At 39.1% G+C, this 72,089-nt stretch overlaps 2 protein-coding genes and 1 long non-coding RNA gene across 3 annotated transcripts in view; 2 read left to right on the top strand and 1 right to left on the bottom strand.

The window, feature by feature from the left end:
* Window positions 1-15,728: 15,728 nt before the first annotated feature.
* On the top strand, window positions 15,729-24,743 carry igfbp5b (insulin-like growth factor binding protein 5b). Its single transcript, XM_053627374.1, has 4 exons — window positions 15,729-16,423; window positions 23,535-23,752; window positions 23,850-23,969; window positions 24,139-24,743. Exons 1-4 carry the CDS (start codon window positions 16,087-16,089, stop codon window positions 24,271-24,273), a joined length of 810 nt encoding a protein of 269 aa, XP_053483349.1. The 5' UTR covers window positions 15,729-16,086; the 3' UTR covers window positions 24,274-24,743.
* A 6,051-nt stretch (window positions 24,744-30,794) lies between these two features.
* Window positions 30,795-46,535, bottom strand: igfbp2b (insulin-like growth factor binding protein 2b). The gene is made up of 4 exons (XM_053627372.1): window positions 45,722-46,535; window positions 36,896-37,053; window positions 34,431-34,571; window positions 30,795-33,120 (listed from the first exon to the last, which is right to left on the bottom strand). Exons 1-4 carry the CDS (start codon window positions 46,104-46,106, stop codon window positions 32,962-32,964), a joined length of 843 nt encoding a protein of 280 aa, XP_053483347.1. The 5' UTR covers window positions 46,107-46,535; the 3' UTR covers window positions 30,795-32,961.
* A 23,228-nt stretch (window positions 46,536-69,763) lies between these two features.
* The window catches only part of LOC128609056 (uncharacterized), an 8,189-nt gene continuing 5,863 nt past the window's right edge, over window positions 69,764-72,089 (top strand). The window contains exons 1-3 of the long non-coding RNA XR_008386170.1: window positions 69,764-70,027; window positions 71,581-71,663; window positions 72,028-72,089. The exon at window positions 72,028-72,089 is cut by the window's right edge and continues 77 nt beyond it. This is a non-coding gene — a long non-coding RNA (uncharacterized LOC128609056). The remainder of the gene's footprint in view (window positions 70,028-71,580; window positions 71,664-72,027) is intronic.

Below are 72,089 nucleotides of genomic sequence, written 5' to 3'. Positions count from 1 at the left end.
CCATTAACTGCTACAGTAAGTCTACTATTCTTAGCTGGATTTATCGCTAATTTGCAGCAGGTATTCCCTCTGCACACATTTGCTTTTTATTCCCTCTGCACACATGTCACAGTACATGTCTGAATCTCTTGGAAAACAATGATGGACATTAGCTCATGTGCATTGGTAATGACCATAGGACATAGGACATAAGGACACTGTTTTTGATTCAGACATCTCCTGCAGTGAGTGTGTTATAATGTCTGTCCTTCAACTGGGAAAGTTGAATCCTTTGTCAGAGTTGAATCTGACCCAGGGTCCTCTGCCTTTTCTTAGCAAATGTCAGACAAACGAGAAGCACCCCAAGAAGCCTAGAAAGCAATCTGAGTTGCTCTCTAGATGAATGACTGACTTGGCAGAAGACATAGCTAAGCTGAAATCAATGATCCAGTAGCTGAGTAACTTGGGAGCCTACATTCCTCAGCATAGCCTCAGCATTTGAGGTCAGTGGGCATTCATTTACATTTACATTTATGGCATTGGCAGACACCCTTATACAGAATGACTTACAGAAGTGCTTTGAAGTCTCTATCAATAAATAAATCCCAATACTGTTTCACTAGGTCACAGACTAAGAATACCATCAGTCTTAAAACTGTTGGGAGGTAATATAGTAAGAAAAATACACAGACAATAATAATTTGTATTTATTTATTTTTGTAATGAAAAGTGCTAATTTAAGTTCTTTAAGAAGAGGTAGGTCTTTAGACATCATTTGAAGACCGCCGGTGACTCAGCTGTTCGGACATCTAGGGACATTCATCCTGCTGATGACCTTCAAGTTATGTCATGACATTCAAGCTCACTATTCTTGGTGGAACCAAGCTCATCTGCTTACTGGCTCTGTGGCATGTGAGCTGGCTAATATTATGGCTCATGAGCAGGCCTTGCACAGTACAAAAGCCCATTGATAATGTTTGTGTTATATAGCTGGTGAGAGTTTGAGTACCCTACTTCTACCTTATAGAAAGGGCTCTGAACAGTGCTCGGAACACTGCCCAGTGCACATGTACAGTATCTGAAGAGCATGGGCTAATGATGGACAATCTTACAGCTGACACCATCAATAATTGAATTATGATCAAATCAGTTCAGTGGTCCTAAGGATGCAAGTTCATACTGCAGTTCCTGTACTGGCTTTCAGCCTTTTCAGGGTTCAAGGCCTCATTACTTTTAGAAACAAACAAAATCCTTCTATTTAGCTCTGTTCAGTAAGTTCATTCCTTCTTGGGCAGAGATTCTATAGAAAAGTAGACCCCATAGTTCAAAACAGGGGTTCTGTTTAACTTACATTCTCTGGAATATCAGTGTCTATCCACTGTTAGATTTGAAAGGGTAGAACTGGTCTCTGAAGTCCCTCCCAGTTCTTATGCTATAAGTGGCAGATGTTGTTCAAGGCATGCAGACACAGGACTGGTTCACATCAGTGGGCATATTCAGTGCTTATTTTTATGATTCTGTTGCCACAACACAGATATTTCCGAAGATTTTCCCCAGTATGGTCAAAGATTCCAATTCAAATTTCTGCATTTTGGAAGGTCCATAAAGGTGGTTTGAAGGCCATTGTCATCAGGATACTTACATATCTGGAAAACCGGTAAACATCAGAAAAGATCTCTCTACCATCAAAGTGGATCACACAGTTCACCAATATGATGCTGGACTCACTCATACTACCTGTAGCTATCCCATTATACCAGTATGCACCAGATATTATCAAATTTCCCAATGAAGTTCGGCCTGGCAGGTTCTGTTGAGAATGACTGGACTGATGATGGCAGTCCAGTGAATTGTGTTCTTGTCTCAGTAGAAGGAGTTAGCCAATTATTAGCCTGTTAGCAGTGCAGGGCATTTCTAGGAAAATGAGTCTGATTTGGGGCTGTTCCCCACTGGCAAGAGATAATCACCACAGATGCTTTACTCAGAGGCAAAAGGGGTATGTGACCCCACTTGTAAGGTAATCATTCTTGCTAGTTCCCAGCCATCACCATGCTCTGATCCACTTAGAAGTTATGACAGACAGGCTTTCTTTAAGTGAATCACTTTGCCTTGTGCAGAACCTCCTCAGGTGAGCCTAACCACAACTGGGAGTAACTGAGAGTAATTCAGCTGCCAGGGCTGCAAATGATGCAGCAAACACAGTGCCAAGACTTCGCATACGTCAAGATGAATGGAGTTTAAATGTTGGTGGTAACCAAGATCCAGGGTTGTCCAGGTGTGTGGACCTCTTTGCTAGTGCCACATTTCTAGTGGTTCTCTCTGGCAGAGATGGGATCTCTGAGATGCACTGGCCCATGATTGGTCTCATCATCTTTTATTTTTCTATTTGCATTGTTCAAGTTCTAGGCTATCTTCAGGGATTTCTGAAAAGCAGTAAGTGTCCATCTGCCCTGAAGCTGTATGTGTCAACTATTGTAGCACACCACAGTACTGTGTATGGCATCTCTATGAAGTCCCAAATGCTTATTACGGTGTTTCTAAATGGGCCAAGTTGTCTCCATCTGCCATGGTCCACGAGGATCATCACGTTAGACGTCTTAAGGGTTCTCCATATGAGCCTATGTGTGAAGTTGACTTGAAGTGGGTGTCTGTGATAACTCCTTTGTTGCAAACAAAGAGTTCCGGAGTTGCATGCTCTGGCATTAAGATTGTCTTGTAATTGCCATGCAGCCAGATGACTCTGTAGTTACCTTATGGCTGAATTCAAGTTTAATGCCAAAGGTCATATTACCTAATTTTATGAATCCATTTGGAGCTTTCAATAAGGGTGAGTCTGCAGACCATTGCTTGCTGTGCCCAATGCATGTCTTGTGTTATTTGGACTGGACAGCAGCCATTCAATCTGTAGAACAGCTGTTTATTTGCTATGGGGGTAAGACACTGGGTATATCCTTGTCTAAGCAGTGGTTTCACTGGATGATTTTCAGCTTATCCCACAGATAGGCTGAACTCTTGACCCCTACACTGACATGTCACTCTACAAGGAACATCCTAATGGGTTTTACCTGAAGGTGTACCATTCCAGAAAGTCTGTGCTGCTGCTACATGTATATCACCATACAACATCTTCAGGTTTAAAGGTTAACATCGAACCTCCTAGTGTTGTGAATGCATAGGTAATCTCTGAACATCTTTCAAGGCAGTGCTATGGTGAATCATGTCCCTGATTATATTGTTGGCAGACATTATTCAAGAGAATAACATTCAGAATTTAAGCCAGTTCAGCAAGAATGCTCTAGGGAATGACTGTTGTATGATAACAGTATTTACTGTGAATACTGCATTATCAGTCACTATGTGACTTTGTTGGAACATCTTGGCACAGAGGAGTTTGGTTCACGTGAACAATGTGCCGATCAGTGTAGCTGATTTGTGGTACTATAATTTGATAGAAATGCTAATTATAGCATGGAATAATGATGATATACAATCTCACACTGCTTGCATTTAAAAAAAATGAATTGTCTAGTCACTCAAGGCAATTGTTGATTGGTGTGTGTTTAATCATTAAAGCAAAATGTGCTCCTTTTTTGTGTTTAAATGCTTTACTATATCATGTATATTTACCAGAATATAATCAGAAGAACGTTTTGATATTTTGTTGCCAAAACTGACAAACAGGAAAAACTGAATTGTAAGATCTACTTAATTGCCATTAGTTCCATTAGGCCCTTAGGACAGAAAAAAATATTGTAACCTTTTTAAAGGGTCATGAAACCTCCCTCTTTCAGCTCAAATCTACCTCTCAATGTTTTTTGAAAAATGCAGCTTAAATGGGCGTGTATGATTGTGCGAAGAAGGGAGGGGCATGGGCGTGGCAGGGAAAGGCAGGAGAGGAAGAGGGGGGCGAGCCTTCAGAACACTCCAAAAAAAATGGATTGTGACAAAGTTTGCAGATGAGCCAGAGGACTTCTCTCCTCCTGAATCCCCAGGGCTAAATGGAAACACAATAGATAGCGGTGCAGGTCCTCTGCCCTATCTATTTGAACCATTAGCCCCTGGCATGACTATGGAGGAAAACATAAAATAAAACCGGAGGCAGCGCAGATGGGAGAAGTGTCGGAATGGTAGCTAGCTAATTGGCTCTAGCTTTTCACGAATAAAAGGGCAAAGGCCCTTCCCTTCACCACGGACTCTCCTTGCATAGTTTTGCACATGATGGCCCGCAGAGCTTTAAAGCGGTTTCATTAGATCAAAAGGCAAGTAAAATTGTCATGGTTAAAAATTAAACACATACCTCATTTGAAGGGATGGAAAAGTCCTTGGGACTGAATAGACACAAACTGATTTCATGAGCAAGTCCACCTTTCTGCAATTCTCATAGCTCTCCCAAGAAAACACACTCTAACACTTACACCACTGACACAAACACTTGCGACCCATTTGAACACTTCTGTCATTTACTACATCTGTAGGAAAGCACCACATGCTGTCATGAATAATTAAGAGACAGCATCTTCTCATAGGATAAGAACATGCAGGCACATGAATAAATATGAGACACCGACACATCATCGAAGTACTATAGTACACTGCCATGTCACTGTCTGTGACATGTGACAGGACAAGATTTTAAACCAGGAAGACCACTCAAAATTAACCAGTTTTCTCTTACAATTAAAATTAATGGATGCTAAGATTGTCTTTTATGATGTGCGATACGAACACCTCTGTTAAGATCTCAGAAAATGTAGTTTAGTGTTTCATGATGCTTTAAATCACATTTCTTTCTGATATCTGTGTTGAAAAAAAAAATAATTAAACTACTGTACCCATGTTGGTGGCATCTATAAAAGGAGGACTTCCCACCACCTAAAGAAGGCCCCCTGAATACAACCCCATCATGTTGTGAGTAGACATATTCCATTTATATAACTTGTACTATAACCACACCGCTCCACACTGCAGCTCTGGAGTAAGTCTTGCCTCAACTCAGCAGATGGTGAGAATCAGAAGTCATCGACTTCATCTGGCAGGCCTAAAACTCACTCTGGTGTGCTTTTGCTTGCTGCCCAGCAGGAAAACTTGTAAGCTTTGGAAAACAAGTAGCACTTGAACAACATCTGCCCAGGTCCTGAGTGCTTCGCCACCCACAAGCTAATGGGAAGTTTTGCACTCATCCACCGTAACCATGGTCACTGATGTTTTTTTGTTGACTTGCCAATGAATTTTGCATGTTTTTGCATTAATTTTGCTGTAGCCATGGTGACAAGGTTTTGTTACTATGGCAATAGGGAGGGAGCGGAATTGAGTGTTGCTGACACATCAGGTTCAGAAAAGTGACAGGAAGAGTGCACTCTCCTGATGGCACTAAAAAAAATGTTTTCAGGTCATTGTGCAGTAGCTGCCCAGCCTGCCCTGTCCCTTTGGGTACTGTGGTATTGCTCATAGTAGTGGTCCCAGTGTCAAGTGCCCCTCAGGCAATGTTTTTTTGTTGTTGTTGTTGTTGTTGTCTTTTTCCCCCAGGTTTGAGCTTTGCTACCTCAGACTGTACATAGGCATATAGAAAGACACAAGAATTTAGACTGTACTTCAGCTCTGGCTCTAATGTTCAACAGCCTTTTGTTCCAGTCCCACTTTTTCAGCAGCTGTCTATGACTATGTCACTTATTACAAGTGTTAAGACAAGCATCAAACAGGAAATTTTTATTTTAAAGAAAAGTTTGAAGAAAAATATACACAGTCTATAGCTTGCATAAATTCATATACTGTGTAGTTTGATTTATAGCAATGGCTACCTTCGTCTTAGTTCATTAATCTTTATTTGAGGTTTTTTTTTTTTTTTTTTTTTTGAACATTATCAACTATCTGCTCACAGAATTATTAATAACCAGAGATAATATTGGGTAACAGATCCACCATTAAGTGATCTGGATTTGATAAAGTTGCTCTGCCAGTTCTGGCTCTAGCTCAGACATTGAAATGTTCTTTCCACCAACCTTGTGTGTCTTAAGCAAGTGTTGATGTCCTGGTGTATCAGCCTGGTAGACATTAAACACCATTAGTCAAGGCTTGTGTCTGGCTGCAATATGGGAACATTTAATGGTCCTGCCTAAATTATGCTGTTTTTCTAAAATGTGATATTTGTTATAATATTTTCTTCCTCATAAGAAATGGTATTTCACTGATACAAGTCCAGACCTCTTTGGAAGGAATGTAAAGAGAACTAAAATTTTAATTTCTCATTATTAATTGTTTTTCTGGACAGGCAGGGTAACATGATACAAAATCAAAAACAAACTGGTTAGAACCAATAGTGCGTAAGTTGATTTAAATTGTATGCTACACACTCCATCTCAAGATAACAGAGAGAAAAAATATATAAAACAAAAATGGGGTTTTAAAGTAGCATTCTCAAAAAAATAAAATACATTTTCATATATCACAGTTGTTCTTTGTACCATAGTTTTAATGCTGCAAGCCCTTACAAAGACCCATTAAGGTCTTAGTAGATTTCCTGGAACTTAGAAAATGCTAAACCCCATTGCCTAGACAAGATCAATTCCACCAGGTGCAATCAAAACATCCCAGGAATTAAACATGGTCCAAGTTGCAGGTTTGACATTTTTAGTTGAAAATAGTTCCGTATGGTTGCCTGCTGTGGGTGCTTTGCAGTATCTGGTCTCTTTTTCAGAAGAATGGTTGTGAAAGATTTATGTCCCAGACCTCACATTAGGTGTTGTAAGTGGTTGCCATGGAGCTCCCAATTAGCATTTACACATCATCCAACTACAGGTAAGATAATGGATTTAGTCTGCAATGAAATCACAGCAGTAATTAGTATGGTGGCCAGTTTTCTCATCCAAAGATAACAACATTTTTAAATGTGTCTGTTTTATGTAATCATAAGCATACAAACATTCCTTCAGCCATTTTGGAGGCAAACCATTCATCCAATAGCCCTTTAATTCTCTCCAATTCTTTACAGCTAGTGCTGGCTTGCAAAGTGACTTTTTTTACATAGTTAAATATGTCTGGAAGTGAGACGGTAATAGGTCTATAATCTATATAAATGCATGTCATAGATAAAGATTTAAAACTGATACATGTCTTCAAAAACATTATAAAGAGGTGTCCCAGTTATTGTAAATATTATTGCCAAGTAATATTATTGTCATTATTTCTATTCTACATTTACAAACTTCTGAGTTTTTTTTTTTTGAATTATTATAGAAACACATTTGTTAAAATTGATAATATTATATTAATTATTACTATGCCTTTGCTGATAGTGGTTGACAATAGAGATGTAATTTAAAAGCAGCATATAGATTTTTTTATAGATCATTTCAGCCTAACAGAAAAACTCCAGAAGAATTCATTTTCTTCCATTCTGGACTTTGTAGACCTGAACATTCTGAACTATTTGCTCACAGAATTATTAATAACCAGAGGTGATATTGGGAAAACAGAACCATCATTAAGTGATCTGGATTTGATAAAATTGCTATGCCAGTTCTGGCTCTAACTCCAGACATTGAAATGTTCTTTCCATCAACCTTATGTGTCTTTGTCTAAAACAAGTGTTGATATCCTGGTGTATCAGCCTGGTAGACATTAAACACTATTAGTCAAGGCTTGCGTCTGGCTGCAATATGGGAACATTAACCCCAGAGTCACATCACCTTGCAGTTATTTAAAAGGTCATGACAGAGGGTGACTAATACCTTTTGCCACCAATCCCTCAACATGCTTGTTCAGTCTTAAAATAAACAAAAGGGTCCCTTCATGGGGTAGCCTGTAAGACACGTTCGGGTGAACAGTGGCAATTGCACATTGGACCACATTATTGGTGCTTGCTGGGTTGCTAGTGAGCAGAGTGTTTTTGTTTTGTTGTTTGTTTGTTTTTTTGGAGTATGTATTAATCTACAAGTCTGTTGTTCAGGACACCACATATAATATAGGCACAGAATATTATATATTACCTGTACAGTTATAAATTAGCAAACACTTACAAATCTCAGCATTTTAAGCCTGAGGCTTAATACAAATGAGCTGCACACCCTAGGGTCATTCCATCTCAGGTGGTCTAATGACTACAGCTCAGAAGTCATTTACTGCTTTTATCACAGGAGAAACAACACCACAGCTCTGTTTATGACAATATTCAGTTGTAAAACACAACTGAACACTGTACTTCCATATTTGGATAAAATCTCTTCATGCATACCAACTATACACCTGTACCAACATGATAGATCAGGCTGGTTCTTCAAAACTGGCCCTCGGGGTCCACTGTCCTGCAGAGTTTACCTCCGATCGCAAACTCACAATTTTTTACAGCAGAATGCTACTACAGAGGACTTATTTCTGTGAAATTTTCAGGTTTGTATTTGGTGCCTCACCAGTGATATTCAACCAGAAAATGAGGAGATTTTTTTAAAGCACTTTTTGATCCCCATAAAAAGTCTCAAATCTGAAATGTTTTGAATGTACACTATACTTACCTAGGTTCCCCCAAAAAAATTAATACACAACTTAAATTAAGACACAAACTGTTCCCATTATAAATTCACCCTAAAGGTGGAACTGTAAGCAATCTTGAGCATTACATTTGGACTTAAGTTCTAAGTCTAAGTAACAAGTACCTCATAATGTGCTCCAGAGATCAGTTTTTGTTCCAAGGATCTAGGACCATCCTGAGCCGAAATATTGAGGTTTCCTTAAACAGTTGTATAACCAAAATTTGCTGTGTGCCATGACACAAAGATGTCCATCATAGTTAAACCAAGTAATTTTTTATGGTGATTTTTCAATGACAATACAAAGACACAATCACACACAAAAAATAGGAAAATTAAAAATAGTTGAGCAACCAACTTTGCAATTATTGGAGCACTTGAGATGGACTGACCCCATAGTAAAAAACAAACAAACAAATAAATAAAGCACTTAATTGTATTTAAAGTATACTGAACTATGTCGATGTATTCTGTAAATACACTAACAAATGAACTTAATTAAATGCTAGCAAGTACAGCATACTTCAAATGAAATTGTATTATACTATACTTTTTATTAAATCAGGGGGTTTTTTTCCTCTTTTGGCTGCTCCCGATTTCGGGGTCGCAACAGCGGATGACCTGTCCACATATTGATTCTGGCCCCATTTTCCGAGCTTGCGACCAGCAGTGAGATTGCACTGGCTCGTGCAGCCCAGGTTTGAATGGGTGCCGCATGCTAGCCACTAGTCCACCAGGGAACCACTTTTTATTAATACAGTACTGTTAAATATACTGTTAGATAAATACAAACTTTTTGTTAAAAAGTTTTTAAAAAATTGTAATTAAAATGTTAAAAAAAATTACTATAGCAATGAATTTAAGCACAATAAGATGTTTAGATATAATTACATGTCAAAAATATTTTAATTTGTTAATATTTTATATAAATTATTATTTGTTAATTGTTATAGGCGCTATATTAATACACTATTTAATTACAGAATTATACGCAATTATTTTATTTAGTTTTGATATAATTCTTTTTCATAGGACTATTGATTTAAAACAAATACCATTTTCTTTATAATCTAGAAGCTGTTTAGTGTCGGGTTGGTGTTTGAAATTAGTTGGAGTGGGTTCCGGAGAACAACTCACTGAATGTATATGGTAATATACCACATCCTGTAGTACTGACAATGTGTAGAAATCATTTGGTTAGAAGTGGACAGCTGAAATGTAAACAAATATTAAGTGCTAAGTGTAGAGCACGTGAGAAATAAAGCCCAAGGAAAGTAGACTTTATGGTGCTCAGTAGCATTTTTAAATAATGCTTGTAACAGCAAACAAAGAGAACACACTCACAAATGAAGAATGGAAATAAGAAGGGGCTATCCACAACTTTAGAGGACAGGACATCTGAAGCTCTAACAATGGTAATACACTGCTAAGTTCCAGACAATGTTAATGTAGTCCAACAGGCATGCAGGTAAAATAGGTAAATGGGGTGTTTATGATGTTATAGCAGTATTTATTGTAAATAATGTGTCATACATTGTTAGAATATATTGTCCTGTGTGTGTGTGTGTGTGTATGCAAAAGGGGTTATTTAGGTTGTTTTACATCACCCAAAGCAGTTAAGATTGGTTAAATAAGATTGTTTTTTTTCTAAGAGTGTGAGAAATTAATACAAATTGACAAACTGACAAAACAGATCAGTTGAGTCCTGTTCTGTTACTGTTTTTTTTTTTTTGGTCTCTCTCTCTCTCTCTCTCCTGCTCAGCTGACTGAAAAAGGAGGTGTAAGACAAGGGTTATAATTCAAGGAGCAAGATGGTCAAGTTGATTTATTGTTCAAGTAACCTAAAATAGAAACTACACTGACAGTGTTGAGGCACCTTGTCTGTCAGTTGTTTAAGAAGCTAGAATATATGTTTCTGTCTTTTCAGTGCCTGTGGTTCCACTGTCAGCTCAGTTGTCCTGAATCAAACAACAGAGCATTGAAACCATAATGAGGAAAACATCTGCAAAAACAGCTTCTACTTATGTTGACTCAAACTTCATGTTTGAGTTGTCACCATTGTAAAAATAAATAAATAAATAAATTAATACTACTATTTGTACTCTAAATATGTTTAATGTCTAATATACACTTATTGGTACTGCTTTTGTAGTGATTGTGATGTTTATTCTGACCATCAAGACAAAATTTCATGAGAGAGACAAATGAGATCCATGCCAGGTTTGTTACTGATATTGTTCGGTCAAGTTCTTGGCTTAACCCTTTGCTGAGACATGAGCTTCTAGTATGCGGGTTTGGAAATTAGGGCCTTCCACAAACTCCCTTCTTGCCTGAGGAAAATTTACTACATAATTATATACTCTGAAAAACCCTTCCATGTCTTCTCTGAGCCTATTTGAGTGTCTCTGCAGAATTGTGGACACAATGAGGTCCTTGACTAAATCAAAATTTTTACCCACCCTCTAATCAGAAAGTGGGAACCTAGGATTACATTTGAGACCCTCTATCTGCTCATAAATGAAAACCTCAAAACTAACAATTTAGGTGTAATTCTCAACTCAGTCAACATTTTCATTTTGGGTCAGGACAACAGAATGCTGTTGTTGCTGGTCGGTATGAAACAACTCACGCTATTCCACTGAAAGAGGTCATGGAGAGCAAAAACAGAATGTGGCTATAACTGAGTCTTCGTTGCGGTTGAAGCTCAACTACCTTTCTAAATGGGTGACTCCAACATAAGACTCCAACAATACTCCCATTGTGTACATAACATATTTTTGGTGGAGCATGAATCTTTGTGGAGCAAAGATGACAGATTGTTGGAAGAAGAAAAAACAGTTGCACATAAATAGTGATGCCACTGTGAATGACAGTAGGGCATGTCAAGCATGTATCAATTGATTTGGGCTAGATCCCTGACAGTGCTGTAAAAAAAAAAAATGGAAATGTGAAGTGCAATCATCATACTAGCACTACATCTTTAAAGTGTCAATATTATTTGGGCACTGACGATAACGTCTATGCACATTTTTAACATTTTATGTAATAAAATTTATAAAATACAGTTTTTCCCCCAACTAACCATGGGTAGTTCAAATAAATCTCCTTTTAATGTGTTTTTATTGAATTACTATTAAATTAAGCATACACGCATACATGTGTATCCAATGATCTGCTTAAGATTACTGTGTGAATAACTAATTCTGTAACGACTGCAATAAGAATATAGCTGCAGAATACAGTTGGGTGTTGCAATTTTATTTGGAAAGCTTATTTAATTCTGTTAGAATTGAAACTTCACCAACACTCCCCAAAACATAGTGGACTAGTAGTCACTGTATTCTTAGTCTTTTCTGGATAGAATATATAGTCCCCTCAGAATCTGTTAGAACATCAAGGTCAATTCATTTGTTTGTGCTATACACCAAAGACATTTGGATTTGAGCTCAAAAGATGGATATGAGACAAGACTCCTGAAGAGGAGACTGAAGGGAGAAACTCCCCGAAACAAACAACAACTGACAGAGGCTGCAGTAAAAGCCTGTAAAAGCATCACAAAAGAAGAATCCAACACTTTGATGATGTCACAGGCTTGATGCAATTATTGAAGCAAGGGATATGCAACCAAATATTAAATGTTATTTATTTTAATTTACTTCAAGACTTATCTGTTCCTATACTTTTGCTCACCCACAAATTGGGTGGTCTGGTACAAAATGTGCTATGTTCTATGTCATTTAACATATCTACATATACATACCAGGAAATAAAATCTGAAATCCTAAACTCTCTTCTCATATTCCTCTTTTTATCTTAAACCCAAATGTCTTCAGTCTACAGCAAAAACAAATGAATTGGCCTTGCCATTCCAATAGTTTCAGAGGGGACTGTACAATGATGATTTATGTTATGCTTGCTAATGTGATGTGATGGTTCATCTCATGTTATAAACAATCACAGATGATTGTAGACATCTCTAGAGACATCTCTACTGATGATTGGAGTAAATGAGAAACATGCAAATATTATAAGTTAAAATGCATTGCAGTTCTACCTATATGGTCATGCTGGGCTGAGAGAGAAGGACAAAGGTAGCAGACTAAGGGATAAGAAAGAGGGGGAGAGGATTTGAAAGAAGAATGACCAGTGTGATTGTAAAGTCCTTGGCAGCTGCAGAGTTTCTTTCAACAGCCAGACTGTTTAATCCCAGGAGATGGGCCTGGATGAGTTAGGCAACAGGGATCCCTGAAACCCAGCACCACCTCCTGCTCTTGGGGCTTAACACGCTAGCTGTGCTTGAATTTTCTGCAAACAGGCTGCCATAGGCCACTAGTGGCAACATATTTTATGAATATTGCCAAATGATTGCTCTTAACCACAATGAAAAGTTATTCTCACTTTTTGTGTCCTACTATGTTTAAGACTGCAAATAGAACCAAACCTTAACTAATTGGAGAACAGATGTTTTGGCCTTGAAACTTGGATTACCAAAATCAATTCTCCAACTGCAGGTTTTAATATGATATGGAATGAAATTCGATCACCAACTATAACTTCTAGTCTCCTTGGGTTTACTTATTTAAACAAAGAGACACAAAGACACAACAGATAATGGCAGATTATTATATTACATTATGCATCCTGAGTGTGTACATATCAAATCATAACTTTATTACCTGTGTACCTAAAGGATGGATCCATTTATCTGTACTGTATCTGAGATCATAGAGCATCCAGAAATGATTTCTATAAGCATCCTGTGGCAAACAGCAGGGAGATTCTAAAGTTTAAACTTGAGGAAAAACATGGAGTGGTTATACATATTCATTAACAATCTGATAGGAATTTCTTTTGCTGACATCCAGTGTTTTCGGCTCTTCCTTTGCCTGTTCTTGTGTATGTGAGCTGGCAGGAGGGAGTCATCTATGTGGGTGACTGTGTACAAAAGTTAAAGAGCATGAAAATAACATTTTCAAGTAGAGTAAATATTCCTGAGACACAAGTAATCAAAATGACTGACATCAGTGGTGACTATCTCAAGACTATTTGTAAAGTTAGATAGTATAAACTTGTTTCTAATTAAGCTATGTTTGTAAGGTCCTCTTACACAATGGAGATTAAGTTAAAGCATTGAATTACATTGAATACTACATACATACATACATACATACATACATACATACATGCATACATGCATACATACAACATTGAATTTAGCTTGAAGGCTATAAAAACCCAAAGGATGTTTTCTACAACATAATCCACTAGAGCTGACATATACATTGGAAAAATATTCTCTCAGAGTGTATAATGTTTTGTCCAAAAGAAAATCTAGTATCCTGAAAGTGCATAATATAGTTTTGGTCATTTAAAACTGTAAAAGTAGACCAGAGCAGGTGGGTCTCCAAAATAATGGTGTTAAGATTTTACTGACATGTGGCAATGAGCTTTTGTGTCAAACCAATAGGCTCATGTATAATGGAACATTAATATCATCAAAAGCATCTACACAAACATACACACAGTGTTGGCCTAGCTATGAATCTAGGCCAGTAATTGTGACCGTATTCCTCCTCATTAGCAAGTGGATTACATTTCCAACATGTTTCCAATGACTTCTGTAACCTGTATCCTCTGAGCTAATTTTCTTTCCGAGTTAAAGAACTGGGAAGCAGACCAGGGCAATTTGACACCTCGTATGACCTGAAAGGAGCCCATGTTCAAAATTCAGAAATGTAGCTCACAAATGGTTCAGGAGGAAGAAAAAAAGGAGAGAAAATGCCTAGCATAAAAATACATAATCAAACTTTCAGTATAATATAGATCATTATAGATTATTTCACTTCAGTGTTTTAGTAATGTTCACAGTCAGAAAAATTGTAGCATCTGGCTCACACTACAAGACAGCAGATGTGATGGCACATGAATGTGCTTATATGAATGTGCATAACAATTTAATAATATTCAAAACTTTAAAAAAAAAAAAAAAAACTACTATTTGCTTTAAAAGTCTGTGACATTGAATAAGTGACATAGTGATCCTATTGCTGTGACAATACTGAGTGTGGAATACATTCAGAGGTCCACTTTTGCTATTGTAGCATGGAAAGCTTCAGGAATTGTAGGACGCTCCACCAAGAGCTCTAATCATTGCTAACAGCTCCTTCTACTGGGCATCCGGCAAACTACCCAAGACTCTTGTGCAGTGAATAAGGATCTGCTTTAACTATAGATTGGCAAAGCCAGTGGGAGAATGGGAAAACCCAGCATGAGAGGTATTTAGGAAGCTACTTGGGAAATAAAGATGTTAAATAAGAAGTGTTTTTGACTCAGGAATACAGGCTTGCTGAAAGACAGCACTGAGGAAGACTACACACTTGACCTTCTTATAAGCTCCACATGTAAAAGCCATCAATGAAAAGTCTGTAAGGTAAATAAGGAGCATGGAAAGAGGGTAGACTTACAAATCAGAGCAGCTGCAAGAGCACATGCAGAGCTTGGATGTTTTTTTAGGTTGAGCCTTTTTTGTAGGCTGCAAGACAATTATACTTCCAGCACTATTACTCTATTGCTTTAGAATTAATAATAAACCACTCTAATGGATTATCAGTCAATGTAAATTGGGCTCTTTTCTTTCTTATGAAGGTTGATAAATGTAGATTTCCAAGTCCAAAACTGCTTTTAATTGTCAGTGCCAATCATGTTCCACACTACCAGTGAGGGAATGTTCTCATTCAGGGATGACAGCCTCATGCAATATGCAGCCACACAAAAGCAATTCAACTTTTATTCCCCCCTGGTGTGCGCACCTTGAACGTATTTGCACAGCTTCACATGTGCACAGATCACACATCATTTTTATTATCATCATCAATGTAAACGGCTTTTGGATTAGTTATTTAGCATTACATGTGGATATTAGCCAAGACATGTGCATGCCGAGGCTATAAATCTCGAGAGAGAGAGAGAGAGAGAGACGCAGCCTTGTCATTTATTAGGGCGTCAGGTCTCGTTGCGTTTCGAAACCCTGCAAACTTGTTATCACTTTAGCCATCAGCGTGAAAGACGGAATTCTGTTGCTGGGGAGGGAGAGAGGGAGGGAATAAAACACGGTGGCGTGTTGCCAAGATGTGGCAAGTGCGCCTCCCTCCAGCGCCGCTCGGTTTCGGCCGTTTTTAAAAAGGCAGGGCGGCCCGCACTCACTCAGTGTGCTCGCCAAAACTTGTGCAGACGCGGGGAAGAGATCAGGAGCGCAGCCGCAAAAGGAAAAACGGCTGCGGGTTCTGGAGTGCCGGAGAGGCTTGCGCACACGCTGGACCTTACTGGTGCTATCATTAAAAACGGGGAATGATCAGAATAGATAGTCTATTCTAACGTTGCGCAGACAGATCTGCGGATGCATTTAAATCGCAACATTTATTGACCTTTCTTTGTGACTTTGGATGCAGACTTTTTTCTTACAAAGTTTCTAATTTTATTCTAAAATCAGATGACCTGAAGAAAGGTGCGTCGGAGAGTGTAAATTACGCATTGTTCGGAGGTTCTGATCATTTTGGAAGAATAACAATACATAATCCTTTGCAAAATGCTCCTCAACTTCTTATTCGTGATGGTGCCGTTTCTCTCGGCTGTTTCCCGATGCTCGGGCTCATATGTGCCGTGTGAGCCGTGCGACCAGAAGGCGCTGTCCATGTGCCCCCCCGAGCCCAAAGGCTGTCAGCTGGTGAAGGAGCCCGGCTGCGGCTGCTGCCTCACCTGCGCGCTCGCCGAGAATCAGCCGTGCGGCGTCTACACCAGCACGTGCGCGCACGGACTCCGCTGCTTGCCGCGCGACGGAGAGGAGAAGCCACTACACGCACTGCTGCACGGCAGAGGGCTGTGCACCAACGAGAAGGGCTACAAGGCGTTGCATCCGCCTGTGGGTAAGTGCTGGGTCGATTAGCACTTCAACCTAAGCGTGTTGAGTTCTTAATAGCGGGTTTAGGGGTCATATGATGTTAGTAATGGCAGTGGGTGTTAAAAATGGCAACTGGAGGCATCAGAGGTCACTTGCGTTAAAAATGTTACCAAGCTGTGCACAGACCACCAAAACGGGTAATACACATTACCATGTAGCATCACTTACCTTGATAGCAGAACATTCCAAGCCAAATATGGTTGACTTTAGGCGTATAAGTACCAGTTATGTAAATGTGCATAATAATCAGTCAAGAGTGGCCCAGTTATGAATATTTGAGATTTTAAGGCATTTGGACTGTAGCTGGCTCAACTGCAACCTATACAACAAAGTGTAATGAAAGTCTCATCAAGGTTGAGTTGTGATTGAACATCATTCCACAGCAGCACATAGGCATTGGGTTATTACTATTTTACAATCAGGGATACTGTATATCAGTCAAAATCAGATACTATGTAGTTATTATTGATTTTTGGACCAGTCATTACTGTTAAAAGACACTGAAGAACTATGAATACACTGCCACTCATCCCCACTTCCATTGCACATGCCCATTTGCATTCCTGTATGCTAATAGAATGCAAATGTGTTCCTTAAGCTTCACCTAGATACCCTGAACCTATCCAAACACTTGACGAATGCACTGCTTTGGCATTCTGCCACATGATCAACATACACCAAGCAGTATTGATATGATAGACCAGTCCTCAATCCTGGTCCTGCACTCTTCCCGACCTGCACCTGTTAGTGTTTTCCCTGCTCTAACACACCCAAATTAACGCACAGTTTGCTTTAAAATGACATGATGTGGTGAGTCATGTGTGTTGGAGATGAGAAAACATTAAAATGTGCAGCAGATGTTGTTGAACCATCCCATGCAAGACCATTTGCAATGGGTCTCTTTCCGAGAATGGGAATGGTGTACTTTCATAGTTGCTTTGTTGATAGAACATTTAGTTTACTTGCAAGACACAGTATTATATACTAAAGCTCATTCTTTGGCATTTTGTTTATTATTTAATTACCTGCAGCTGAAGACAATGAAGACTGTGGGGGAAAGATTTATGGGGCAATAGATCTTGGTTAGTCTGAATTTAGGTTTACATCTGGGGGTGGTGCAGAGAGTTGGATTACTGTTTAAAGATTAAATATGAGGGGACGCAGACAGCCATGGTTTGGGTATGTGTGCCCATTGCAACTGAAAGCTTCAGCATGCTTTTTTACACTTAACTTCCACCAATTTCCCACTAATTTTCATTCTATACATCTTATATATATATATGAATTATTATTGTTAGTGTATGGAGCTCATGTTAATATGAGTTTATTTCCACTTCTTGGTTTTATTGTAAAACCGCCCCCACCCTATTGCTCCCTGAGGCCACATAAATCCATGGGACAGCATGTGAATGGAATTTGCTCTGTTCTTCAGGCATTGTTTGTAAAAGGGAAGGATAGCTCACAATTTCTTACAAAATAGAAGACAGAAATATGGTTATACTCTATGGTTATGGCTTTGTAGGTTACACACATGCATACCCACACACATGTTCACACACAGGCACATAAAAAGCCTGACTGTGTCAGGGGCTTGACGTGAGTGTGTGTGGAACAGCACTGTAACAGGAGCAGCTCTTCCCCAGTGTGTGATTGCACTGGCCGCTTGGTCATGCCACAGTGATTCAGCAAAACACATTTGGAGCCACTGTCTAAAGAGCTATAAAAGCACTGGATGGAATTAGATGGGTGCTTCTTGTCTACTGTAGTGTTTGGTTTCAGCCCATTTTTACCAGATGGACAGGACAGACATTAGCATTCTTGACCACACCAGGATTGGGAGCCTCTGTCTCCTAGTTACCCAATTGTCATTCATCTAAAGCAATAATTTCACCTCAGGATCACCAAGAAAGAAAATAGAAATTGACTATTTCCTCATTATGGGGAATGCTGAAGCATCCTATCTTATATGATGTAATGAGTCTCTCAAATTCTCTCTGCTTGTAGCTCCAAGCAGAACAGTTTTCAATAACCTGTGTTAGCTCAGACATTGTAAACTATGGATGATAAATACCTAAAAACAGAAACTGGTATACAGTCCATGTATACCAAATGAGTTTAGTGTTCTGTATAAATGTAAAGCTTTTGGTCATCATAGCCCAGGCAGGGTAAGCGTATTTGTCAAATCTTACCATAGGCAACCATCTAACAATAACCATAGGCGCCAAATTATGAAAATTATTAGGGGTGCTCTTAACAGCCTACAAATTTTTAACGTCATATAATAAAAATGTTATCTCAAGCCAAGTATAAAAAATATTGTTAGATGATTAGTCATCTGCTTTGACAGAGACATGATTTGTGATGTCTTGCCCTGTGATCATAAATCAGTTGTATTCCTGGTAAAAATAAAAATCCTGGCATTGAAGACAGTTGTGCAGTGCATCACTGTCCACTAGTGTCTAAATTAGCCTAAAACAATGTTTGCTCTTTATAATTGCTCCTGTCTATTTGTAGCCAAAACAAACCACATATCAGCATGCTATACAGAATGTGAGAACTATAGCCTGCCCTAGGTTACCTGTTACCATAGAAAGCATACTATTTAACACTACTAGTCAGAATACTAATAAAAACAGCGTTGAAATCACCAACTATATCACTGATGGTATAAGTGGACAGTATAGAAGACAGCAACTGTGTCTAAAACACAGGTAATACTGCTGGTATTAATGCAGCAGTTGTTGTTCTTACCAAAGCAGGACATTTAGCATATGCAGTATGTTAAATAACTATGCAATGTTTAAAAAATAGAATTTTACCCTGAAATATTGGGAGCGCTCTAGCTATGGGCGCCTATGTTCCTGACCTTTGTTACGTTCGTCATGCTTGAACCCATACTTCAAACTGATTGAGGAGTTTTAACACAGTTTGTTGGACATTCCTGGAGACAACAGAGAGCTTTGGCACATCAGAAGCTTCACACTTGCTATCAAATATGACTAAATGGTAGCTTGCTACTTGTCCTCTGATCCTCATGAAGGACCTTCATGTTATATGTGAGCAGGCTTCTCTGTCAGAGTTCACAAACAATAATTAAAGATGGCTCAAATTTTAAAAGCCTGAGCTACACATGAACAAGCATGTTGTGCACCGACAACACTGTCTTAACTAATGGACCTTCACCCAAGGCAAAATGCAGTTTTGGATGCAGTTTGGTTTTGTACTACTTATTTATGGGTGCCTTATGTAATTCCTGGAGGTTGTCCATAATTTAACTGCAATCATGAGGCAACAGAAAGAAGGCAGTTATTTGTACAGCATAGTCACTGGCAGGAGCCTTGTGCATACAAAGCAGCACCCAGTTTTCCATCATTAGATTGGTTTTTAGTGCTATATTTCATTGCATAGTTCTAACAAAGTCAGGTTCCAACACATGTCTCAGACAGCCATTCACCTTCTCACACTCAGAGTATGCAAAAGGAGATCCTATTTGGCAAGCTTGAACGTTTTCTCCTAATAAAGTTTAACAGCAATTTGTGCAGTACACATTTGTCAGCAACACTGGGAAGGCTATTGGGTAACAGCTGTGCAGGAACTCAGCTCCTACAGCGGTCTATTCTCCTAAGGATCAAGCGATTGTTGGTTTGTGACATTCACATATTGGGCCTTAACTAGGAGCCTGTGTGACTCCTCAAAGCAATTGAGAGTTTGCTCTCCTTCCCTTCTATCACTTATGACAGGTTATTATAATTAATAGGAAGATAAAGGTTAAGTAGAAACAATAGACGTGACAGGAACAGCATGTGGTTCAGGTGTCAACCTGTTGAAACAGCCTGTCCTGGGTTAGAGGATGCTCAATTTGGTGTCACTTCCTCCACAGAAGGGAAACAAAAGGTGGTTAGTTTCATGACTACAGCACAGGTTTAACAGTAAATGAAAACGCAAAGGGTAGTTGCAACAGGGGCCAAAATTATAACATCTACTCCCAACAATTGTCCTTTGAGACAAAACAGCTTCTGACAAAGGTATATATATATATATATATATATATATATATATATATATATATATATATATATATATATATATATATATATATATATTGTATGTATGTATACAAAACCAAATCTTAAATGTTCTGTGAGTTCTGTGAGTGTTTAATTAATACAGCATTATTCTTCATGCTGCTGCTTGGAAAAATTCAGAGTGGAATATAATAAGGGAAAAAAGTTATACCAGGGCTTCTCTGTTATTTGGATAAAGAAATGTACTAGCATTAATATCAGACTTCAATTATGCTGCTATGAAAAATGCTTTCTGGTGAACAGGTGCCATTTAGGCTACATATGTTGAATTATATTTGTTGTTTCCTGTTGAATAATATTACCATGTTGCATGGTTTAGGCATACTCTAAATTAATAGGGCTAGAATAGAAATAGTTTATGTTAATGTAAATTTTTTCTTTATTGTTTATTTCAATAAATATGCTCCAGATCCATGCCAGTCCAGTGTCATACGCATCTTTTCACTCATTATAATGTCATTTTTGTTGTACATTTGCCTGTAGAAAGCAGCTTCTCTCTGGCCTTCTTTGGCCCTTTGTCTGTTTGCTGCTCTGTTTCAGTTGTACAATCATGCTGTGAATTTGGGCCAGCTTTTAAATATTGAGCAGCGGAATCTGGCTTAGGATGTCATGGCTGGCCAATGACTTGAACAAAGCAATGAATGTAGAGTGATAGACTAGGCCAGTAGCACACACTGCTTAAAAATTGCATACTTCTGGAGAACTTGCCTTATTAGACTACAAATGACAAAATGGTGATATGAGGTTATAAGTGTTTAGTGCAAAGGGCAGGAGGGGGATTAAAAGCAAAAATTAACTTTAACATACGCAACACAGCAATTAGTAAAGTTAGCAAAACCACAATTATTAGTCAGATATAAGAAAGATATAGGGGGATTATTTTATTATTAGTCATCAGACAGCAAGAAACGTTGGATATTGATGAAGTATAATTGTCCCATGCACATGTTAATATTTAAACAGAGCCCTATCAGATGCACCTTGTTTTCATGCTCAGGTCCTCTTGCCTTAATGAAAACTTTGCAAGGCTAAGCATAGAGTCACCAATACCTCTTTGCCATTCATTCCAAAGCTCATTTGAATAGAGAGGATGCATGTGACAAGTCTGGCTTGGCCATGCTCCAGTATCTTGGCCAGAGCTCAGATGTTAGACACAGAAAGTGTAGCCCATCTCAAGCAATTTGCTCAATTAAGGCAGGTTTTCATTTTAATATGCATTGCATATGTGTGTTATCTTAAATACCTTGTTTTGACATTCAAATCTTTTGTATGAAAATTTAAAACTTATATGAAAAGTGCTATATAAGTAATGATTATTATTATATTGTTATTATAGACTTGGGCCTCCATTACTAGCTGTGTACACAAAGCATGGAAAATGTTTGTTTTGTTCACATGCTGAAGAGAAAAATGAAATAAAATATCATTTATTGGTAGCAAACAAGGTTATAGCTCTGTCTATTGTTGATTTTTAAACCAAACATACCTGGCTATGTGCTCCTTGCTGGCACGCAAAGCCAAATTATCAAAGTATCACACATCAGTCATCAGTCATTTTTATAACTCTAAAAGATCTTTAAAATATGAGGTTGACTATGATAGATGCGATTCAGCAAGCCTGCTGGCCTGTCATGAAGCCTGGCTGCAGGGAACATTTCAGTGCAGAATTTAGTCTGCCAAGTCATGAGTTGCAAGATTAATTTCAAAGAGTCAACCACTGCTCTGATAGTAACTTCAGAAGCCAGGAACCTGGTTCCAGTAATCACCCTTCCCCCATGTCCCTATCCATGGCTGCAGTGTCAGACAGACTCTTTCAACACCAGTCTGCTTGGAACACCCCTCTCTTATACAGGGTGTCACTGTAAACCAGACATTATATAAGTGAAACTAAAGCTTATTAGCCCCACCTCTGCCCTGTCCCAAAACTGGCTAATGGTGCTGAATGTGGCATGCTATCACACGACTGCATCCTTAACAATACTCGACAAATTCCCATTCCAACATTTGACCTGAAGCACCTTCTGTTATATTTTTACTAGATAAATATAGCCACATGTTCATACTAATGCCTAAATCTGTGGGTTCAGGGATTATGTATGTACTTTACAGAAAAACCTGTTGGGGAAATCTGGTTTAGGTTTAGGTCTTGAAAGATCAGCCAAATCTTTTTTTTTTCTTCTGTAAAATAGTAAAAGATTTGCTTTCATGAGGCGCTATTGGCCTGTTTTTCTTCAACAACATTGTTTGCTGTACACATTATATTAATTAAATCTCCCTTTAAAATGTACTTGTTCTCTGAGTAGTTCACACCACATGTCACCTTCACATCACATGGTACTTGTGGCTGCTGAGACTTTAAAGAATCTAAGTATAGTTTTAAAAGACTACCAAGCCTTTGGGAAGATTCATTCTTCAACTATAAGTGCTATAGTCATGGCTGAAGTTTGTTATCAAATAAATGGAAAATGTTTTGCAAATTCAACTCTTAAATACATGGTAAGCTAAGAAAGTAAACTGGATTATTATTATTGATCTTTTGTAGTTAATCTCAGTCTCATTTGCATGTTCTGCCAAATGCTTGCCTTGATCTGGGATTCTCATAAAGCAGCCTTTAATGAACATTTAATGCTATTTGGCCATATTGCTGATTTGGCTATTGGCAAAATGAAGTGATGTCCCAGTGAACTCCATTTCAGGTGCCTTGTTCAGGTTTGGGTGGGAGTTTATGGATTAGTATGGGAGGGAGAAGGGCTTGTCATCACCTGCTGATCCCTTTCCACCTCTGTAAACAAATGCTAAGGAAACATTTGGTGAGAAAGCAGTTGGTTTCAGGTTTATTTTAAGACACCAATCAGACTGTGAAAGAGTAAGCTGGTCTCCTGAGTTTTTTTTGTCAAATTTCATTCATCTGTGCCAACGCATGCATGTTTGCTAAAACTGTTGGTTGTGAGAAGTGAAGCTGATAACTTGTTAATCATGTGTTTTCTGTAGATCGTGAGTCTAAAGAGCAAGATGAGACAATAAAGACTGACACAACAGAGGAGCAGCTGCCCCAAGCCAAAGTGCCCATTTACCCTAAGCAAGACCTAATCAACAGCAAAAAGCAGGCTGCCATGCGCAAGGATAAGAAGAAGCAGCAGGAGAAGCTGAGGTCCATGGGTTCGCTGGACTACTCACCACTTCCAGTTGACAAGCATGAAACTGAATTTGTAAGTTACAGTGAGGGAATGGGGAATGGGAAGAATGTCGCTGATTGCTAATGTCTAACTGATTGTTGTTACATGTGTGTTGTGCTGAATTATAAAGGGTCCATGTAGAAGAAAGCTGGATGGGATCATAAAGGGGCTGAAAGACACCTCCCGCATTGTGGCTCTCTCTCTTTATCTGCCCAATTGTGACAGGAAGGGCTTCTTCAAACGCAAGCAGGTGTGGATTTAATTAAGGGTTCTGACCTCATACAAGTTATGTCAACTTACAGTTGAATAGAATATTAACTTAAAAGAATATTAACTTAAAGTAATGAGTGTCTGGTACTTTTAGTGATAGTCATTTAACACCTCTATCAATCTCTCCCTCCTATTCAACACACATGTAGTGTAAGCCCTCACGTGGTCGGAAACGGGGAATATGCTGGTGCGTGGACAAATATGGAGTGCAGTTGCCAGGGACTGACTACAGTGGAGGGAACATCCAGTGCAAAGACATGGAGCCTGGCAACAACAATGAGTGAGGAGGGATGCGCCATGATCACCTGAGCCGAGGCTCGCCACCTTCTTTCCTTCCCACCTGTCCACCCGCCAGTCACTCTAAGATTTTGATCCGAAAAGACGAAGCAAACACAAACAAATTTGAACAAAAACAATTGATAAACTTTTTTGACTGAGCGCTCATCTCTAACTTGGTGTACCCAGTTAAATGGAGGGCCTCTGCTTTGTTAAGAGCTGGGTTCCAGCAAAAGATTTTAAAAAAATATATACATTCAATTATATATTTTTATAGAGGCTGGGGTTTGAGCACCATACTTTTTAACATACTGCAGAAAAAGAGCATATGGTATGATAATTGTTACCAGCGCTATCTTGGTCTTTTACATCTTTGAAGTTGAGGTGTCCGAGGAGATAGCTCAAACTCTTATTATTGGAAGAACTAAAAAATTTTGTTTGATTGTTTTCCAAAAAAAAAAGAAAAAAAAAAAAACAAGTCATAGAGATGTGCTGATGCACCTCTCTCTATATGGCTATTTGGTCCTGTCAGAGCACTTATTAGGAAAACCTTGGAAATGTGTAACTTCACCAAGTTCAGTGTATGTGTGTGAATATGTATGTCTTTGCATGTATGAATGTACGTGCAGTTGCATGAAAGAGAAACATGGTGGACAACTTTTTTTTTTTTATAAAAGAATGTCCCGTTTTTGTTTGTTTTCAACCACATGAGTGTGTGGTGAAACATGCCCCCCTGAGAGCATTTATAGAGCAGGCTCATTGCTAGCTGTTAGCATTCTCTCACTGGCCCACTGTTTGGGAGAACGATGGTGTAAGAATCAAAACCATGTTTGACATACCTGTCTCAGTGACTCTGTGACTGTGTAGCTTGCCTAAAATGCCAACTGTGCCTATGTAACCTGATGCTGGCATGCAGACTGATCCAGGTGAATGGATAGCTGATTTGCTGGCTATGGCCTGAGGTCCCATCATGTCCAATATCTTCACAGATTCCTTGTTAGAAGAGCGGAAGGAAACGTCCACACCCAAAATTATCTGGCACCCATTTTGTACCAGTATCCCAAGTGGGACACTTGGTGTTATGGTCTGAGACAGGCCTCAGTGGCCTGACACTAACTTTCCCAAAATTTGGGCTTGAAGTAACTTGACTTTGATGGACATTCACCTTTGAGAGTGGTAGCTTCTTTCTCAGCCTGTGACAAGTTTTTGGAATAGTCTTTCACTTTTTTGCCTTCCGTGAAGTATCAATTTATCCACTTATGAGCCATTTCCTAGACCAAGTGCTTTCACTGAAATGAGTGACACCTTGGCATAGTATATCACCGTTAACTGTAGATTGATGAATGTTTTCTGAGGAACCTTTATCAGGAATTGCTGCTTGGAAAACGAGTTGTGCATTTTAGCATGTTTTCATTGTTACAACCTTTGTTGTAGTCTGTTTTCATTGTTACAGCCACCCAGTCATTTGGGGACCTTGGTCATGTGAATGAAGGTCTTCCCCAGTCCACCCAAACATCCCACCCCCAACTTTTTCTTTTCCAAGCCACACAATTACTGTCTTGAAATTCTATCTTCAGCATGGCATAACTGCACCTTTTGCTTTTTTAAAGGGTGTCATTTGAAAAAGAAGGCACATTTAACTACCATTGTCATTCAGTGCATTGAGAGTTTTATGTAAGGTTGTGTGTGTGTGTGTTTTAGTGCCTTTCTACATACAAATACATTTGAATAGTGACGTGAACGTTACACAGTAGCCAAGGGGATAAAATTGGTTAACCATTATGTACTGATGAGGGTCCTCAGTCGCTTTCAGATTTATATGTCAAAGATATTTCTGTCATGCCACGACTATTTTTAAAACACCTTGTAAAAATCACTAGCTGTGAAAGGGAAGCTAGTGGCTAGTGTTTTTTTTTTTTTATCTCAGTGAATAAGCTGAATTTTGAGACTGCAAGTGTATGTAAATGCTTGAGATAGTAGTTCAAATCATTTTCAGTCAAGCTACATATGAACAGGGATACATGGAGGCCTTCATGGCCAGCACAGGCTGGTGATTCTTTAGCAGAAAAACCAGCAAGAAAAGCCATTCCCTGCCACAGTGGTTCCGCTCAGATCTTATTACAGAGCTCATGTGATCATAGTTTCATGGCTGGGAGGGGGCCAGTAATGCTCGACACAATGAGATAGATGAGACGCTACTCCACTAAGCTTGCCTCTAGTGCTGCTTCTCTCTGCTATTGATAGCTACACCATTATAAAAAAAAAAAGACAAAGAACCACAGGTCGACAGAAAGTCCCAATGGCGTGTCTAAATGGAAAAATGAGTGATGAGAGGCTCTCAAAGTGTAGAGAGAGAAAAGAGAGAGAGTTTTTCAGAGTGAAGGTCATAAACTGACCTTCGCAGGTGTTTTAAATGAGTTATTGAGGAGGTATTGTTCACTATTATTGCACGAATGGCCTCTGAGGTAGAGGCCAGAGCATTTGCCAGCATTATACAGGTCCTGATTTGTGCTCAGAGCCCCCTCTTGCTTTTTTCTTTACTTTCTTTCTTTTTTTTCTTTTTCTTTTTAAAAAAGCAGCTTGCACTTATGTATTTACAATATTTCTTTTCGCCATATGACAGCTTCCTCCTTGCAGTGCGGGCTCCAAAGCACATCTCAGATCAGGTGCAGGAGAAGCAGGAACAGGCCTCAGACACAAATCCTGCCTGAGGACTTTTGACAGAGGCTTTAGTGGCCCAAGCCTGACAACCACCTCTTCGTCTGGTGGGGGAAGAAAATAAAACAACAAAATACACAGCTATTGATCTCAGTCCAATCTCTATTCATCTACTCTTACAGCTACCAGAACATGTGCCTCAGTGGCATCCAGGGAGAGGGAGAGAAGGTGAGAGCCCCAGGCCATGATTACGCTCTGGGCCTCACTACCCCGTCAAGTGGGGCAGAACAAGAACAGCACACATCACAGTAGATACCGTTAGCAGGCTAGGTTATGGGGGTCTCGGAATCTGCGAGGCAGGTACAAGCAGCCAGTGGTAAATCAGTGACTTTCTCTTCTGGTCTTGAAACTGACATCAAAGGCTGTAGGAAATGTTTGCTCGTAGCTTAGATGTGGTTCATGATTGAATCATGGAAGTGATACAGCCAAGTTCCTGTTGGTTTGTTTTAGTGTTTTAGTACCAAATTCTAAGTGGTGAATTGCAAAAATGGTGTTCTCGCATCAACCAAAGACAAATTTGTCATTTCATCCTGAATTACCATGTTAGACTGGATCTCATGATTGAGAGAAAACACTTCTCTCATTTACTGAGATTCTTTAAAATTATGTAAAGGGTTTAGAATGAAGAACAGTCACATCAAGCCAATATAAACCATTGTGGTGTTGCTTGGTGCCTTCACCAGATTCCGAATCTTCAAAATGGTTAGATAAATACAATATTCACATTCTTGATACAGTAGTATTACAGTTTTCTTTCTGAATCACTAACAATTTCTTCTTCTTGTTGTTTTCCTTTTCTTTTTATGTGGATGAGAAAAGACTTGATGATTGATCACATTGACATGTGGCCTAACATGGCGTTTTGAAAAGAAAAAAACAAAAAACACCCATTTGTGGCAGGAGGACCGTGAAAATGTTCAACATTTGGAACTCTTAATAAAACAGATAAAAAGAAAAAAAAAATCAAATTATTAAGAAAGTAAATATCACTGTAATATTTATTCAACTTGTAATTTATGTACTCTTTTAACCTTTGTCTTTTTTGTTATGACAAAGCATTTATTTAAATAAAGTTATGTATTCATTTATACTCTTGTGCACCACTCTTTCTTCTTATCATTGAAAACTTTGTCTAAATTCGGTGACATCTGTTCATTCAAAATGGAACATAAACTATATATATATATGTGTGTGTGTGTGTGTGTGTGTGTGTGTGTGTGCATGCTAGTATGCCTTAGCATATATATGAATGTGCATGCTAGTATGCCTTAGCATTCAAGTGTCCTGACGTATCAATCATTTTAACACAAGATTATATGCTTTGTTGTATAAACAATACAAGTTATTGTTTAAAGATTTTCTTATTGTTCAGAGATAAAACATTGCAGATTGTAGGTTTGTTTCAAATGCAGACTTTATAATAAAGGCCTGCCCTAAGTTTAGTCACCTTGTTTCCAACAGTGTCAAAAAAAGGCTGCAAAGGAACTAGGAAGTCATTTAATATGAGCCCCAACTTCAAGGGGGAAACAGACCAACACAATGAAACAACTCAGAATTCAAATTATGGAGGTATCCAACATCAGAGAGAGATTCTGCAGGGGTATATTGCAGAAATACCACCTTACAGGGCAAATGTATCAGAGCAAGTGCACATAAACATGCCACATGGCTTCAGTGATGGCTTCAGTATGAGCCATAGCCGTCTAGGTCAATGGTGACAATGAGGGACAAATCTCAAGCTAACATTACTAAACAGAAACATTTGCTAAACATAAAACACTGGGGTGGTGACTACAATGTTGAGGGTATCGCCTGTGTCTCTGTTGTGAATACTTTTTTTTTTTACTAGTTTTTATTTTACTTTAATTCCACAGCCATTCTTACTGTAATAAGTGGAAGGCATAATCATTAAGTAGGTATCCAGATGTGAGTCACCCGCTTGTGCTAAGATGGGCTAGTATTCTTTCAAGAGAGTCAGATCAAGGAAGCAGATTCAGCAAAACATGTGCAGGGGATTTGATTTGTGAGTCAGTAAACATGACAATTACAGTTGCCTTCAAAGAATCTAACAACTGCACATTAGACTTCAAAGCATCTGTGCCCCTTTTATTACTTAATTAGGCCAATAGCTATGTATGACTGCATGTGCCATTATAAGCCATACCTTAAGGAATGATTATCACAGATATTTGTAATTTGTGCACACAGTTTAATGTACAACTTGCAGAAATCATAATAATAAATAATTAAATGCCATATTTTATGTACCATCTCAAAGGGTGCTCTGGGGACACTCAGGGGTCTGTGATGTATATCCACTGGGTTCCTTGATTTTTTAAAATCACATGCCGGTGGTGAAGATTAGTATCAAGTAGTGTGAAAGTTGTTATGGTTTTATTTCATTATTATACCCATAAGCCTAATTGACTGGTCACTTGAAAGAAAGGGGTTAAACTAAGACCAAAAAAAAAACAAAAAAACAAGTATGCAGGAAATAATGTTATCTTTAATATAACCATACTTTTAAAATTCAAATTAGGAAGTGGTGTGAATACCACTCCAGGGTTCTTACCTCTATCCTGTGCGTGTGGAGTTTCAGTGTTGTCCCCGTGTTTTGGGGGTTTCCTCCAGGTACTCCGGTTTCCTCCCCCAGTCCAAAGACATGCATTGTAGGCTGATCGGCATCTCTAAATTGTCCAAAGTGTGTGAATGTGAGTGTGTGTGCGATTGTGCCCTGCGATGGGTTGGCACCCCATTCAGAGTGACCCCCGCCTTGTGCCTCGAGTCCCCTGGAATAGGCTCCAGACTCCCTGTGACCCTGTGTAGGATAATAAACAGATGGATGGATGGATGGATGAATTTGCCTTGTTGTTCTAAAAAAAATAAAATCTGTGCTGTCGTCATAGATCCTTAGAAATTCTTTTACTCTAGAAGGGTACAAATCCATGCCTACAAAACATTTGAGAACCACTACTTTATACACTCAAGGTATTATAATTATTGTGATTACTATTATTTATTCATTCACTCATTCATTCATCTTCAGTTACCACTTCATCCCAGTCAGGGTCATGGTGGATCCAGAGTTTATCAAGTAACACTAGGTGCAAGGCAGGAGAATTCACCCAGGATGAGATGCCAGTCCATCGTAGGGCACCACGCACGCACATTCACCAACCCAGAGGCAACCCAAATGAAACTCAACACAGAGAATATGCGAAACTACACACAGATAATAACCTAAAGTCAGGATCAAACTAGGAACCCTGGAGCTGTGAGACAGCAATGTTGGCATTATTATTATTATTAGTAGTAGTAGTAGTAGTAGTAGTAGTAGTAGTAGAACTCTAATTATAAAAAAAGTTGGGACACTGTAAAATGTAAATAAAAACAGAATACAATGATTTGCAAATCTCATAAACCCATATGTTTAAACCCATATGTAACACTTACTTTTCCAGGCTTTTGTTGCCCACGTCCCAACTTTTTTGAGACGTGTTGTGGCCATCAAATTCAAAATTACATTATTTTTTTCTTAAAATGGTACATTTACTCAAAGAAGCCAGTGTTTCCTTCTTGACTGTTTTCAAGAATTGTTTTCGTCTTGCAGATCACTTTTTTTAAGGAAAAAAAAAAAATCCCTTGGGGTAGTTTTCTGCCAATGTCATGGCAGCCAACCCAACACATACAATGTACAGTTCAACCACAATGAGTGCTGTCTCTATGGAAGAGCTCAAACAAAATAAACAACTCACTTTTAGTATGTTGTGCCCTTTTTATATAAAATTTAATGAAAGAAACACAACAAGAGGGCTGAAAGTAACGTTTAATCATATTGTCATTTATTACAGGCCTTTAAAAATATCTTTGTTGGTTGGCATGCATTTATGGCTTTCACAATCCCTTTTTGAATTGCAAGCAGGCACTTTAATTCCAATGAGAAAAGATACAAGAAGCATGCTGCGTTAGTGGTCACCAGTAAACTTTACTATCTGATGCTGGTGAGCCTTCCGATAATTGTTGGAATGCAATGCAACAACAACAAGAAAAATTTAAAAAGTGAAAGTGTGTGAGACTAGTACATTGTGTGCTGTGTAGGATTTGCTTAAGAAATTCTTTGTGTCGCCTGTTCGAGGCCATCCAAACAGCACGCAGGTCTGACATTTTTACACTGTAGCAGATGGCAAACACCACTTCCCTCTGTCCTCTGGCTACAGGCATGGCACAGCAACCCCCGATGCACACACACACAACCAAATTCTTTCACTCCTTCAGCACAGCTCTGGCAAATCAATATGCTCAAAAAACCACAGGAATTGGTTTTGCTTTGTTTTCAAACTAGGTCAGACTCAAACTACCATAAAATTTACTGTACCACCAGAGGGGATGCAGTAATCTATTTTGGAAGCCAGCCCAAATGGAAAATTCATAGCCAGAGTCTCAGCAGCCTATGTGCTGGCCCCAAAACCCCACATGGGGGAGCAGGGTATAGGAGAGCCAGGCTGTAGCACCATAATACACTCTAAAAAAGAAAATCCATGAAAGCTAATTTTAAAGGCGAGCTGGACATGGTAATACCATGTGAGCTATTGAAGGTTAATATGTTATCTGAGAGGCAAAGCTCACAGAAGTCTCCAAACAGAGTAGAACAGTTTTTAGCTGAGCTCTTGGGCCTACACACCATTTGTTTACAATCGATCAGCTTAATCTCAGCTGCTATTTATGGATCCTGTCTATTTAATCTGCCCAATGCTACACTCAGAGAGAGAAAAAGGAAAGGGAGAACAACAGAGACAAAGATGGAAAGACAGACAGACAAGCATGATCGTACTTCACAGACCAAATTAAATTTAACTATAGCTTTCAAGGACGATCACTGCCCTAGAGTGCAACATTTACACTAAACGAATCACACCAGGTGGGAAAGCTCCTGACACGGCAAGCTTAGCAGCCCCCCTCAACCTGTGCACCAACTGGCATCCTTTCACACATCTTAAGACCCCCCTAAACCAACCACTAAATCTTCACCATGGGAAATGTGAAATAGCAAAAAGTACAGCCCATCTGCATTACAGGCATATATTTGCAAAGTGTGTCTATATTTATTGGTACTTAACCCACTTAATATTGCATTTGTCAGTGTCAGCTTTGTGTCCTAATCTTGACCTCTGTCAGCACATCATTAGTAACCAGTTTTGCTCCAAACCTACTGCTCCACCCGTATTTTCCCCCCATATGACTGGATGGAGAGAAAAGGGGGAGAAGTCTATTAGCTGCCAACATTGGCTACACTCCGCTACACACAAATATACACACACAACTGCGCACTGAGTAACCCTGTGGATACCCCGCAGACACTAGACAAGGCCAGTACAGAGAATGCAGCTCCACATGGTTTGGTAGGGTGAGTCAAAGAGAGGAGGCGGTTTTGAATACAAGTAAACAGCACTGATGGTGTCCGTGCACAAGGAACGACCTCAAAAAGGAGGGACAAACATAGAAAACAAATCCATGCAAATAAAGTACATTGTTTGAAGGACACTGCTTAAAAGTATACATTAGCATTCCTACTTTGGTGCATGTTTAGTGTTAGAAAAGCAGCAGCACAGGAGTGGTTGTAGCTTATGTTAGCCTGGCTCTAAAAGGAAGTTGGGAATGGGACCAAATAGAGGAAGCTGCACGAACTGTTACATACTGGGATTTGTACTGCAGCTACACTAAAAGTTAGTCACAGGATGAGAAGAGCCTGTTTAGACTTACTGTGTTAAAGTACAGGCTATAATAAGAGGACACAACACCAGTCTAAACACTGTCATTAAATTTAGCATATATCTGCATATATTCTGTTATTTCATGAGATTAAAATGCAAATCATAACGGGTCTGAAATATTTCCACATACAGACACAGGAATATATGCTTGCACACTTGTCTCTCTAGCTTTGTCTCTCGTTGTTCTGTCACCCCACTTATCCACATCTATTTGTACAGGCTGGTAGTGGACTTGAGCTCAGGTCCGCCATAGTACTGGCTGCAGTTGGGGTCACCCCTCACTCTGATGGAGGAGGGAATCTGGATACCAGTGTGGGGGTTCACACACCAGCATTCACCCCTTTGCCCATGGGTGGACATGTGGCACTGGAAAACAAAGAGATAGGAAGAGAGGGTAAGGGCAGGGGTGGTGTTTCTAGAGTTAATGAAGTGCTCAGTACAGTGTGAGAAGAGAGATGCGGAGGGTGGAGTCAAACCCCAGCAAGGACAGTACCCGCCTCACTGGTCACAGCACGGCTCTCTGACCCCCCACTGTGCACTCCCAAAATGAGGTCATAATTGAATCGGACACAGCTTAAACAGGGACCCCGAAAAAACATGCAAGAAAACAGACTTTCCAATTTATTCCTTCAGTGAGAAAGAACAAAGCCCTGACAGTTACATTAATTACACAAGGAACAAGATGTTTTACAGAACAATTTAGGGTGGAGAGGTAAAGTTTTTTGAGCCCTGGGAAAACTGAGCTTTTGCATCAAAACAAGCCAATCATTTTATTTGTACCAGGCAAAGTTGGCCTTGTTTTACCTCTTTCGTGTAATGCTATGTGTGACTGTGCTAAGAAAGATTGCACATATCATTGTTTTGGCTCTAAAAATAAGTGGGTCTAAGTCAAGGACATGCAAGAGATGGAGAGGTAAAAAAAAAAAGAGTGCAACTGCAAAACATAAGTGTCTAACTTCCCACAAGCTGGAGACAGTCAGTAAGCAAACATGTTTATGACCTTGTAACTTGCAGCTTTGACTTTGTCACTGCTTCGAAAGAAAACCATTACTTCCGAAAGTTTGGAAGCGTTTCTTTTTCAGAAGTGTTTTTCCAATTATCCTAATCCCCATGTTATACCAGTTCATTTTAGAGCAGACTATGCAACCAGTGTGGATGAGAGGTTATATATTGCTTCATGTTTGATTGCAAGATGTTGTGTTGATAACTGTGCATGCCTTTTCTGTCCTGACTGTTTAAAGTATTGACAGCCTTGGGGATGCCTTCACTTGATTTTATTTCTTGTTGCTTAATGTCCCAGGAGAGTAATTGAACAACTATTGGGCCCTAGAGCAAGGCCCGCAACTCTTAACTGCTCAGTTGCATGCTTGGAACATATCCTGTCTCAAATCACTTTAAATAAATGTAAATCCAATACTCTACTCATGAATAGAGATTTTTGATTGGACTGTATAATGTCTCAAATGCAAAATGAATAAACATAAAGTGTAAAGCTAAATGTTTTACTATGCAACCTGCACAGACTTTTCTTTAAAAACTCTGTTTGGTGACTTGGACAATAGAGTCAGATGTTCCATAATCGATGACTCCTGGTGTAACATGGGTAAAACAATGAAGCTCCACCAGCTAGGTCAGGAATACATCCCAATGATAAATTCATGTTACTTATGACGTACCTGTTTTACATTATACTGTCCGTTACTGTCACAGTTGGGAAACGTTAGTTCATACAGGTTCTCCAGGTGTCCCTTGTTGTCATGGAAGGTCATTTTAGAGATCTCTTCCAGCACCTTATCCAGCTGCTGTTGACATTGACTCTGTTCAGCCAGAAACACACACACACACACACACACACAGCAGACAAGAGAAAAAGCAAGATAAGAACCAGTTCGGCAGCTTCATGAAACATAGCCGATATTCATCTCTCACTAACCTTTTTTCCTTTCACTCCTTTTTCTCTCTCTTCCACCACAAGGAAAGGCACCTATCTATTACTTACTTACTTACTTACTTACTTACTCTCTCTCACTCTCTTTTTCGGTCTCTTATTCTGGCTGCTTGTTGCTTGGCCGAGGATAAGAGGGTACCGAAGGTGAGCTCTGCCAGGGATCTTATCCATATCATTTGGATGAATAGTTCTGCAGATGAGTGCTTGCTGTACTCAGGTTTGGGCTCTCAACATATCAATTTGACAAATTCATAGGGTTTCTGCTGTTTGTTGGAGTACTGGATGAACATGAGCAATTTCTCAATCTTTCCTTCATACTAAAGCCAGCTCCAGGTTTCTGGATTCCCTGGTTTCTCCCTTGTACATTCACACCAGTAATATTGTTGTCTCTGCTGTTGTCCTCTAATGCTCTCATTGCATGTCTTTTTGCTTGGACAGTTCTTGTTTAATAGCCATCATACACAGAGTTAACTGAAGGGGAAAATTTGGCTAAGTATAGCATTGTTTTTTGTTGTTGTTTTTTTGTTGTTGTTTTCAGGTCAGAAAGATCTCATAATGGCTATGATTTGTGAGTGCAGAATTGGCAGCTGCAAACTTGATTCATGTGAAATGATTTATTGTAATAATAATAATAATAATAATAATAATAACTTTCCAGGAAAAATTTTACAATGTGCTGAACTTTGTCGTAATTCAAACTAAACAGTGGGAGAGGGTTGTCTTGGCCAAATAACCATTTGAAATGAAAAAAAAAAAAAAACGCACAAATAAAAGATTGTGTATGAAATTGCTCAAACAACCTGGCTATGGCCAGAGAACAGCAATGGTAGATTGGGAATGTTGTTTTAGAATGAAGTCATGCAGCAGCGGTCAGCTGGCTGGAGGCTTAGAAGATCCAGGTAGGACATTTCCAAGAAAAGTTAATTAACTTGCTGTAGATATATGTGATGGCCAAATGTGATAAGAGTAAGTTGCAGAAATACCAGTGTGATACGGGATAGCTCATATAAATTCACCAAAGACGCCAAGCATTTGTCACTGTCTGCTGTCACCAGTCGGTGAGTACTGATGAACCCCCCCTCCCCCCCCCGACAAAAAAACAACATTTTACAGAGAACAACACCATTTCTGCCAACTTAGCTATCTAAAGAGCACATACAGCTGCTCTAACTGGACCTGAATTGTCCAGTGCTCATCTGTTAACCTCTTCAATGTGATCTCTTAAATGTATTCTTCACACAGACAATGAATCCAGTACAATGCATCATATAATTGTATGTATTATTTATCAGACTGTTAAACTTGTAGGTGTGTTGTGGTGTATATTAGTGTGATAACCAGAAGATGGCACTGCTGTACTAAACACAATGCTAGCCAAGATCAGTGTGGGCTTTTGCATGAACTGCTCCACCAGTCTGTGCCACTAGAATCCAGTGGTGTGTCCAGATTATTAGACATGAGGTCGCAAGAGCAAATGGTGACACAGAGACCTGGGTACATATAAGACAAGGTTGAAATTGCAAAATACACAGTGATTGGCTACATAACGGCATTATTGTATTTGCTTCATAGTTGCTCTATAGATTTTGTCCAAATTTCCACAATAAAAATTAACAAATTTAAAAAAAATGTTACCAGATGTCAACCTAATTGAACACCTATGGGAGAATTTGGAGTGAGGTGTTAGATGAAGCTCTCTCCTAACAACATCAAAACATCAACTGCGGAAATATCTTTAGGAAGAATGGTTTTCATCCTTTCAGTACAAATCCAGAGACTTATATAATCTATGCCAAAGTGCTTTAAAGCTGTTCTGGTGACTTGTAGTGGCCCAATACCTTATTAAGACACTTTATGCTGATCAACTGGAGCAGTGTCTCCATTCTGAAGCTCTCCCAGATTGTCAAGTGCTCATCCTATAATGGATAGTAAGCCCAGCCACCATGTGGAGAAACCTCCGCCACCTGTTCTCTCAACCTTATCCTTTTAATTACTACATAATTCAGTAAGTCTGCATGAATTACTTTATAATAACAAGGCTAATTTACTCTCTAGTCACTTAAAGATCACAGCTGCCACCCTGTACCACCCCTGTGGCCATACCCCTCTAAGGCTGGATAGCTGAGATTTGAGTACTGTAGTGTCAGAGATCATGACCAGAGCTGTGCACCATCAACCCTGACAGAATCTTACCATTCTGGGACGAGGGTTTTTGGGCTCATCCACACGGTTCATCATCCTGGCCTTCTGCTCATTCTGGTGATGCTTGAACATAGTCTCCCTCATGTGCCAGTAGTTGGCATCTTTGACTGGCTTCCTCAGGATCGGAGGCCTCGTGGCATATAGCTCTCCTAACAGAAGTAAAGAAAAAATGCTGCTTATACATTCCAGGTAAACAAACAATCAAACAGGCCAACATGGCTTCACAATTTAAAAGTCATAAAAAAGCACATACAGTGCCTTAAGTTGTACAAAAAGGTATGAAGTCTAAAATAAGGGTTAGGGGCAAGGCTAAAGTTGGTAACTTATGAATCCATATACATTGTCCTCATTTCCTCAAATTCATACAAATGTCTCATGAGAATATGCTAGAAAAGGTATGTGAGAATATGGTGGTTCCAAAACTAACAATGAAGTGGAAGCTTTTTTTTTTTTTTATCAGAGTTAGGTAGGTTAAAAGTTAACATCCATGTCATGATGACAAATAAAGAGGGGCTTTCTCAGCCTTCAAAATGGGGCAAGGCAATTTAGAAAAGTGATTATTCTCACTCACTCACTTTCGGTTATCGCTTTATCCCAGTCAGGGTTGCTGTGAATCTGGAGCCTATCCCAGTAACACTGGGATCAAGAGGGACAATTCACCCAGAATGGAAAGCAAGTCCATCTCAAGGTATCATTCACAAACTCATTCACACCTAGGGGCAATTTAGCATAGTCGATCTGCCTACCTGCATGATTCTGGACAGTGGGAAGAAACAAGAAATCCTGGAGGTAACATATGTGAACACAGGGACAACATGCACTCAGCACAGATAGTAATCCAAGCTCAGGACTGAACCCAAGACCCTGGAGCTGCACGTCAGTAATGCTACACATTGTGCCACCGTGCCTCACAAAGTCATTATTTGAACTGAAAAATGTCTGAGCCGGCAGCCTACCTCCATAACAACTGGACAGTAGTATGAAAGGTACTGGAATTTGTGGGTGCTTCAACTGCTCATAATTAGATGATCACAGCTGAGGATTTGGGGTCGTGGTTGTTTGAGATGGTTTGAGATGATTGTGGTTGTTTGGATCACTACAAGTACTAGTACACTCCAAGCTATTACAACCCATCAATTACTTTCAAAAAAGCATAGCTTTCTTCTTCTAATGAACAATTTATAGTTAGAAGAGTCCTGATTATTTTCAAGGCATATGAAAGAGAGATGGTTATTTTCAGAAACCATATCTTGCTAGTCTTGCTAAAAAGGTATACTCACAGTTACATTTCCTACTTACAAACATCTACTCCTATCACACACACACACAATATATATATATATAAATAATGGGGCGGCTGTGGCTCAGGTGGTAGAGCGGGTTGTCCACTAATCGTAGGATTGGCGGTTCGATTCCTGGCCCACTTGACTCCACATGCCAAAGTGTCCTTGGGCAAGACACTGAACCCCAAGTTGCTCCCGATGACAAGTTAGCACCTTGCATGGCAGGTCTGCTTCCATTGCTGTGAGTGTGTGTGTGTGAATGGGTGAATGAGACACAGTGTAAAGTGCTTTGGATAAAAGCGCTATATAAGTGCCCCATTTACCATTTTAATATGGTTCTACTGTCCCAATGCAGGAGGTACAAGTCTGTTTTATGATCCCATATGTGTATGACCTCATTCTTGGTCCATTGCAGCCAGCGGCAGGTCACATGTGCATGCTTATTTTTGTCCTCTATAATCAGGGTACTATCATGGTGCAATTACCATCATTTCCATCAAATGATCCCTTCCTCCTTTCTGTTTGTCCTGGCATTCAGAGCACTCCCTTGAGGGACTACACCGGGGAATGTCACTCTCAGTAAATGTCAATTCTACTGTGGGTGGGACATTCAGTGGCTGTTTGGCTAGCTCACTAACATTACTTGGCTGTATGATCTCATAATTTTCTGTAGTGTTCACAGTTGGAGGAATGGGTGCCATGGAGAGTAGCACCCGTAGGCCATGTGCCCAGTTCTGGGTGCTGAAACAGTGGCTGGGTTGACATCAGCACAGGCCCGAGCACTGGGTCTGATACAGCTCAAGGAGGATGACCACTCTGTGCATTGTCTAGCCATAGCTGCTTCAGTCTTCAATTTCATGTCAGGTCATGAGCAGCAGGCCTAAGAATAGAGTCCAGAAACTGCTGGGCAACTTTTCCAGAGCTTGCCTCATTTCAGAAATTGCTGGTGGGTGTGCTTTGTGGTGGACACCTGCAGTTACGTAGACACTAAAGCATCCCCTCTCCTTGATCACATTCCTGGGTCAGTCCCAGCAACACTTCCTACTCAAAGTCCCTTCTTCTGTATTTCTTTCTTTCCTTATTCCACTCAGTGTGTGGGCTAGGCTGGAACTTTCAGTTCTTGATCCACAGTACATATGCAGGCACCAAATACAAGTGTACAATGTAATACAATTTCCTTTCTCTGGTGGAATTGAGCCTCTGCCTGGGGAAGATATTCTCTTGGAACAGTTTCAGTGTGTGTATTATCCTTAAGATACTTAGGAAATTTACAATTTATCTCACCCAGTGGACTTCAGTATTGTTTTAACATGATGCACATTGCAGCATCTGAGTTTCAATTTACAGTATAATATTGCATTATGCAAAGTTTTGCCTTCGATATCTGTGGTGGTTAGTGTAGTATATTTCCAATAGAGTTAATGAAAAAGCTGGCAAGTAAAGAAAAAAAAATAGAAACAACAATTTAAAATGCAACAGTTCTCATGTTTAAAGATGTTGTATAAGCATGCTTAGTTAAATTCAATTCAACTGTATTTGTATAGCATGCTCAACAGTAGACATTGTCATAATGCAGCTTTATAAAAATCTTGGATGTTGATTTATATACTTAATGAGCAAGCCAGGGAAACAGTGGCAAGGAAAATCTCCCTGAGATGACATGGGGAAAAATCCTAGAGATGAACCAGACACAAAAGGGAACACATCCTCTTCCATGTGACACCTTATAGTGGGAGTATTATTTGCCGGTTTTACAAAACATGTTCCAAATAAATAACTGTAGAAAATATATTCCATCACTGCCTATAGAACTAACTCAGTTACCCTGCTTTCACTTTTTGTCTTCATGTGAAAGGAAGTGAGGAAGTGTAGTGATGTTGCCACATATGTCCAGGAAGCTCTCCTGCTGTGGCTAACATACTTCTGACATTATGCCACAGCTTATAACTCAGATGTAAAATATAAGACTGTCTAGGCCTTAAGACTACAATTAAGATAATTAAGATGTGTTGTGAGCAAAATTCCATGCTGCTTGGCCATACTGGTGGCGGTTGGTGATCATTCTGCATTTTTCTGCTTCTTAAAACATGAAACAGACATGGTATGGGGAAAAAATAGAGAAACACTACCTATATACAATGTAGAGCATTCATAAATGATGTTAAAGAAATATCAAGTGGCATGAAAAGTATTTATGGCCACTTTTCTTGCATTTTAATATAAAAACAAAGATCAATGAAATAAAAAATGTGCATTCCAGACTGTAAATGGTTAAAGTTATAGGTCAGAAGAACAAACTGCCTGTGCTTCATGCTGAATTTCCAAATTAGCTGTTGGAAAAGGGCCAGTCACTGGTGAGCATTCCTAAGAGTGTAGTGGGACTTGCATAACACATTGAGGGTAGCCCAAAGTCCTACCTAATATCTGATAACCTGTGAATGGGAAATACACCCCCTCAGTAAAGCCTTCCACCAAAGACAGTGTCTTGCATAAATTTTCACCCCACTTGGTGTGAAACCCCTAAATTAGTTCTGGTACAGCCAGTTTCCATGAAATATCACATAATTAGTACAATAAACCTGTTAATGAAAGGTCCCAAATTCTTTTGTTAAAGAATATACTGTGCCTTAAAAAAACAGCATCATAAAGACCAAGGAGCTATCAAAACAATTCCAGGACAAACTTGGAGCACCATTAAAACATTGTTATAAATGGAAAGAATACACCATGTATTGACCCAGCAAAGTAAATACTTATGAAACCACTAAATGTCTGCTTTTTTAACCTTTGTGTCACAAAATATTTGGCACCTCACACCTCCAGGGTTGGAGGTTCAATTCCCACCTCCGCCCTGTGTGTGTGGAGTTTGCACGCTTTGGGGGTTTCCTCCATGTACTCTAGTTTCCTTCCCCAGTTCAAAGACATGCTTAGTAGGCTGACTGGCATCTCTGAATTGTTTGTTTTGTGTGAATGTGTGTGCGATTGTGCCCTGTGATGGGTTGGCACCCCATCCAAGGTGTCCCTTGCCTTGTGCCCCAAGTCCTTTGGGATAGGCTCCAGACTCCCCCGCAACACTGTGTGGGATAAGCGGTATAGAAAATTGATGGATGTTCAAGAGGGTGAATACTTAGATGCAAGGTTTGAATGTAAGGTTTACTTTGTCTTGGTTATTCGTCTCTAGTTTGGTGCTTAAACATTCTACATGTCACTAACTTCTTGTTTGTCTACATTTTATCAATGTTCAAGCTGCATATATCGATATTTTATTCAATCAGAATACAATATACAAAAAAAAGTAAATACATATTGCTCTTGTTAAACATACAGCCTAGGAGCAATAAGCACCCGTTGTCCTGTTTTGATTTATCTGTAATTATAAATGCAAAGGTGAGACAGCAGTGTTGTGTTGTAAATCAGAAACTCACCGGAAGGAGAGATGATGAGTCAGCAAACATCAGTGTGCACAGGAAAATGCCTGCAGGCCCATAATGTGCATATTCTGTGTGTGGGCATGTTTTTCTATCTTGTTTGGGGACCAAATGTCTGCATTAATAATTATGTCAACTGAAGGTCCTCACAAGGGTAGTAAGACCAATGTGCATGTGTGTTAATGTGGGTCAACATGCATGCAAAGCATGAAAAACTTAAATGAAAACTTAAACTTAAGTGAAATCATACCTTTCACTATTGTCCTCTCTTATTCAGGATATGTTCTTTTTACATATTAAAGATTAAACACAAGGCTTTTAGTGGTTCTCAAAAAAAAAGTTTAAAAAAAAAAGTTTATAAAAAAAAAAAAACATTCAGTCATAATAAGAAAATTATATGTCCTACAGTTTCAGCTTTAGAGACCTCAGAGGAGCTTTGAGTTTTCCTGGAGATGTAGCCAAATGGTATCAGCAACTTGGATTCATTTTGTAACATGGTGTTGATCTCTTTCAGGCACCATGGCAACTGTATTTTACCTATTGAAGGTTGCCAATGTTCAGACTTTTAACAAACTGTTGAGCAACAGCAACCTTGTCACGCCCACCTAGCATGTGGCTAGGCATCTGACATTTTGGTCAGGGGTTGCCATATACACCAGATCTAAATAAAGAATGTTATATACACTGGCTCACCCTTTCATCAAACAAGCAAAAGAACAAGCAAAGTCTAACAACCTCAAAGTGCAACACCACTTAAAATGCCCAACAATGTGAGAGTGGATACTCTTTATGTGGAAAGCAGTCATAAAAGCATGTTTTTCATATAATGTTGCTTTAAAGGTCAAAATGGCAAAACTGGGAATCAAACAGCCCCAAGCACCACAAACACTAACTACAAAACACAAACACACACCTTCAATCATCCATCACAGTTCTTCCCACATGAACCTCATGTTTCTGAACATGCACACAAGATCGGTCCCAAACACCACCCATCGTGTTTAAGAACACACACAGACACTGTTTCAGGCTTGCTATATTTCTTCACCTGAGCTATTTTTTTTTTTACACTAAATGGAGACTGCTCATCTGTTTACAGTTCATCTGTCTAACTTTTCATCTATCTCTCAATGTATGTAAACACCACCTATGGCCTCACATCAGTTTGTCTTTTAACATGAGGTGAAAGACAAGTTGGACATGGCAGTCTGAGAGTGCTGCTTTGAACTCAACCATGCTGCTCTCTTCTGTAATCTGTGTAGGGTAGTGGGCTCAGGGAGTATGAGCACGAGCATTTATTTCCACCACCTGGCTGACACCCTTGATGCTTTTGACGCCCTCACCTTGCCTTCAGGCGCATGTATTTAAAAAAAAAAAAAGGTCAGCCACAAGGAGCCTCTCTGGGGTCACAGGTGCCGACATGCAGCCTCCACCCGAGGCATCCCCACTCTAATTAGGCTCTGTAGTGGTGCTGGAGTGATATGTGTGTGTTTGGGTGTGTGGTGGGGGGGTGGCAACGGGTCCAAGCACATCACACTCCCTCAGGCCTCTGAAGGCAAGAATACTCACGCCTCAATGGAGGAAATGAAATAAAACAACCAAAAAAATGCATTACAGACAAGAACTAAACTAAAGCTGAGACATATCAGAGTGAGAGAGGCAAGAGACACAAGAAAAGTGGTTCTTAATGGGGATTTGGTTAAAACTATTTAGACATTAAACTCCTTTCTGTCTCCTGAACAGTTCGAGCTGATGCCTACAACTTCTAGTTCCCCCGACTTTCCAGTGAACTTTATTACTGAAAACCATGAATGGAATGGAAACAAACAGTATTACATCATTTCCACTACCAAGTATTGATCGATTCAGGTTATGCACTAAACCTGAGGCCTCTAGATATGACTCTAACTAGAAAAAAAAAACTTTCATGTAGAAAGAAGCTAAATTGATGGTTATAAATATACAGTATACCAGCAGAAGCCACGAAAGTACACTGACCAATATTTTTCATGATTATGTTTGCTATTGAGCAACCCTACACTGAAAGCATTGCATGAATAAGCCATATTCTACAGTAGACATCTGCAAAAAGACTATTAAGGTTTAGTCATACAGTTTTCTCATGTTCCATGCGAGTGTAGGGATGTGATAAAGCTTTAGTTGAAGTGCACAGTGCAAATATACTGTTAATAACAGAGCACATAAGACTGAACTTTAGAAAACACTGCTTCAGATCAGGGCACCTAAAATTGCAGTGAAATTACAAAAAAAAAAGAGAGAGAGAATATAATGCTAACATTTGACATTAGATGTTATTGAACACAACTCTGTGAAAAGTTGACTCTGTTTCATTGCTGAAACAGTGTAACAGCAAATCTGAGTCACCAGATCTGATGTGGCCAGATTATTCACCCCTGGTGGTTTGGCAGCTCCAGTTTTCAAATTCTTGGGCATCACAAAATACAATGTTTTGTGCAGAAACATCAAACCAATCCAGCCAGGCAGATTCACATGAGAGACTGGAGCAAGCTCAAAGTTCAGTATGCTAATCGTTGCCAAACTACATTAGCTTTTCTCTCCCTTTGATTTCCTGGAAATTTAGCGGCAAGTTACGATAATGGCAGCCAATTTGTTTCAAAGCAAATGCCTCTGGCAAAGTGTAGCTATTGTGATTATTAAAAAAATGACCTTTCTAAGAATCTAAAACCTAAGTCATGTGGTTAACTAGTCTGATATCGTAAGACAGTCAAAGAAATAGGCAGAAGCCCACTATCAACAGTTCAACAGGTAATGGTTTGTTTACTGGAGTGTAATAGCCTGCCAGTCAACCAGTGGCTAACCTGAAGCTTCAGCAACCCAATGTTTTAAATGTATCTTGCTGAACATCTAGCACTGTAAGCATTATAAATTTGATTATGACCAAACAAATAACCAAACTCTCCAACATGATCTGATACAACATACTCATATACTTATGCCAAATACTAAGAGGATGATTTAATGCAGTAAAGACAGTAGCAACTTTCAAAGCTTTGTAAACATGCATGTAATGACAAGTACATTGAACCCAGCAAAAACCCTTGTGCAACATCGATTTAATGTTTTAACATGTTTGATGAACTCTTATAATGTCAAAATAATCATTTTAGCATTCAAATGGAATAATACAAAAAAAAAAACCCAGCAGCTTCAGTGGTCTTCTTTTTGCAGCAATGGCCTTCTTCCGAGGTGAACTACATTTGTTTTATAATTGAAGCACAGATTTATTTTATGAAAATGGTCCTTTTTTTTTTTTTTTTTAAACATTAGGAACATTAAATTTGTACCATTACATTTATTATTGGGTGCCAAGAGAGCTTTTTTTTATTCCTAAACATTCCACTGATGTAACCCAACTCTATTAACCCATTTTGTCATCATATTAACAGCTTTTAATTTTTTAGCATTTTATCATAATAGATTACAGTTGATACTATTTCTACTTGTTTTCACGTAACTCAGGATTGGATTAAACCCATTCGTTTTAACTGACCGGTAAATTAGCATAATAATAATAATAATAATAATAATAACTAAATAATATCTAGCTGTAACAATTATTACAGCTTTTATAATTTTTGTGGACCTCACTAGCTTTGTTTTATGGACCCCTGAGGGCAGACAGACGTGATCAGTTTTGGCCCCCTGACAGGTTAATGCACTCGGCCTCTCACCCAAGACAATTTGTGTTCTTATGGACAATTGCTTAGAGTCTACTTAGGCCCACTGTCTACTCAGGGCTTTTGAAATCACCTCCGCCTTCCGTTATTTCATGAAACCCCTGCCTGTAGACCACACTGAAAATAACACATACACCTTGAGGAGCATGGATATAGCCTAGACCCCAGTATAGCGCATGCTCGGTGCAATCAAGCCGTCGGATTTCGCACGAAAGAAGTCAAAGACGACAAGTAACCCACCTCTGCCTTCAGCCTTTGTAACTTTTTAACACAAATTGAGTCGTACCAGCTGTTTACAAATTTGCATATGTGAGACTGTGCACCAGGTACACTTTATGCATACATACAATTTGCATACACTTCTAATGCACTTCACGCGTAACTCACCGTAATCGGATTCGAGATCGCGCTCATCGTGCGTGTCCGTATTCTCGGTTCTGACCTGGCAGCTCCCGAGTCCCTTCACCAGCTCGTCTAGCGGCATCTCGGAGCCCTCGCTCGGTGAACAGCGCAGGCCGCTCCCGCACCGCGCAGTGTAAACCCCGCACGGCTCTCCGAGCTGCAGCGCGCACACGGGACAGCAGCCGCATCCCGGCTCCCGCACCAGCTCCGTGCATGGGCTCGGGGGTTTAGGACATGCCGCCTGCTGCTCCGCTGTACAGCTCGGACAGCGGAATACGACCTCAGCGCCGGAGGAGGAGGAGGAAAAGGAGGATGAGAAGAGCAGCGCCAAGGAGGCGAGCAACAAAGCGCGCACGCACCGCGACCGCATCGCGTTCTGCCGAGGCAGCACCGGGTTTATAGCGCGGGAGAACACAAACCAGATAACGGTTTTCTGTTACGGTCAGCTTCAGGTGGGGAAAAGCTCAAAGAAGCGGCTACGGACAGGTGAGGTTTGCCAAGTCTCTCTGCAGGGTCCTATCTGCTGCCATGTTCCTCAGACATCACGACTGGAAGAAAAAAAAAAGGCAGACAAAATACCCCCGACAGGCAAATAAGAGCACTTTGAGCCCTGCTTCAGTGCACACAAGCGGACACACGTGACAATGTTTTGGAGGACAGTCCACGAGAAATACGAGGTTTCAGAGGAAAAAAACGACCGTGGCGCAATAGACTTCACTTTTCTACCTTATTTTGGTGGGGGTTACCGGGAGCATGTCAAGGTCTTTTTCAGGGGAAAATGCCTGCTCATGAAGTCTCCTGGTGACGCCATAGATTTGCATATTTACTGAATCGTCATGATTATTTGCATATCAAAACGTGTTTTATGAAGAAGGAAGGTTTTCTGAAGACACTATTATAGAAAGGAATATATATTTTTTTAAAAATAGGATATAATGTATTTCATTTAGAAATAAGAAGTATGTGATCGTGGCACAACAAAATACTATAATTTCTTTCAAGAACACAGACAAAAATAAACATTGGCACTATGTAACTGCATAATCAAGAAGTCACTAGGTGATGTCATAGGCTAATTTGCATATTTATTACTTCAACATCATTATTTGCATATAAAAACAAGTACAACAGTTTTTATCAGAATAGAAAATAATAAATTTTATTTCGTATACTTGTAAATATAGCCAAGCAGAGACTTTAAAACAAAGAGCAATAATAATGTGCAGGTGAGACAGAAAATGGTGATCAGTGGTTGATTGTTGGGAACAATAGTGATCTGTGGCTGGTTACTGGGAACAGTGGTGATCAATGATTTGTTGTTAGGAACAGTGGTGGTCAGTGATTGGTTGTTGGGAAAAATGGTGATCAGCAGGGGCGGTTCTAGGATTTCATCCTTAGTGGGGCTTAGCCCTCAGTGAGGATGTTAAGCAAGAGGCAATTGTCTAATTAGTGCCTCTTTGTAAATCAGGACTACTATATTACTGTATAGTAAGTCAAAAGTACTGATATTTAAATTGGGACCAAGTCAATACGAAAATTTTATAAATGATGTAATGATACCAGTCTTGCACTCTGCAGTATGGCTCAAATCGTTACACGTATACTGTTTGACTGACAAACGACTGTCTGTATGCATCTTTTTTTTTTTTTATTTATGAAATGAGAACCACTGTGATAAGCTAAAAAAAAAAATGTAAAAAATATTTGAAAGGCATGCTTTTGTGGGAGAAATAGACACAAAACACAAACTTACATTGCAAATAATTACATAAACAGTAAAACACAAATTGCAAAACTTTTTACATCATGAGAAGATGACCATATCCCCTGGATCTGGGCAAATCCCCCTTTATATAATAATTATGAGTATAATTATGTTTTAGGGTTAATTATCCTGTTAAAGGATTATCATAATTATGAAAATGATATATTTGAACATCAAATAGTTTAGGGAAATAGAAAGCGAGAATATATTTTCTGGAATGCTACTACTGAATTCTGGGCACTGAGCAATAAAAGTGTTCTTAGTTGTGAGAATATTAGAAAATGTTCAGTCTGTTCTTGATTTCTTACCTGGCTCTGGCTCTAACTCTGTCTTCTGTCACTGTGACCCTTTCAGTCTCTCTAACTGTTTCTCCACCCTTGCACTACCTGTCCTGTTTTTATTATTATTATTATTATTATTGTTAAAAAAAAGTTGTATATCCATCTATAAAAAGGCAAGCATGTCTTTGATTGTTGTATCTAATGTGTGTGTGTGTGTGTGTGTGTGTGTATGTGTTTGTGAGTACTGGGCTACAGACAGAAATGTTATTTATGTAGTTTAAACTCAGGTAAAATGAATGCCACTGCCAAATTTCACAATGGCACAAATGTAAATAACATTATAAAATTTTTAGCCATCACATCATTATTATTAGCCGCTAACCAGGATTACTGTTAGCTAGCTAAAGGCAAAAGCTATAGATTTTGTATTCAATAAATGTGCAATTTATGATGACAATCAGTCAACTAAAAACTCAGTTGCTTCAGTTTGCAAAGTATGACTAAGCAGACTTGATTTTTAAACTGGATGATTACTCAATTACTGTTATTGAGTAGGGGTATACCCCCGTTTCCTGGCAAAATTCCTCCATTGGCCCTTCTCTATCATGGCCCCCTAATAATCCCCATCTCTGAATTGGCTACATCACTCTCTCCTCTCCACTAATAGCTGGTGTGTGGTGGGCGTTCTGGAGCACTATGGCTGCTGTCGCATCTTCCAGGTGGATGCTACACACTAGTGGTGGTTGAGGTGACACCCCCCCCCCCCCCCATACTATGTAAAGCGCTTTGAGTGTCTCGAAAAGTGTTATATAATTGTAACTGTAAATTAACTACTGCTTGCTAATTTGAGATTTCCTTAAACATTGCAGAGCAGATGTTGAATGCATAGATGCAGCCTGCATGGTAGCAGATGAGTAAAAAAAAACATAGAAAATCTACCTTCTATAACTTTTCGTGAAACACTGAGTGATCTGTTTGCAGCCTCCAGCTAATGTGCAGCATAGCCTCTTTGCGCTTCTCTATTCAAGCAGATAGCTGGAAACGCACTTACGAAGGGCTACCGTGCATGTGCAGAATATAAAAGATAATAAAAACTGAAAATAAAAATTGGATCAAATTGCCTGTTAGTCTTTTTTCTTCTTCTTAACAACATGTTGTGCATTTTAGGGTTATTAATTTTTTTGTTGTTGTTTTGAAAATAAAATAATAGGTTTTGATAGTTTGCTAGATGGTAGTTTTAGGGGGGCTGAGATGACAGACAGAGGGGAAGCCCCCCTAAAAAGTGTCTAGAACCACCCATGGTGATCACTGATTGGTTGTTGGGAACAATGGTGATTATTAATTGGTTATTGGGAACAATGGTGATCAGTGATTTGTTATTGGGAGCAGTGGTGACCTGTGATTGGTTATTGGGAACAGTGGTGACCTGTGATTGGTTATTGGGAAAAATGGTGATCACAATTTTGTTTTTGGGAACAATAGTTATCAGTGTGCACTGGTGCTACAGCCAAGTGCTTGAATCTATTTGTCTCATCTAGTCAATCTATTGCTGACTTATTCTTATTTCATGGACACCTGTGTATGAAAATCATTGGTCTTCATTGTATATGTGAAATGTTTGACAAAATCCGTCCCAATCTGAATTGAACATAGTTTAATTTTAGTTTTTTAGAATAAGCACCTGTGTTATTTGTGAAGGTACTTGTAAAGGTACTTGTATCACCGACTTATACAGCATGGACCATTTCCCATTGTAGCAGTCACCGGTGCTATTTAGCAGACTAACCTATGTTTTCTCACTTTTCCTCCTTCTCTACCATCATCCCTGTGATTGTAGGGATTAACTGTAACAAGACTTGTAGTGAATGGAAGCGCTAATTAGTCAGACTGGAGCATATTTCTGTTGTAAAATTAATACAGTATGGGTTACACTGCCAGTCAAGGGTTTCTGAACACCTGGAGTTTGTAATTTTTTTTACAGCTTTTTCAGCATTAGTGTTACTGGAAAAAGACATGGACACAAAACAGCAATTATTTTATGAAAAAAAAAATATGAGAAACAAGTGTTTTACTAAAGACTTACATCTCTCGTATTTTTACGGGAGTCTAAATGAGTGCTTTATTCAAGACATGCACTTACAGTAGTAGGTTAATAAGTTATTTCTATAAATAAAATACTAGTAGACAGTTATAGTGTAAGAAGTAGAATATGTTGTGTTCTACAAGTGCCTAATTAGAGTCCAAGCTTTTTCCAATAAGATGTAGATTGTTTTTAAATGCATTCACTTACACTGTAGAATGTCTCATTTTACACTATGTAAACAATACCACTGCTTAAAAGGTACTTTTGAGGGTACTGTCGCTGGGACGGTACCCTCAAGCATACATCTTTTGGACATTTAGTATGTATCTTTATTGTATAAATGTGCATATAGCATGCATTTAAAACTCTGAAATTTAGTAATTACGGTCCAATTATATAACTTAAATCTTTTTAAAGGTACACTATATATACTTTTCCAGGTGATACTGTGTATACATATTAAAGGTACAAAATATAAGTGTACCACCACCGTGACAAGGGAATGTACACTTTAGTACACGTTTTTTTCTGAAACTGAAGAAAGGGACTTTAATTTTGTTTAGCATGTTTAGCAATTTGCCACTGTAACAGCAGCAGCATTGCTATCTATGTTCTTCTGTTCTGAGTTTTTCCCAAAATATTGGAGGAATTTCCACCACATATATAACCTGTATATGATCATAGTACACAATATCCAGCTGATCTTTGACTTTCAACATGCAATAATTCATCTGATTAAATAGTCATACTGTAGCAACTCTTGGAAATACATTTCTCATTTGTTTTTTAACTTAAATTCAACCAATCCTGTGAGCCAAATATCATTCACAAGGTACCCAAGGGATGAGCGACAGGCACCAGGGCTGACCCTTTTAAAGCAGGAGGCAACTGAGCATGAGGAACAAAGTGCTCTTACTCTTTTTCAAGGTTAACAAGCTTCCTTCTTGTGACCCATGGGTAAAGTCTGGGATACTTAGCACAAAGCCATGTGGCAGAGTTAGAGCTGACGTCTGGACCATCTCAGTATCTCAGACTGCAATGATGTAATGTCTGACAGGACACTTCCTCATCCTGCCTTCCATAGTTACTTGATGACACAAAAATAATAGAACATTGATAATGCTTTATATTAATGTTTATTTAACTTTTTTTTTTAACTGCACATGACAACTCTGTAAACCATAATTAATTTTAACAAAGTAGCTTATATAAATTGACATTTATTCAAATGTTTTTTAATCCAAAAATAAAGTAACAGTGTTACTATTTGCGTGCTCCCTCTCTGCTCCTTTTTTCACTGTTTGTTTGCATTTCTGTCTCTGTTTGCATTATTGTGATAACACAATATTTCTAAGCAAGGTAACGAAATTGGCAAATTTAGGGATTTAGATCATGAGCAAATGAATCACAGGTAACTTTAATATGGACTTTATTACACTATTCTACGATACATAAACTAATCTGAATACTACACAAAGAGTATTCTAACACAAGTACATACACATACACATACATGGGCATGACAGAGAGAAATAGACTGAGAACGGGGATGAGAGAATGAGAGGCAAAGCAGAATGCTAGTGTTTCGGCAAATTTTGTTTTCATAATACAATCAGGCCTGAGCAAACCGTAAATGAAGGATATATGAAGGACCCAAAAACTGATGGTAGGCTATGGATTACTAAGCACAGCACCAGCTTATTAAGTGTGGCAAAGATGTGTACTTGCTTGCTGTAGTTAGTGAGAGATGAGGCATGCAACGTCTTCGGAGGTCAGGAGGCCAGGTCAAGTCGGTCACTGTTGCAGGTTGGTTTTGGCTTAAAATTTTCCTAGGTTAAAGCTATCAGTAATACTTAAGAAAAGAAAGAAGCAGAGGTCTGGAAAACAGATGATGAAAAGGACAAGACTAACAAAATGAATCTTCCTCGCTGCCAGCCAGTGGGTTCACTGTGGCATGACCTTTAAAACCTTACTAACTGTCTCAGCCCTCTAGGGGTCTTAACCAATTAGAACTGGTCTTTTGTGCAACGGGTGGAGAGTTTGGTCTTTCCCTCCAACTAATCTGCATAATTTCTGTTAGGGTCCATGCTCATTCAACTTATTGTTAATTTGATTTTTATCTTTAAAAAGGGATTTTTATGAGGAGTTGTTATAATTTACTTTTCACTAGCATTCCAGAAATGTTATGACCAACATACAGATACCAAACATGAAGTACTCAGCTATAAGGAATACTGTGCCAGGTATATTGACCTAATACCAGATAATAAAAGCCTAATAGCTACCTTTAGGTTACGGACAGGGTTACTATAGTTCACAATACTCGAAAGTTAGTTTGCTTGGGATACAAGTAAATATATATGTTAACAAAACACAAGGATTGCCACTTTGGATTTTGGACATGGATACATGAGTGTATAGGAAATGATAATAGTCAATCAATTGTAAGACATGTGGTGTAATGTATAAAGGCACAACAATATGGAGATGAATCTATTTTATACTTTGCATGGAATCATAAGGCATTAAGTGAACTCCATGCAGGAATGTCTCTGTTCTTTTGTGCTGGTCACAGGAAGCCAAAGGAAGGTCTGTCGGATTTCACAGTCTCCATTTTACGACCTGAGGGTTAATCCAGGTCAGGGTGAGCAGACCTCTAATTTTGTTTTGGCTTATTCGAGTGGAGCCAGCATTAAAGAAGTCCTTTACCCCCACGAGTAAAGGCTGGTACAGGACTGTGGCTTTATCTCAGGATACAGAGTTGGGTCATATTATGTCTATGGTAAAGTGGGGGATTGATTTTAGAATGGTAGCTATCCTATGTCATATAAGTATTAATGTCTGTTTTAGCGATTTTCTGAGGTTCAACGTTCTGTGACAATCCTGCTATTGTTTGGATTTATCAAAAGGGATAGAGCAAAGTGAAGCAAACAACCAACAATACAAAGGGGAAGAGGGAGTCTAAGGAAGATAACAAAAATGGAAAAGGAAAATGAAACACAAAGAAAGTGGACAGATTTGCCTAAAGTGTAAAGGGGTTATAATAGGGTGCCTCTACAGTGGCATAAACAAGGGTTTTTTTTCCTTAATTTTAAATGACTACCTATACATGAAGCAAGTGCCCCTCTTGGCGTGGCATGATACAATGCACCTGACACAAGTGCAGGGTATTCTACCTACTAGGGCTAGTGTTGAATGTGTTGTGTTGCACTAAAATAATATTATTATTATTAGGCTGAGTGAGGTTACATCTAATGAGTTGTGGTGGAGGATGTTAGTAGTGTGGTGGGGGTCTAGTCTGAGCTGTGTTAGTTTGTTTTAACCACCCCTTTTCTTGGCCTGTCAGAGCTCCTGTGCCTCTTGATTTGGTTTCGGTGAACCCATCTGAGGATTGGTTCTTTCTGTCCGGAGCTGAACTTGATACGGTATGCCACAGGGGAGAGTTTATCCACTTCTCATATGGGCCCATCCAGTGGGGCAAGAACTTCTGTGACAAGCGATGGGAGGCAGTTTGTCATGGTTGAACAAACCTGTAATACCACACTCGTTCCCCCACCTTGAGTTCCTAGTGTGATGCCTTTTGATTGTAGTAAGCTTTCCAACCTTCTGCGCTGTTCTGGAGCTGTTGTTGTGCAAAGGCAATTGTGGTGTGTAGGTGGTTGTGTAGTTCTTCAAGTTATTGCTGAGTGGCATAGGCTGTTACAAGGTTCATGTCTCTGGGCTGGTATAGCAGATGGAGTGGCAGAGTCATTTGTCATCAGTTCAAATGGGGGTACACTGGTGGATTTGTGTGGGGTGGCCCTGATGGCCATTAGTACCAATGGACGCTTTATGTCCCAATCCTTCTGGTTGGGATTGGTTCAATTGGTCCATTCTATTTGGCCAGAAGACATTGGGTGGTGACTGATGTGAAGTTGGGCTTGTATGCCTAAGGGTTTCCAAACTTCTTACATGACTTCAGCTGTGAAGTGGGTGCCTCTGTCTGAATTTACCCTCGGGGTAGTTCGAACCTTGAGGAGATGTGGTTCATCAGGAGACAGGCTGTGTTTTGGGTTGTGTCATTGGGGGCAAGAAGGCATTCCGCCAAATTGTTGAACTCGCAGACGACAGTGATGAAGTGTTTGTTGCCTCAGGTAGACCTCAGCATTGGAGATCTGATCTGATTGGAGATCTGACCATGGGAATGTGACTCCTTTGCAATGTAGTGGGGCTCTGTGGTTTGGGTTTGCTGGTTGAAATTGACAGCATACCAGGCACACTTTTACATATTCTGTCATGTCTTGGTGCATGCCAGGCCACTATGCCACTTGTCTTAGTGTCTCATACGTGGCCTTGGTGCCGTGGTGTCCGGCACATGGTGCATCGTGGGCATATGTGTACGCGTCGTGGGCATTGGCCCTGAGGATCCACAAGTTTAGGCACAGTGAGATCATCAGGGACATAGACAAGTATGCCATCTTTGAGGCGCAACATGTGCTGGATGTCATGGAGGCGCTTGAGTGTTGGGCACCGAGCGAGATCATCAGGCATGAGAGGGCAGGCATTGGTGTCAGACAGATGGGCTATCAGGGTCTTTAGATATGTGTCTGAAGCTTGTTGTGTGATTAGGTCATCGGGGCTAGGCTGAGGGTGGCAGATGCTAGAGTTGAAAAGTTGGTGGTGGTCATGACGGCAACCACTAGGTTGGTTGGGTGGGGTGGAGGTGCCCACAGTTTGCCGTGTATTGCACCCGCATTGGCAAGGGTGTCTGTTTGGTCATTGTAATAATTATCCTGTCCTGGTTGTCAAGAGTGGCCCCTTACTTTCTTCCAATACACAAGTATGTCATGTCTTGTAGTGATCACGTCACATGCTTTGAAAAGGTCTTGGTGTTTTACTGATTTGTTGTTTGATGTTTTGAACCTGTTCCACTTCCAACCTGGTAGGTGACATGTGAAGCTCAGTAGGGCATAGATTGAATCGGTGCAAATGACGAGTTCTTTGATGTTATAGACCATGGCTATGTGGAGGGTTATGAGGATGGCTGCTAATGAGGAGTCAGGGCCCAGTTGGAATGGCTGTGGTGGGCAGGGATTGTCATTAAACCAGACTATGCCTGCTCCTGCTTTCAAGATATCCTGCTGGTTGTAGGAACATCCATTGACACAGGCTGTGGGCATGTCCTGGCACACATTTTCCTCAAAGTACCTGTGATTGGTCTTGTTCCGGTGGCTGTGTTTTAGGTTCGGGGGACATGGTTTGTGTCCCCCCCCCCCCACCATGTGTCTTCAGAACAGTTTTGGCAGGCTGCCAGGCCATTGCCTAATGGAGACTTGTGGCTTTCATCTTTTGACATTGCATCCTTGTAGGGTCATCAGCCACATGGCTATTCGTGCATTGGTGACTGTACCGTCTTGAATGTGCTGGCTGTTCAGGAATGTCACAGGTTGGTGGCAGGTTTCAACAATGACTTTTTGTCCCCTAATGTAGTTGGAGGATCATTGAATGGCCCATACAGTGCAGAGCATTGCCTCTTCATAGTCCAAAAACTTGTGATCTGGTGTTTGTAGTGTTCTGGCATAAGCGACCACTATACAGTATAGAACTGGTATAGAGCCGCACTGGTATAGACTACTATATAGCACTGGTATAGACCCACACAAGGAAGTAATGGTTCAGGTATCTTCCATTCCACCTTACATCAAGGGCACAAATGCATTTGGCGGTCACCATGGTTGTCAGTCGTGGGTCCAGAGGGAATCGGGTACGCTTGACAGTGTGAGGCAGTTCGGGCATGCGCTGCATCAAAGTGTTGAAAAGCTTGAGACTGATGGCTGAGTTGTCTGCCCAAAGAGCCAATACAGCATCGGCTGTCATTATGCTATGCACTTGTATTCCCCTTGGTGATTTGAGGGCAGTATGAGATTGAATCTTGCATTTGCTGCAGAGTGCACAACAGGTATTTTGTTAGAGTGCATTTGGTCTTGGTCCAGTCCTGAGGTCATGTCTTCCTCACAGATTGATGGGTGATTGGTTGTGTTTGCCACTTGGCAGTGTGCCTCAGCATTGTTTGCTTGTTCGAAGGGTAGAGGTTCTCGAACTTGGGCCCACATCTTCAGGTTTTTGAAGTTTGGTCAAGGGATCGAACTGGTTCAGAAGATTTTTCCTGATAAGAAGGGGAGCAGGAGCTCTGGAGATGAGACCACCTCGTCAACCTCAGACAGGAACTTGGCATGGGAGGCCATCTCTTCGACCTCTGGCAGGAACATGGCATGGGAGGCTGTCTCTTCAACCTCAGGCAGGAACATGGCTTGGGAGGCCATCTCTTCGACCTCAGGCAGGAACATAGCTTGGGAGGCCGTCTCTTCGACCTCAGGCAGGAACTTGGCATGGGAGGTCACCTCGTTGACCTCAGACAGGAACATGGCTTGGGAGGTTGTCTCATTGACCTCTAGCAGAAGATCTGGAGATGAGACTCCCTCATCAGCCTCAGAAAGGAACTTGTCCTGAGAAGCCATCTCTTCGACCTTAGACAGGAACTTGGCTTGAGAGGCCGTCTCAGTCTCTCAGGTGTGGAGCCGTCTCTCAGGTGTGGAGCAGTTATGTGGAAAACTCATGCAATACTTCGCGAAGTACAAAGAGACACGAGGGGTTTAAATGACAAACGTAATGAACACAAAACAGCTGAGACTAATGATGACACATACCAGAAACAACCAATGACAATACAGGGACAGAGGCAGGACATAAACCATAACAGATGCACGTGTAGAAAGTAAACAAAGTCAATGTCACTGAAAATCCAGAAGCGCGTGCTTGCTCTTTGGAGCATGCTGCATGCACCAGTGCTTAGTGTGAGTGGAAATCGTGACAGAGAAGAAGAAATGAACTCAAACAGTACAACGGTAACGATCTCAAACACGCAATGACAGGATCAAAAGGGGAAGGGAAGAAAAACCAAAATAAACCGAGAAGTCTCTAGTTTCAGTTAAGCCGGTATCCGTGTCTCCTCATGTAGGATTCAAAGATGTTGTTCCTACCAGTACACAGTTTTAGTGTGGAAGTGCCTGATATAACAGGTAGTGCAGAAGGCAGGTGCCAAGGAGTAACAATATAATGGTAAAATTGTATCAATGTAAACATAACATGCTATGACTGGGTATTCAGCAAATTAGCTTATACCAAATATGGACATAGCAGTTATTGTGGTAGCAGCCACGTAAAGTGTATATAGTGACAATAAATTAAATACGATATTTGTATAATACAGTAGCAGCAAAAATGCAACAGTGTCAATGCAGGAATGTGCAAATATTTCAGTGGGAGTGGATGGTGTTTAGTTCAGTGTGTGTGTGTGTGTGTGTGTGTGTGTGTGTGTGTGTGTGTGCGCGTGCATGTTTGGATCAGTGCAGTCTCTGAGCACTGAGGAGTCCGATGGCTTGGGAGAAGAAGCTGTAACACAGTCGGGTTGTGAGGGCCCGAATGATTCGGTATGGAAATGCTTTGGGGATGCAGCGTGTGGTGTAAATGTCTGAAAGTTATCACTTATTAACTATCACAGCTTTTAACTTATCACAGGATTTATTCGCTGCTGGAACATAAAATCTCCCCCCGCTTTTTTTATTTGCCTGGTCCAGCAAAATCCAAACTCTGTTCAGCTTACGCTCAGACGCAGACATGCAATATCATCTGAAATACACATTAAATTTGCACAGCGAGCAGAGGGCAAGCATTAGTTAGCTACTCTAATGGATAACCCTGGGGGAGTTAACATAGCTTAGTTGGATAGCACTGGTAAACACGTTGATATCAATCTAGCTATACTATAAGGCCTTTAGAGGACGAAAGGAGGAACATCACTCAATTCAATCCTTAAAGATTGAAGTAGATGATCAGAGAAATGAAGTCCAGAAAGTTATTGCAGAGTCTGTGTCCTGTTAGAACACTGTATAAATTTAGATTGCAGGGATTTTCACCTTGCTCCAGGATAGAGTTTTAGTTCTTAACTCCTTGAGGTTTTCCGGGGAGTGATCAATTACCAAGAGGCAACATCCTGCCAGATGGAGATTTGGAGTAAGGTTCTCACTAAGCTACTCGAATTAGGAGTTCTACAGTTTTCCCCACCTGTTGATATCACTGTGGACAGTGGCATGGAGAATATCAACACTGCTGGCTGAACTTGAGGTCAAAGCTAGATCTACGCTACCCCACACTTATCCTTTTTCTCTTTTCTTTTCTTGACGATCAAGGGATGAGGCCAGTGCCAAGGTGTGCATTTGCATTACACGTCTCCTAATGGATGCTCAAGAAAAGGCAGAGGCTTGTAAAGCAGAGATGGATCTTAAGATAGTTGGCCCAAGTTCGAACTTGAGGTAGACTTGGAAGTTTCATTACAACTGTTGGACTTGGAAGTGATGAATATCACATCACAGACCACTGCCCACTCTGCTAATCTGTCTTCCTCTCCCCTGATGCTGTCCTCTTCACCTGTACCTCTTGTAAGGCCTGCCCCTATGCCTTGTTCTGCTCACTGTGCCACATTACAACCATTTTTGATGTAAGTAAAAACATTGTGTTGGTTCCCCCTTTCCGAAAAACTGAGATGGACATTTATGTTAGTGTATTTGAGTGTATACACAAAAGTTTAGAAACACTCATTCTTTATCTCCCCCCCCCCCCCCCACACACACACATTTTAGAATAATTATAAAGTCATCAAAACTCTGGAATAACACAAATGGAACTGTATCAAAATAAATTAACATTTTAGCATATTCAAAGTAGACAACCTTTTTGCTTAGAATTTTCAGAAATGTATTCTTGAGGAATTACCCTGAGATCCTTTTTAAACAGTATTAAAGGAGTTCCCACCTATGCTGGACACTCACTGGCTGCTTTTTGGAATATTTCGCTCCAAGTCATACATTTTAAAAAAATTACAATTTGTAAACAAAATGTTAGTTTTCTAATGAAAGAAATGAATATGTTGGCACAATTATATTTTTGTCTACAACAAAGATTTCCAACATTTCCATACACCTTCAGATCAAAAGGTTTTTAAGATCATGAGAAACATTTTAGTCAAGTGTCTCCAAACTTTTGACCAGTAGGTTAGCTATAGCCTACGTATAGCTATAGCTATAAAATGGGCAAAAGATGCTTGGACTTTCCTGCTTCAGTGTAAGTTAGTAGGAAAACAAGTGTGCTATTCAATATCCTTGCAGGATAGCTTACAGCATAAGCTAGTGAAAGCTGTTATATTCCATGCCTGAATTGGTCCCTGAAGTCTACAAGCAAAGGTTCAGAAATATTAAAGTTCCTATACAGACATTTGTAGAGTTTGAAAGGGAGAAGGAGACCTTTTTGGATAAATGGTTTTCTGCGAGTAAAGCTCATGACCTTGACTCTTTACAGGAGCTATTTTTGCTTGAGAAATTTAATAATTGTTTACCTGATCGTGTAGTGGTGTATCTAAATGAGAGGAAGGTTTCCTCCATGTCAGAAGCTGTTGCATTAGCTGGAGAGTTTGAGTGCTGACACACAAGAATGTGTACAAACAGACCAAGGTAGAACCTCTTTAGGAAATATGTAGTGCAATTCTGTCAGTCTTGCCATGTTGTGTATTGGGAAGCGGAATTAAGTCTTTCCTCCAGCTCCTCTTTGCTCTATCCATGAACTTAGGGAGCCTTTTGATCGTGTCCTTGTTGATTGTGTTGGCCCTCTGCCTACATCCAAGTCTGGGAATCAATAATTATAATAATCTGTGCCACTGCTCATTTTCCAGAAGCTGTTCCCTTGCACAGAATTACTACTCCTCCTGTGGTTAAAGAAATTCTTCACCACTTTTGGTTTGCCTAAGGTTGTTCAGGTGGATCAAGGAACTAACTTTTTACCCAAGCTGTTTTACAGGTTATGAAAACACTAAAGATAGCTCACTAGGTGTCCAGTATTTATCACTGTGAGTCTCAAGGTGCTCTGGAGATATTTAATCAGTCTTTCAAAGTCTATGCTTTGGAAATAATGCCTAGACAGTGAAAAAGACTGGGATGAAGTGGTGCCTCTTCTGTTATTTGCAGTACATGGAGCTGTCCAAGAATCACTTGGATTTAGTCCTGCAGAACTTGTTTTTGGTCATTTAGTCCTCTGAAAACTATGAAAGAGAGATTCTTAGTAGATGGTGGTAAACGGCATAATGTTTTAGACTATGTTAGCAATTTTCATGAGTGTCTTCACAAAGCCTCTACCTTTGCCCATGAAAGCCAAGGGGTGTCTCAAAATCATATGAAGCAGTTTTAGGACAGGAAAGCAGTTCCCAGGAAATTCCAGCCTGGTGATCAAGTAATGGTTTTATTTCCGATTCCTGGTCCATCTCTGTCTGCCAAATGTTCTGGTCCATACATAATCAAGGAAAAGCTTAGTGACACTGACTGTAATCTGTACTTCTTAAATATACACAAGACACATGTCTGTCACATTAACATGTGAAAAGCTTATCAAACTCATGAGCACCTCTCTGGTTCTGAATCCAAGGACATGTGCAATAATAAAGCCTTTTCTGTTGGGTTGATAGCATTACCTGATAGCAGTGAGGGGCATGCTGTCATGGATTCAGATGGGGTAGTGCTACGACTTGTGCCACAAACCTTTTGCAGCCTTTCGATTTCTGAAATGTTGTCCAACCTGTCTTCCCTACTAGGTCATTAGCCTGACCAGCAGAAGGCAGATGTTGAAAGTCTAAATTGTAAGTTCCCTAGCATTTTTCAAGATGTACCTTCCCAGATAATGGTCTTGCCACATGGTATACAAGCTACCACAGCGACACAAATTAAACTGCATGCTTACCATCAGTGAAACTAACAGAGCAGCACTGAAAGATGTGAAATATTTGTTGAGCATGAGTTACCTAAACACAGTTGTAGCTCATGGAGTTCACCTTGTTTACTGGTCCCTAAAGCTGATCATTCATGTCAGCTGTGTACCTATTACAGGCATGTTAATGCTATTACAGTCTCTGATTCATATCCTTTGTCTAGGATAAAAGACTGTATAGACAATGTTGGTTCAGATCGTTTTGTGTCAAAGTTGGGCTTGCTTAGTTGTTATTGGCAGGTGCCACTAACTATTCATGCATTAGAAATCACTCCTGACAGTTTTCTGCAATAGACAGTTATGCTGTTTGGACGATTAAATGCTCCTGCAACCTTCCAGTGACTAGTTACCATTGTGTTGTGAGATGTTCCAAACTGCTCATCGTATTTAGATGACCTTGTCAGTTACACTATGGAGTGGCCTGCTCATTTAGATGTGCTAGAAATGTTGTTTAAGGACTAGAACAAGCATACCTGACACTAAACTTAGCAAAGTTTGAGTTTGCCCAAGCAACTGTTACCTACCTTGGCAAGCAAGTAGGTCATGAACAGGTGCTTCCATTAGATGCTAAAGTAGCTGCCATTTAAAATTTTCCTATACCATCAATTCATTGTGAGTTCGCTGAGTTCTGGATATGGCAGATTACTACCAAAGGTTCTGTAAAAACTTTTCTACAGTTGTTTCTTCTGACACTTCTTTGCTTAGCCTGTCCAAACCCATTGTTTCGACTCTGGGTTTCCAACATGCTTTTGACAGTGTGAAAGCTATGTTATGTGACATACCACTAATTGCAGCCCCAGGGCTGTCCAAGCCTTTTAAAATTGAAGTTGATGCCAGTGCTGTGGGGGCTGGAGTTGTTTTGTTGCAACAGGATCCATGTGGAATTGGCCACCCTGTTAGTTATTTTTCATGGAAATTTAACAAGCACTATGTTGCATGAAGCCCTGGAATTGTTGTTAGCTTTACAGGTCTTTGATGTCTTTGATTCCAGTTCCCTATCATTGTCTACACAGACCATAACCCACTGTAATTTTTGTCCCAAATGTACAACCAAAATCAAAGGCTCATGAGATGGTCCCTACAAGTACAAAACTATAACATAGAAATAAAGCACAAGAAAGGTTCTGAAAATGTTGGTGCTGATGCACTTTGACATGTCTAAGATGAACAGAAGATTTCATCTTAGAACAGAAGTGTGTGGCAACCCTGTGTTGTGGGTTTTTTTTTTTTTCAAGACATGTTTGGTCTTTGGGGAGGCCGTGTTATGTGTCACTGTGCTTGCATTTGTGTGCTGCTTTTCTGCTCTTTTTCCACTGTTTGTTTGCTCTTCTGTCTTGTCACGTAGGTGTGTTTGAATGTCTAAACATTAGGTTAGAGGGTGGGTGCCACCTCTTGTATTTTTTGTTAGCTTAGCCTAGTGTAGTTATCTAGCTTTTGTTTGATGTTTTGGCAGTCAGGTTAGCTACTTTAAATACAGCATAATGTAGTCTACTTTTTGCTATATTCATTCCTTTGGCACTGTTCATGTTCTCTCTATCCTAGGTGAAACTAGTTTCCTTGTCATCCTGGTTTCATGTTTGTCCTGTTATTATTGCCTCCTGTCCTACACATATTCACCATCACTATTATCCATCCAACCCAAAATCTTAAATTGTTCTCATTCTTGCACTCACACTAGGCCTTTGCCTTCTGTGGGAACGTAAAAACAGCATGTTCCTAAATGCTGATAAATACTGAACTCTGGTCTCTGTGTGTAAATATTGGAATTTGCTTTTCAGCCTCAGTTCTGAGTTTTGCCAGTTAACCACTGCAAAGAAGTTCATTAAGGTGTTGGGTTATATAGGTCACAGTGGCTTTAATGTTACTCTTGAATATTGTGAATACTGTTTCTGTTTTTTTGTTGTTGTTGTTGTTGTTTTTTTTAAATATAATTTAGGTCATTATAAAAAGTGTGTTCCAATCCATGATTTGTTCATGTTAATTAAAGCAAAAAATAACAAGGGAACCTTAAGGTAAAAAAAAAAATGTTACCAGTAAAAATACAGTTCTTGACTGTTTTATTTAGCATGGCTAGAAAGTCATCTGTCTAAAAATGACAAGTCAATCAAATCCGTGCAAATTCAAAGGCAGCTACAAGCTATTACTTAATCTGTGCTGTATATGCATTTACAAAACTGAACAGAACTGGATAGAGTGTGTCTGTTGCTGCCTCCCGGCTCCAGGGTCCCTGGTTCTGAGCTCATGTTACTAACTGTGTGGTGCTTGACATTCTTCCCGTGACTGCATGGGTTTCATCTTGGTTCTCCAGTCTCCTCCACTTCCCAAAAACTTGGCAGTAAGTGGACTGGTTAGACTAACTGGCCCCTAGATATGAATAAATGTCCCATGACCCTGACCAGGGTAACCTGAATGAATGTGCAAATTGACCTTTGTCTAAATTTGCTTTTTACATTGTGGCTGCACTTCCAGTTAATGACTGTTTTACTAACAGAAATTCCTAGAGACCTTTTTAGGAAGAGTTTAAACTGCATATTTTATGTTTCACTAATTATCCTTATTTGCCATAATTACTTTGACATAATTACCTTGTGGCTATTCAAGTTGACTTTGAACTTGGCTTTGAACCATGTTGACCTGTCTGCCATTCCAAAACACACAGCCTCTTATTATATCCAGATATAAATAATTCTGCTGAGTGTGGAGAATTGTCTGGACATCCTCTTTCTCAGGATGTTCTTTGAACACTGGTAAGACAGACTTTACATTGTTAAGGAAGTTTTTAATGAACCTCTGTGTAGTACTTACAGTGGACTGAGGTGGGGTTCTGCCTCTGGTTGCCACTTGTGGGCATGTATCTCTGAAGAGACCTGAAAATGTGTTTGTGTGTATGTGCATCTATGAACAAATTAATAATTTCCTTGCCTTGTTTTTGGGTTGTATGCGTGCATGTATTGAACTTGTATTTGCCTCTGGTAAACTGGATTTAAATCCAATTACAGACATGCAATGCACATGTGCAATTTGCAAATCAGCTCTTTACACTTGACAATAGTTTACTTCTGCAATTGAAATCCTGTTTCAATTTCCTTAACAGTATCAAGTTTGGCCAATAAATTGTATGGTAACCATAGCAATTTGAACAATCTGTGGACCCCCCTTTTAAATTGGGGTTAAAAGAGTTCATTTAAGTTGTAAAAACGAAAGCATCACACAGTACATTTGCAGCAGTATGTTATATTATTTTTATTTACTGTTGTTTCTTTATATGAATTCAAGGGGATTATGAACAGACAGGCATAATAATCAGGCGCATATTATACAATCAGATGTAGAGTTTTGGGGTCTGGCGACGAGAGAGAGATGAAAGAGTCAGATGCACCATGTTTGCGCTCCTTTCTTTAATTATTTTTGTTCTTGTTTAATAAATACGAACCTGATCTTCACAATGACATGCTCGTGTACAGCCTCATAATCCAAGTGTGCAACAATTTGACGAGGTTTTGATGTCAAATATGGAATGGAAAGAGATTCATTTACACTAATATAACATGTGGCTAAAATGCATCTCACACCTCCTGAAGTGGTTTGAATGAGTAAATATGAGTAATAAAATTATTTGAGGTAAATAATAATAAATAAATTAATACATTAGTAAATGTAATTATTACTATTAGATTTTTTAAATCTCAAATCTAAAGAATCTTTATAAGTCAATCAGCAGTATAATGTACTTGAGTAAATTCAAGTAGTATGGAACATTTTTTTTTCTTCTTTTTAACTTCAATACACATTTCTATTTTAATAATTGATATAAATACTAAAATAAATCACAGTTTGTACAGCACTCAGGTTCTTGCTTTGATTGTTTTATGTGTGTTGTCATATTATGCTTGCCTGGTGTTTGTATTGTTTCATGTTTGTTTTCTAATTCTGGTGCTTTACCACATGTTCATAGTGTCTTATTGTGTTTTGTTTTGAATATCATTAAACCTTATATCTGCACTTGCATTCGTCTGTGCCTCCATATTGTGACAGTAGTATAAGGTGATATGATCCGGACAAGTATTCTTCAGGAGATGTGTCACCAGAGACAGAAAAGTATCCCATAATATGTCAATGTACCCTATAAAAACAGAGGTTCCATAAAAATCATAAAGTGTAGCGTTATTATGTCTAGTTTATGTAAAAGAGCTGCAAAGTGAGCAAATATGAAATGATTGCATGCCAGACCCTTCAGGTAAAAAAAAAAAAATGGGGCAACAGCCCACATTTACAGCACGTAAAACCTATTTTTATTCCAGATGTGTGACAAACCGTGCAAACAGGAAGCCTGTGTTTAGAAACTCTCTGCATGTGGATAGAGGCTCCAGTTTGTTCAGAGGCTAACAGGATTATGCCTTCATCTTGCTGAAATAATTTTTTTTCTTACAGGCACTCGGAAATGTTTCCTAATAAATAGGTTGTGATTGTATTATGTGTGTGTTGCTTGGCAACTTGAGCTAGACGTGCATTAGCTAAATCACACAAACATTCAGTTTTACACTACAAAAATTCACAGCTTTTAGAGAGGTCTGTCATTCATGTGATAAAGAAAGTCAGCATTTCACTGATGCATACTGTTCATGCTTAACACTAACTAAAGCAAACATGGAAAAAAATAATTTTGCCATGCAAACAGCCAAGTCAACGGTAGGATTGATTGGGGCAGCAGGCTCTTTCTAATGGCATCATTACTTAAATGAAATGATGTAGGGCTGGTCTCTAGTGATGTGATCCAACAGAATTACTGGAATATGATTGGGTTTACCATCCTGGACCTCCCTACTGAATCAGATATTAAGGATATTAAGCAGTCTTAAGAAGTCAGAACCCCAAAGTACTTTGTTTGGTGTAGTAACGTTTATGCAGAATTCAATGCAGTTAGTAAAGTAGGTAGAAAGGAATGTCAATAGAGGAAATTTGTGATGTATTATTATTGTTGGTTATATATATTTTTCATATGAAATCTAAAGAATATCTATCTATCTATCTATCTATCTATCTATATATATATATATATATATATATATATATATATATATATATATATATATGTGTGTGTGTGTGTGTGTGTGTGTGTGTGTGTGTGTGTGTGTAAATTTGGGTAATATGGAGCATATTATGAAAGGGTTCATTTGTATTTCATTATGCATTTTTATTTTGATAATTGGTACATATTAAATTTCCAGCCTTTTGTTACCCCGTCCAAACATTTTTGACATGTTGCGGCCATCAAATTCAAAATTACCTTATTTTTTCCCTTAAAATGGTATAATTCCTAAGCTATACATTTGTCTGATATGTTTTCTATGCTCTTTGTGAATAACATATGGGTTTTTGAGTTTTGCAAACCATTGCATTCTGTTTTCATTTACATTTTATATAGCATCCCAACTTTTTTGGAATTGGGGTTGTAGAATATTAGAATACTACCATGTGATACCTCAGGCTTTACTGTGCATTCAAATGGAACTTTTTTGTTGTTGTTTTTGACTGAAGGCAAATGTTCATATGGTTATAATTGTGAGAAAACTGTCATTAGGCAGCTAAGAAATATCCATATATCCAAATATGTGAGCCAAACATAAGCTAGCTAAGGAGTGAGATTAAGGATGTAGCTTGATAGCATGCACTTTTCTAAGAACATTTTCTTGTTTTGGTCAAGTACTAGAGAGTTTTTATGAGTGAAATTGCAGTGTAATTTAGTACCATATCCTGAATTATGTAGAAACATCAACTGTTTGTAGGGTGCACAGTGGCTTAGTGGTTAGCAGGTGTGGTAGCCTCACACCTACAGGGTTGGGCGTTCGATTCCCACTGTGGCCATGTTTGTGCAGAGTTTGACCTGTGCTGCAGAGGTTTCCTCCAGGTACTCCGGTTTCCTCCCCCAGTCCAAAGACATGCATGGTTGGCATGTCCAAAGTGTCTGTAGTGTATGAATGGGTGTGTGAATGTGTGTGTGATTGTGCCCTGCAATGGATTGGCACCCAGTCCAGGTTGTACCCCACCTTGTGCCCAATGCTCCCTGGGATAGGCTCCAGGTTCCCCGTGACCCTGCAGAAAAGGATAAGCGGTATAGAAGATGGATGGATCAACTGTTTGTCACAACTTGTGAACTTGGGAACTATCAGAAAATATCTGCGAATGCTTAGGAGTGGATGTGGAATCTTCTGATGCTGGCTGATACAGTATATTATAACATATATGTAACCACAAAGTTTATATTCTCATGACTCAGCTGTGTGTGATATTAGGTAGAATTTAAATGACTATATGAACTCATTTTCATTATCATTTTTGACAATCAACTCTTTCCTTGTAGTCCAGCCTAACATTGGTCTGTGTTGTTCTAAGATTGGCAGAAAGCCTGGCAGAAAGAAAGAGGGACAAAGATCTTAAATAAAGACAGAAGGCTTGTTCCACTTGTGAAATTGGCTGCAGTCGTATCAGGATGTTTTATGGGCAAAATTCAGAGAAATGTTTGTGAAAGTATTTCTAGGCACTACCCTGCAAGAATCAGCCCTCTGGATTTCTTTTTTACCCTTTCTTAAACACACACATACACACATACACACACACGCATGCACGCACACACGTTTGTCTTACTATCCTTGTCGGGACCTTTCTTTGACATACAGGGAAAAAAATAGTGAGGATGATCATTTTAAAGTTATAACAAATAGCAAAGATAAAAAGTTATAAAGTTATAGCAAATTATAGAATTATACTTTTCCTTATTTTGTATATTATATTTACATTAAAAAAAATAATTTGTTCTTATTTAGCAAACCTGTGCCAGATGAACATTGTGTTCTATGGGAAAAAAGATACAATGTACAGTAATTAGGAAGTAGACATATGCTGTAAACTTTTTGAGTGTCTACATCTTAAATAAAACAGACAAGAGTCAGCTTCCAAAGTGCCAGGTATTTACCGTATAAACTTGTATATACACGCACTCCGGTTTCAACCGCAGTTGTCTTGACTGCAGTCATTGAGTCTAGTGAGAGATAAACATTATGGGTGATTAAATCTATGGGCAAACTTTAAGTATCCTCCTCAGCTGTTCTGAGGTCAGTTGAGAACCAACAATCACTGTTGATTGGGTAGTCTTGGAATGTAGTTTTATTTCCACATAGCTGAATACAATCTGCAACTACATTATAAGGATGTCATTGTTTCCATTTTGAATTTGTCAATTGGAGAAGTTATGTGAAAGGTAAAAAACTAACTTTTCTAAAACTACCAAGGTCTTCTACTACTTACTTGGTGTCCACATAACTGATTACAGGCATGACATAATTATTAATGCAGCTAATTACTGTTATTCTCTAAACTTACCTTCAGTAACCCAAATGAAACCTTTTGGCTCAGACACTCAAACACACACACACACACAAAAAACTACAGTGAATTGTCTGTTTGTAATTCATCAAAGTAACTGACATAGTGTTTGTGTGTGAGTGGGATGATGATGATAGACTGTGTGTGTGTGTGTGTGTGTGTGTGTGTGTGTGTGTGTATTTGAGGGGGTTGGTGAATTGTTCATGCGTCTCAAAAAAGTTGGGACGCTGTGTAAAATTTAAATGAAAACAGAATGCAATGATTTGCAAATTTCAAAAACCCATATTCACAGTAGAACATAGAACACATCAAATGTTTAAAATGAGTAAATGTACCATTTTAAGAAAAAAAATAAGGTAATTTTGTATTTGGAAAAGTAAGCGTTACTAAAAAGAAACAGCTGGAGGTTAATTGGTAAAAGGTCAGTAACATGATTGGGTATAAAAAGAGTATCTTAGATGGGCAGAGTCTTTCAGAAGTAAAGATGGGCAGAGGTTCACCAATCTGCGAAAAACTGCATCTACAAATTGTGGAACAATTTCAGATTAATGTTCCTCAATGTAAAATTGTGAAGACTATGAATATCTCATCATCTTCAGTACATAATATCATCAATAGATTCTGAGAATCTGGAGAAATCGCTGTGCACAAGGGACAAGGGTGAAAATCAATATTGCATGCCCGTGATTTTCGGGCTCTCAGGCAACATTAAAAACAGTCATGATTCTGTAATGGAAATCACTGCATGGGCTCAGAAACACTTCCAGAACTCATTGTCTGTGAAGACAGTTTGCTGTGCTATCCACAAATGCTAGTTAAAGCTCTATCATGCAAAGAAGAAGTCACATGTGAACATGATCCAGAAATGCAACTGTCTTCTCTGGGCCAAAACTCATTTAAAATGGACCGAGGCAAAGTGGACAACTGTTCTGTGTTCAGACGAATCGAAATATGAATTTCTTTTTGTAAACCACGGATGTGGCGTCCTCTAAACTAAAGAGGATTAAAGAGGAGAGAGACCATCAGGCTTTTTATCAGCGCTCAGTTCAGAAGCCTGCATCTCTGATGGTATGGGATGCATTTGTGCCTATGGAATGGGCAGCTTGCACATATGAATAGGCAACATCAATGCTGAAAGGTATATACAGGTTTTAGAGCAACATATGCTTCCATACCAGATTCCATCCCATCTTTACTTCTGAGAGACTCACCTGTTACTCACCTGTTGCAAATTAACCTAATTAGTTGTAAAATGTTCCTCCAGCTCTTTCTTTTTAGTAACACTTACTTTTCCAGCCTTTTGTTGCCCCGTCCCAACTTTTTTGAGACGTGTTGCAGCTATCAAATTCAAAATTACCTTATTGTTTCCTTAAAATGGTACATTTCCTAACTTTAAACATTTGATACGTTTTCTGTGTTCTAGTCTGTGTTCTATCATATGTGAATAGCATATGGGTTTATGAGATTTGCAAATCATTGCATTCTGTTTTTATTTACATTTTACAAAGCATCCCAACTTTTTTGGAATTGGGGTTGTATAGACAGCCCTCGATAGTTATCAAGCAAGATGTTCTCATCTTCATTGGAGCCTGCATGATGGTATCTCCCATCTTTCATTAGTAAAACTGGGAGGGCTTTATTTCCAGTTCACATGAGAATGACAAAAGACTAGAATATTATTGAGGAAAAAAGAGCTTTTCCCACAGGGACATGGGAAAGGAAGCAGGGACATGGGAAAAGTCCAGCTGCTCAGGGTTGGTAATTGCGAAAGACAGTTTCATTCCCATTGATAACACAACAGACTGCCAGAGGGATTCACTAAGGTCTTTAACAACAGCAAGTACCCCCTTGGTATTACCATACATACTGAGGAAATCTTCCTTTTAAGTTTTTCACAGGTGACTTGAAGTAATTATACATCCAAAGCCAAGGTAAGTAAAGTATTTCAGCAGTTCAAATTTGTTCTGTTTTGTTAGAAAATGCTATAAAAAAAATTGCCCTACGAGTTTGTAAGATAAAAGATTGACATTTTTAATGACTGTAATTCTATAACTCTAGTTATTTATTGAATGAACGTGTTTTAAATTGCAGCTCCTCCCTTTTATAATGTGACATAAAACCACAAGTCTGTGTTTAGGCTGACTAAGAGTAACTGGAAGAGAAACACTTGTGTTACATTTTGAGAATTGAAAATTGATTTATTTTTCCAAACTATTTTTTCTATGATTTTATAAGTTTGTTTGTCATTTATCAAGTCATAATTTCCTTACACAGAAATGTGTTTCATGAATGTTCCATAGTCCCACAGCTGGTCTTGTAGAGAAACACCATCTCTAGGGATTTGAACTTTGTTACTGAAAAGAAAAAATACAACCAAAGCAACTAAATCTCATTCTGCCAGAGGGAGAAAGAAAATGATCTGTTGTAGAGATGAGAATTTTTTTCTTGTACACTAACATAAGCTTCGTATAATGTGCAGAAATTATCATCTGAAAATAAAGTTTTACAATAAAGTTATACATAAATGTATGTCATGCTGTGTGCATGCAGATTTTGTGCATAAAGTTTTTACATTTACATTTACATTTACATTTATTCACTTAGCAGACGCTTTAATCCAAAGCGACTTACAAATGAGAAAAATAAAAGCAAAAGTTTAGAGTCCATGCTTGCCATTTTACCCTTGTAACTCTGCAAAATCAATGCATTTCTCCATTCAAAAATGTAATTTGATCATAGATGAGAAACAAGGTTGAGATTTTTTTTGCATAGAATTAGCAAATATACAAAATATGGTTAACTAACATCAATGATAATTGAATTAAAACATTAAGGACATAAATGATTTGATAAAAAAAAAAGTTTTACATTTATAAATGAGTATTTATAAATGTCACCACCGGCTTGCTCAATAGGGATAAATTCACACATTTAAAATCTGTATCCCATGTTTATTTGTTTCTGTAAAGCTGCTTTGAGACAATGACCATTGTCAAAAGCACTATACAAATAAAATTAAATTGAATTGAACTGTCTAATAACTTTATCTATAATTTTAGCATCAGTGCTGTACTTTCAAAGTGACCTCATTAGCCAATATCAAAACATTATTGAAAATGAAGAAACAAATAAACAATGCTAGAATGCACTTTTCCTCTTCCCATGATCTTCGGGAACTTTGGATGATTCGACTACTTGTTGAACATGTGACTTGTGGAATATTTCCAATATACTTGGGGTGAATGTATTCAGTAACACGGTTAATTGAATGTTGTGGTAAATATTGTGGAATTAAATGTAAATTTTTCATAACCTATAATGTAAGGTTCATGGAAAATGTAAATGTATTCTCTGTGCACACTTACCTCAGCACCAGATATGTGCTGTGAGAAAAAGAAATAAAATCCCAAAGTCAAAATAATTGCTGAAATGTCTTACGTGTTTAACTGTAACTTTCTTTTGATTTTTTTCCCTTCATCTTCAGCCTAGCCTAAAAGTGTGGAGACAAAGCGTACATCATGACCTCGCTGATTTCCACCACTTTAATCATGTGCTTAGCAATCGCAGGTAATCACAAACATATGCTGGGAAATGTCACCAGTGACAAGATGAGTTTCTAGAGAATTATCAGCTCTTTGAATATGCTCGCTTTAAACAGTGCTTCTGCTCTTGGCCTTTATGCCATCTAAAATAATTGAAACCATACTCCTAATGTTGGCCCCAGTGAACAGCATGCTGGACTGGGGTTTGTTTTAGCCACTCTTCAGTAATGGACCAGGATTAATGCACAAACTAATTTGTTTATAGAGGAAATTGCCTTTTACATACATTAAATCTAAGACTGCCTGTAATTCATTGCTCTATCTAATGGATGTGATTTTTTGCAGTGCATCAGGGAACATTTTTATTGATTTTCTTTATTTATTTGCAGAGCTTGATGGATCAGATGCTTTGCTCTGCGACAGGGCCACATTTGATTATGGAGTGCACAAT

Source organism: Ictalurus furcatus, chromosome 6, assembly GCF_023375685.1.
Source record: "Ictalurus furcatus strain D&B chromosome 6, Billie_1.0, whole genome shotgun sequence".
NCBI classification, from domain to species: domain Eukaryota; kingdom Metazoa; phylum Chordata; class Actinopteri; order Siluriformes; family Ictaluridae; genus Ictalurus; species Ictalurus furcatus.
This window is presented reverse-complemented; position numbering and strand designations above follow the sequence as displayed.

Coding starts and splice junctions, on each gene's coding strand:
- igfbp5b (XM_053627374.1), top strand. CDS start 16,087: ATGCTCCTCAACTTCTTATTCGTGATGGTGCCGTTTCTCTCGGCTGTT. Junction 16,424..23,534: donor GGCGTTGCATCCGCCTGTGG/GTAAGTGCTGGG, acceptor TGTTTTCTGTAG/ATCGTGAGTCTAAAGAGCAA. Junction 23,970..24,138: donor GCTTCTTCAAACGCAAGCAG/GTGTGGATTTAA, acceptor ACACACATGTAG/TGTAAGCCCTCACGTGGTCG.
- igfbp2b (XM_053627372.1), bottom strand. CDS start 46,106: ATGCGGTCGCGGTGCGTGCGCGCTTTGTTGCTCGCCTCCTTGGCGCTG. Junction 37,054..45,721: donor CGATCTCGAATCCGATTACG/GTGAGTTACGCG, acceptor TACTTCTGTTAG/GAGAGCTATATGCCACGAGG. Junction 33,121..34,430: donor GACAGTATAATGTAAAACAG/GTACGTCATAAG, acceptor TTTGTTTTCCAG/TGCCACATGTCCACCCATGG.